This window comes from Lolium rigidum, chromosome 7, assembly GCF_022539505.1.
Source record: "Lolium rigidum isolate FL_2022 chromosome 7, APGP_CSIRO_Lrig_0.1, whole genome shotgun sequence".
Classification (NCBI taxonomy): domain Eukaryota; kingdom Viridiplantae; phylum Streptophyta; class Magnoliopsida; order Poales; family Poaceae; genus Lolium; species Lolium rigidum.
Genome location: NC_061514.1, coordinates 326,301,780 through 326,373,473, shown reverse-complemented (window position 1 = coordinate 326,373,473; position 71,694 = coordinate 326,301,780). Strand labels below are relative to the sequence as shown.

General features: G+C 45.1%; 4 protein-coding genes and 1 pseudogene across 4 annotated transcripts; 3 read left to right on the top strand and 2 right to left on the bottom strand.

The window, feature by feature from the left end:
* Window positions 1–26,659: 26,659 nt before the first annotated feature.
* LOC124673920 (cis-zeatin O-glucosyltransferase 1-like) lies at window positions 26,660–28,189 on the top strand. Its single transcript, XM_047209967.1, has one exon. The coding sequence runs from the start codon at window positions 26,660–26,662 to the stop codon at window positions 28,070–28,072; it is 1,413 nt and encodes a 470-aa protein (XP_047065923.1). The 3' UTR covers window positions 28,073–28,189.
* An 823-nt stretch (window positions 28,190–29,012) lies between these two features.
* LOC124673358 lies at window positions 29,013–31,084 on the top strand (annotated as a pseudogene).
* Window positions 31,085–46,344: 15,260 nt separating this feature from the next.
* LOC124669599 (probable flavin-containing monooxygenase 1) lies at window positions 46,345–48,654 on the top strand. The gene is made up of 5 exons (XM_047206184.1): window positions 46,345–46,785; window positions 47,162–47,399; window positions 47,580–47,755; window positions 47,866–48,218; window positions 48,303–48,654. Exons 1-5 carry the CDS (start codon window positions 46,345–46,347, stop codon window positions 48,652–48,654), a joined length of 1,560 nt encoding a protein of 519 aa, XP_047062140.1.
* Window positions 48,655–58,476: 9,822 nt separating this feature from the next.
* Window positions 58,477–61,413, bottom strand: LOC124677811. Its single transcript, XM_047213764.1, has 6 exons — window positions 61,285–61,413; window positions 61,106–61,186; window positions 60,884–61,012; window positions 60,537–60,599; window positions 59,542–59,666; window positions 58,477–58,869 (listed from the first exon to the last, which is right to left on the bottom strand). The coding sequence occupies exons 1-6, from the start codon at window positions 61,411–61,413 to the stop codon at window positions 58,677–58,679; spliced, it is 720 nt and encodes a 239-aa protein (XP_047069720.1). The 3' UTR covers window positions 58,477–58,676.
* Window positions 61,414–64,693: 3,280 nt separating this feature from the next.
* Window positions 64,694–65,970, bottom strand: LOC124677959 (probable cinnamyl alcohol dehydrogenase 6). Its single transcript, XM_047213892.1, has 2 exons — window positions 65,175–65,970; window positions 64,694–65,050 (listed from the first exon to the last, which is right to left on the bottom strand). Exons 1-2 carry the CDS (start codon window positions 65,898–65,900, stop codon window positions 64,694–64,696), a joined length of 1,083 nt encoding a protein of 360 aa, XP_047069848.1. The 5' UTR covers window positions 65,901–65,970.
* Window positions 65,971–71,694: the final 5,724 nt, after the last annotated feature.

Below are 71,694 nucleotides of genomic sequence, written 5' to 3'. Positions count from 1 at the left end.
GAAGAATTTTTCACCCATGTTAGTATGCATGAAGATCTTAAAGATATACCCCTTGCAAAAGCTGTCCCTACTTATGAAGATGCCTCTGTTTGTTTGGTACGCATGATGGAAGCTAGATTTATTAGTCTCAACCCCATGATACAACACATGTTTCTTACACTTTCCGATATGGAGCGGGGAGAGAAGAGAGATTTTGTTCTAAAAGTCTTAGTGCGAGAATTTGCGGATATAGCTAAAGAAGCTAGAAAAGTTTTTAGTAAGCATGAGAGGCTTGGTACGATCACCGATTTTAAAATAACACTTGAAAAAATGGATATGGATAGAATTAAGTACACTAATAGTGTTAATGATGGTGGGGAGATTAAAGCACCAATACCATGTAAGCTCCTAGCGATGCATGAAGCTCTAGATGATAATTATGCTTGGCTTGTTCCTGAAAATTTGTTTGATGAGAGTAGAAAGCCCAAGACTAATGAAAAGGGAGCCACTGAAACTTATGTATCCAAAATACTATGCATGGTTGAGAAAACTCCAAACCCCGCTGTCGATGCATCATCTCTTGATAACACTTGATATACACTTTCTGCGCCTAGCTGAAAGGCGTTAAAGCAAAGCGCTTATGGGAGACAACCCATGTTTTTACTACAGTACTTTTATTTTATATTTGAGTCTTGGAAGTTGTTACTACTGTAGCAACCTCTCCTTATCTTAGTTTTGTGCATTGTTGTGCCAAGTAAAGTCGTTGATAGTAAGGTTCATACTAGATTTGGATTACTGCGCAGTAAACAGATTTCTTTGATGTCACGAATCTGGGCCTAATTCTCTCGTAGGTAACTCAGAAAATTATGCCAATTTACGTGAGTGATCCTCAGATATGTACGCAACTTTCATTCAATTTGAGCATTTTCATCTGAGCAAGTCTGGTGCCTCAATAAAATTCGTCTTTACGAACTGTTCTGTTTTGACAGATTTTGCCTTTTATTTCGTATTGCCTGTTTTGCTATGCTTGATGGATTTTTCTATTCCATTGACTTTCAGTAGCTTTGTGCAATGTCCAGAAGCGTTAAGAATGATTATGTCACCTCTGAACATGTAAATTTTAATTGTGCACTAACCCTCTAATGAGTTGTTTTGAGTTTGGTGTGGAGTAAGTTTTGAAGGATCAAGAGAGGGAGATGATACAATATGATCAAGGAGAGTGAAAGCTCTAAGCTTGGGGATGCCCCGGTGGTTCACCCCTGCATATTTTAAGAAGACTCAAGCGTCTAAGCTTGGGGATGCCCAAGGCATCCCCTTCTTCATCGACAACATTATCGGGTTCCTCCCCTGAAACTATATTTTTATTCCATCACATCTTATGTGCTTTGCTTGGAGCGTCGGTTTGTTTTTGTTTTTATTTTTGTTTGAATAAAATGGATCCTAGCATTCATTGTGTGGGAGAGAGACACGCTGCGCTGTTGCATATGGACAAATATGTCCTTAGGCTTTACTCATAGTATTCATGGCGAAGGTTGAATCTTCTTCGTTAAATTGTTATATGGTTGGAAACGGGAAATGCTACATGTAGTAATTCTAAAATGTCTTGAATAATTTGATACTTGGCAATTTTTGTGCTCATGTTTAAGATCTTGCATCATATACTTTGCACCTATTAATGAAGAAATACATAGAGCTTGCTAAAATTTGGTTTGCATAATTGGTCTCTCTAAAGTCTAGATAATTTCTAGTATTGAGTTTGAACAACAAGGAAGACGGTGTAGAGTATTATAATGTTTACAATATGTCTTTTATGTGAGTTTTGTTGCACCGGTTCATCCTTGTGTTTGTTTCAAATAACCTTGCTAGCCTAAACCTTGTATCGAGAGGGAATACTTCTCATGCATCCAAAATCCTTGAGCCAACCACTATGCCATTTGTGTCCACCATACCTACCTACTACATGGTATTTCTCCGCCATTCCAAAGTAAACTGCTTGAGTGCTACCTTTGAAATTTCTATCCTTTACCTTTGCAATATATAGCTCATGGGACAAATAGCTTAAAAACTATTGTGGTATTAAATATGTACTTATGCACTTTATCTCTTATTAAGTTGCTTGTTGAGCGGTAACCATGTTTCCTGGGGACGCCATCAACTACTCTTTGTTGAATATCATGTGAGTTGCTATGCATGTCCGTCTTGTCTGAAGTAAGGGAGATTTACCACTCATTTAATGGTTAGAGCATGCATAATGTTAGAGAAGAACATTGGGCTGTGATACGTCTCCAACGTATCGATAATTTCTTGTGTTCCATGCCACATTATTGATGTTATCTACATGTTTTATGCACACTTTATATCATATTCGTGCATTTTCTGGAACTAACCTATTAACAAGATGCCGAAGTGCCGATTCTTTGTTTTCTGCTGTTTTTGGTTTCGAAATCCTAGTAAAGAAATATTCTCGGAATTGGACGAAATAAAAGCCCGGAGGCCTATTTTCTCACGAAGCTTCCGAAGTCCGAAGATGAGACGAAGAGGGGCCACGGGGTGGCCAAACCCTAGGGCGGCGCGGCCCCACCCTTGGCCGCGCGGCCCCGTGGTTTGGGCCCCGTGCCGCCTCTTGACTTGCCCTTCCGCCTACAAATAGCCTCCGTGACGAAACCCCCGGTGCCGAGAGCCACGATACGGAAAACATTACCGAGACGCCGTCGCCGCCGATCCCATCTCGGGGGATCCCGGAGATCGCCTCCGGCACCCCGCCGGAGAGGGGATTCATCTCCCGGAGGACTCTACGCCGCCATGGTCGCCTCCGGTGTGATGTGTGAGTAGTCTACCCCTGGACTATGGGTCCATAGCAGTAGCTAGATGGTTGTCTTCTCCCCATTGTGCTATCATTGTCGGATCTTGTGAGCTGCCTATCATGATCAAGATCATCTATATGTAATTCTATATGTTGCGTTTGTTGGGATCCGATGAATAGAGAATACTTGTTATGTTGATTATCAAAGTTATACATGTGTTGTTTATGATCTTGCATGCTCTCCGTTATTAGTAGATGCTCCGGCCAAGTAGATGCTTTTAACTCCAAGAGGGAGTACTTATGCTCGATAGTGGGTTCATGCCTCGCATTGACACCGGGACGATGACGAGAAAGTTCTAAGGTTGTGTTGTGCTTGTTGCCACTAGGGATAAAACATTGATGCTATGTCTAAGGATGTAGTTGTTGATTACATTACGCACCATACTTAATGCAATTGTCTCGTTGTTTGCAACTTAATATCGGAGGGGTTCGGATGATAACCTCGAAGGTGGACTTTTTAGGCATAGATGCGGTTGGATGGCGGTCTATGTACTTTGTCGTAATGCCCAATTAAATCTCACTATACTCATCATGATATGTATGTGCATTGTCATGCTCTCTTTATTTGTCAATTGCCCAACTGTAATTTGTTCACCCAACATGCTTGTTCGTCTTATGGGAGAGACACCTCTAGTGAGCTGTGGACCCCGGTCCAATTCTCTTTCTTGAAATACAATCTACTGCAATACTTGTTCTACTGTTTTCTGCAAACAATCATCTTCCACACAATACGGTTAATCCTTTGTTACGGCAAGCCGGTGAGATTGACAACCTCACTTTGTTTCGTTGGGGCAAAGTACTTTGGTTGTGTTGTGCAGGTTCCACGTTGGCGCCGGAATCTCCGGTGTTGCGCCGCACTACATCCCGCCGCCATCAACCTTCAACGTGCTTCTTGGCTCCTCCCGGTTCGATAAACCTTGGTTTCTTTACGAGGGAAAACTTGCTGCTTGTGCTCATCATACCTTCCTCTTGGGGTTGCCCAACGAACGTGTGAAATACACGCCATCAAGCATATTTTCCGGCGCCGTTGCCGGGGAGATCAAGACACGCTGCAAGGGGAGTCTCCACTTCTCAATCTCTTTACTTTGTTTTTGTCTTGCTTTATTTTATTTACTACTTTGTTTGCTGCACTAAATCAAAACACAAAAAAATTAGTTGCTAGTTTTACTTTATTTACTTGTCTTGCACTCTATATCAAAAACACAAAAAAATTAGTTTACTTGCATTTACTTTATCTAGTTTACTTTTAGTTACTTTTGTTACCATGTCTAGCTCCGAACTCTGTTACTTCTTCGCCTGAAGAATTAGTCTTTACTTTTAAACAAAGGGATGAGGAGAGTTTTAAGGATGCCTGGTCTAGAATTTTTAATTCTTATCGTAAAACTGAACCTCAAATGACTCTAAGTTTGCTCCTTAGCAATTTTTATTTTGGTCTTATGGTTCGCTATAGATATGCTTTGGATACTTTAGTGGGAGGAGATTTCCTTCATTGCAATGGGGATCAAGCTTTTAATGCCATAAAGAAGTTGGTTGCATCATATGATTCAGCTAATAACTTTGATTCGAGTCCTCGCTAGCATATATAGTAGATTAAATACTCTGGAGATAAGTACATCTAGCTTGAATGATAACTATTGCCACGTTCGTAATCGTCTTGAACAAGTCTTAGTGAACTCTAAACTCTCATTGTGGGATCCTTCTGTTAAAATTGTTATCGGTGATCGAACCCTCCATGCCTATTGTGATATTATGTATGAATTTTGCCTTATGCCTGAAAGTATTTATAAATCTTTGAAACTTTGGGGAGTTGAGGAAGGAGGAGAAAAGATAACTCTCATTGATAACTCTACTATAATCCCTAAAGGAATAGCTGCAGGTGTGCATACAACTATTTGTGGAAGAACAATATCTATTGATTATCTTGTTGTTGAAACAGGAAAACTCACACTCGGAAGATCCCTGTCGAAACTATTGGGAGCAATCATTGATGTTGGAGAAGGCACTTTGAAATTCACCTCTATACCGGGAGAAACTCGTATATTTCCTAAACCAAAGGGAAAGAAAAACAATAAGAAAGGTAAGGGTAAAGCCCAAGGTAATGTTGAAGTACCACCCTTCGATAATACTTGATACACACTTTCTGCGCCTAGCTGAAAGGCGTTAAAGAAAAGCGCTTATGGGAGACAACCCATGTTTTTACCTACATTACTTTATTTTTATTTTGTGTCTTGGAAGTTGTTTACTACTGTAGCAACCTCTCCTTATCTTAGTTTTGAGTTTTGTTGTGCCAAGTTAAGCCGTTGATAGAAAAGTAAGTACTAGATTTGGATTACTGCGCAGTTCCAGATTTCTTTGCTGTCACGAATCTGAGCCCACTGCCCTGCAGGAAGCTCAGAAAATTATGCCAATTTACGTGCATGATCCTCAGATATGTACGCAACTTTCATTCAATTTGAGCATTTTCATTTGAGCAAGTCTGGTGCCATTTTAAAATTCGTCAATACGAACTGTTCTGTTTTGACAGATTCTGCCTTTTATTTCGCATTGCCTCTTTCGCTATGTTGGATGAATTTCTTTGATCCACTAATGTCCAGTAGCATTATGCAATGTCCAGAAGTGTTAAGAATGATTGTGTCACCTCTGAATATGTCAATTTATATTGTGCACTAACCCTCTAATGAGTTGTTTCGAGTTTGGTGTGGAGGAAGTTTTCAAGGATCAAGAGAGGAGTATGATGCAACATGATCAAGGAGAGTGAAAGCTCTAAGCTTGGGGATGCACCCGGTGGTTCACCCCTGCATATATCAAGAAGACTCAAGCGTCTAAGCTTGGGGATGCCCAAGGCATCCCCTTCTTCATCAACAAATTATCGAGGTTCCTCCCCGAAACTACATTTTTATTCGGCCACATCTTATGTGCTTTTTCTTGGAGCGTCGGTTTGTTTTTGTTTTTGTTTTGTTTGAATAAAATGGATCCTAGCATTCACTTCATGGGAGAGATACACACTCCGCTGTAGCATATGGACAAATATGTCCTTGGTTTCTACTCATAGTATTCATGGCGAAGTTTCTCCTTCGTTAAATTGTTATATGGTTGGAATTGGAAAATGATACATGTAGTAATTGCTATAAATGTCTTGGGTAATGTGATACTTGGCAATTGTTGTGCTCATGTTTAAGCTCTTGCATCATATGCTTTGCACCCATTAATGAAGAAATACATAGAGCATGCTAAAATTTGGTTTGCATAATTGGTTTCTCTAAGGTCTAGATAATTTCTAGTATTGAGTTTGAACAACAAGGAAGACGGTGTAGAGGCTTATAATGCTTTCAATATGTCTTTTATGTGAGTTTTGCTGCACCGGTTCATCCTTGTGTTTGTTTCTAACAAGCCTTGCTAGCCTAAACCTTGTATCGAGAGGGAATACTTCTCATGCATCCAAAATACTTGAGCCAACCACTATGCCATTTGTGTCCACCATACCTACCTACTACATGGTATTTTCCAGCCATTCCAAAGTAAATTGCTTGAGTGCTACCTTTAAAATTCCATCATTCACCTTTGCAATATATAGCTCATGGGACAAATAGCTTAAAAACTATTGTGGTATTGAATATGTAATTATGCACTTTATCTCTTATTAAGTTGCTTGTTGTGCGATAACCATGTTTACTGGGAACGCCATCAACTCATTGTTGAATTTCATGTGAGTTGCTATGCATGTTCGTCTTGTCGGAAGTAAGGGCGATCTACACTGAGTTGAATGGTTTGAGCATGCATATTGTGAGAGAAGAACATTGGGCCGCTAACTAAAGCCATGTTCCATGGTGGAAGTTTCAGTTTTGGACAAACATCCTCAAATCTCTAATGAGAAAAGAATTAATTGTTGTTGAATGCTTAAAGCATTAAAAGAGGAGTCCATTATATGTTGTCTATGTTGTCCCGGTATGGATGTCTAAGTTGAGAATAATCAAAAGCGAGAAATCCAAATGCGAGCTTTCTCCTTAGACCTTTGTACGGGCGGCATAGAGGTACCCCTTTGTGATACTTGGTTAAAGCATATGTATTGCGGTGATAATCCGGGTAGTCCAAGCTAATTAGGACAAGGTGCGGGCACTATTAGTACACTATGCATGAGGCTTGCAACTTATAAGATATAATTTATATGATGCATATGCTTTATTACTACCGTTGACAAAATTGTTTCATGTTTTCAAAATCAAAGCTCTAGCACAAATATAGCAATCAATGCTTTTCCTCTATGAGGACCATTCTTTTACTTTCAATGTTGAGTCAGTTCACCTATTTCTCTCCACCTCAAGAAGCAAACACTTGTGTGAACTGTGCATTGATTCCTACATACTTGCTTATTGCACTTATTATATTACTCTATGTTGACAATATCCATGAGATATATATGTTACAAGTTGAAAGCAACCGCTGAAACTTAATCTTCTTTTGTGTTGCTTCAATACCTTTACTTTGAATTATTGCTTTATGAGTTAACTCTTATGCAAGACTTATTGATGCTTGTCTTGAAGTGCTATTCATGAAAAGTCTTTGCTTTATGATTCACTTGTTTACTCATGTCATCACCATTGTTTTGATCGCTGCATTCTCTACATATGCTTTACAAATAGTATGATCAAGTTTATGATGGCATGTCACTCCGGAAATTATCTTTGTTATCGTTTTACCTCGCTCGGGACGAGCAGAACTAAGCTTGGGGATGCTGATACGTCTCCAACGTATCGATAATTTCTTGTGTTCCATGCCACATTATTGATGTTATCTACATGTTTTATGCACACTTTATATCATATTCGTGCATTTTCCGGAACTAACCTATTAACAAGATGCCGAAGTGCCGATTCTTGTTTTCTGCTGTTTTTGGTTTCGGAAATCCTAGTAAAGAAATATTCTCGGAATTGGACGAAATAAAAGCCCAGAGGCCTATTTTCTCACGAAGCTTCCAGAAGTCCGAAGATGAGACGAAGAGGGGCCACGGGGTGGCCAAACCCTAGGGCGGCGCGGCCCCACCCTTGGCCGCGCGGCCCTGTGGTTTGGGCCCCCCGTGCCGCCTCTTGACTTGCCCTTCCGCCTACAAATAGCCTCCGTGACGAAACCCCCAGTACCGAGAGCCACGATACGGAAAACATTACTGAGACGCCGTCGCCGCCGATCCCATCTCGGGGGATCTCGGAGATCGCCTCCGGCACCCCGCCGGAGAGGGGATTCATCTCCCGGAGGACTCTACGCCGCCATGGTCGCCTCCGGTGTGATGTGTGAGTAGTCTACCCCTGGACTATGGGTCCATAGCGAGTAGCTAGATGGTTGTCTTCTCCCCATTGTGCTATCATTGTCGGATCTTGTGAGCTGCCTATCATGATCAAGATCATCTATATGTAATTCTATATGTTGCGTTTGTTGGGATCCGATGAATAGAGAATACTTGTTATGTTGATTATCAAAGTTATACATGTGTTGTTTATGATCTTGCATGCTCTCCGTTATTAGTAGATGCTCTGGCCAAGTAGATGCTTTTAACTCCAAGAGGGAGTACTTATGCTCGATAGTGGGTTCATGCTCGCATTGACACCGGGACGATGATGAGAAAGTTCTAAGGTTGTGTTGTACTTGTTGCCACCGGGGATAAAACATTGATGCTATGTCTAAGGATGTAGTTGTTGATTACATTACGCACCATACTTAATGCAATTGTCTCGTTGTTTGCAACTTAATACCGGAGGGGGTTCGGATGATAACTCGAAGGTGGACTTTTTAGGCATAGATGCGGTTGGATGGCGGTCTATGTACTTTGTCGTAATGCCCAATTAAATCTCACTATACTCATCATGATATGTATGTGCATTGTCATGCTCTCTTTATTTGTCAATTGCCCAACTGTAATTTGTTCACCCAACATGCTCGTTCGTCTTATGGGAGAGACACCTCTAGTGAACTGTGGACCCCGGTCCAATTCTCTTTACTCGAAATACAATCTATCGCAATACTTGTTCTACTCGTTTTACGCAAACAATCATCTTCCACACAATACGGTTAATCCTTTGTTACAGCAAGCCGGTGAGATTGACAACCTCATCTGTTTCGTTGGGGCAAAGTACTTTGGTTGTGTTGTGCAGGTTCCACGTTGGCGCCGGAATCTCCGGTGTTGCGCCGCACTACATCCCGCCGCCATCAACCTTCAACGTGCTTCTTGGCTCCTCCTGGTTCGATAAACCTTGGTTTCTTTCTGAGGGAAAACTTGCTGCTGTGCTCATCATACCTTCCTCTTGGGGTTGCCCAACGAACGTGTGAAATACACGCCATCAGGCCGCTAACCAAAGTCATGATCCATGGTGGAAGTTTCAGTTTTGGACATATATCCTCAATCTCATATGCGAACATTAATTGTTGCTACATGCTTATGCATTAAAGAGGAGTCCATTATCTGTTGTCTATGTTGTCCCGGTATGGATGTCTAAGTTGAGAATAATCAAAAGCGAGAAATCCAATGCGAGCTTTCTCCTTAGACCTTTGTACAGGCGGCATAGAGGTACCCCTTTGTGACACTTGGTTAAAACATGTGTATTGCGATGACAATCTCGGTAATCCAAGCTAATTAGGACAAGGTGCGGGCACTATTAGTATACTATGCATGAGGCTTGCAACTTGTAAGATATAATTTACATAACACATATACTTTATTACTATCGTTGACAAAATTGTTTCTTGTTTTCAAAACCAAAGCTCTAGCACAAATATAGCAATCAATGCTTCCTCTCGCGGAGGGCCTTTCTTTTACTTTTATGTTGAGTCAGTTCACCTATCTCTCTCCACCTCAAGAAGCAAACACTTGTGTGAACTGTGCATTGATTCCTACATACTTGCATATTGCACTTGTTATATTACTTTACATTGACAATATCCATGAGATATACATGTTATAAGTTGAAAGCAACCGCTGAAACTTAATCTTCCTTTGTGTTGCTTCAATACCTTTACTTTGATTTATTGCTTTATGAGTTAACTCTTATGCAAGACTTATTGATGCTTGTCTTGAAAGTACTATTCATAAAAAGTCTTTGCTTTATGATTCATTTGTTTACTCATGTCATTACCATTGTTTTGATCGCTGCATTCATTACATATGCTTACAATAGTATGAGCAAGGTTATGATGGCATGTCACTCCAGAAATTATCTTTGTTATCGTTTACCTGCTCGGGACGAGCAGGAACTAAGCTTGGGGATGATGATACGTCTCCGACGTATCGATAATTTCTTATGTTCCATGCCACATTATTGATGATATCTACATGTTTTATGCATACTTTATGTCATATTTATGCATTTTCCGGCACTAACCTATTAACGAGATGCCGAAGAGCCAGTTCTTGTTTTACGCTGTTTTTGGTTTCAGAAATCCTAGTAAGGAAATATTCTCGGAATTGGACGAAATCAACGCCCAGGGTCCTATTTTTGCACGAAGCTTCCAGAAGACCGGAGGACTTACGAAGTGGGGCCACGAGGTGGCGACACAACAGGGCGGCGCGGCCTGCGCCCTGGCCGCGCGGCTCTGGTGTGTGGGCCCCTCGTGACGCCCCTTGACCTGCCCTTCCGCCTACTTAAAGCCTCCGTCGCGAAACCCCCAGGACCGAGAGCCACGATTCGGAAAACCTTCCAGAGACGCCGCCGCCGCCAATCCCATCTCGGGGGATTCAGGAGATCGCCTCCGGCACCCTGCCGGAGAGGGGAATCATCTCCCGGAGGACTCTTCACCGCCATGGTCGCCTCCGGAGTGATGAGTGAGTAGTTCACCCCTGGACTATGGGTCCATAGCAGTAGCTAGATGGTCGTCTTCTCCTTATGTGCTTCATTGTCGGATCTTGTGAGCTGCCTAACATGATCAAGATCATCTATCTGTAATGCTATATGTTGTGTTTGTTGGGATCCGATGGATAGAGAATACTATGTTATGTTGATTATCAATCTATTACCTATGTGTTGTTTATGATCTTGCATGATCTCCGTTATTAGTAGAGGCTCTGGCCAAGTTTTTACTCTTAACTCCAAGAGGGAGTATTTATGCTCGATAGTGGGTTCATGCCTCCATTAAATCTGGGACAGTGAATGGAAAGTTCTAAGGTTGTGGATGTGCTTGATGCCACTAGGGATAAAACATTGATGCTATGTCCGAGGATGTAGTTATTGATTACATTACGCACCATACTTAATGCAATTGTCCGTTGTTTGCAACTTAATACCGGAAGGGGTTCAGATGATAACCTCGAAGGTGGACTTTTTAGGCATAGATGCATGCTGGATAGCGGTCTATGTACTTTGTCGTAATGCCCAATTAAATCTCACTATACTCATTATATCATGTATGTGCATGGTCATGCCCTCTCTATTTGTCAATTGCCCAACTGTAATTTGTTCACCCAACATGCTATTTATCTTATGGGAGAGACACCTCCAGTGAACTGTGGACCCCGGTCCCTTCTTTTACATCAAATACAATCTACTGCAATACTTGTTCTACTGTTTTCTGCAAACAATCATCATCCACACTATACATCTAATCCTTTGTTACAGCAAGCCGGTGAGATTGACAACCTCACTATTACGTTGGGGCAAAGTTCTGTGATTGTGTTGTGCAGGTTCCACGTTGGCGCCGGAATCCTTGGTGTTGCGCCGCACTACATCCCGCCGCCATCAACCTTCGACGTGCTTCTTGACTCCTACTGGTTCGATTAAACCTTGGTTTCTTACTGAGTGAAACTTGCTGCTGTGCGCATCACACCTTCCTCTTGGGGTTCCCAACGGATGTGTCAACTACACGCATCAAGCAAATTTCTGGCGCCGTTGCCGGGGAACTGAAGAAAAGCTACACCACCAAGATTTCTAACTCCCACGTCAACTACACGCCAGCACGCGTCCGTCTAGGACTCTGTTCGTTTTCCTGAGCCACAAACAGATTTGATAATTAATGCTTCTATGGGAAAACATGCTTATGAAATAAGCACTAGAAGTGGTGCTTCTACTCAGGATCATCTATATCCTGAGGGACATCCAAAAAGAATTGAACAAGATTCTCAACGAGCTAATGACGCTAAGACTAAGTCTAAGAAAAAGAAGAAGAAATATAAAACTGTTGTAGAATCCCCTGAACCTGCTAAAGATCCTAATAGTATATCTATTTCTGATGCTGAAACTGAAAGTGGTAATGATAAAATTGTTGCTTCTAATAAAGAAGAAATTGAAGAGAACCTGAAAAACATACTAAGAATACAAAGTACACTAAGGAAGATTTCATTGCTAATAAAAATGGTAGTGAGAGAACCTTGGGTGCAAAAACCAATGTCTTTTCCTGATAAGAAACACAAATCAAAGGAAAAAAACACTATAACAAGTTCTGTGAATGGATGAAACCTTTGTTTTTGCAAATTATTTTGACTGATGCTATTAAAATGCCTCCTGATTTAAAATATATGAAAGATATTGTCTCTAATAAAAGGAAGATTCCAAATGAGAAAGTATCCACTATGCTTGCTAATTTTTTTTACTGGCAAGGTTCCAAAGAAGCTTGGAGATCCAGGTATACCCACTATTCCATGCTCCATAAAAAATAATTATGTTAGAACTGCCTTATGTGACTTGGGAGCGGGAGTTGGCGTTATGCCTTTTTCTCTCTATAAAAGACTTGATCTACAAAAATTAATACCAACTGATATATCTTTGCAAATGGCTGATAAGTCTACTACTATTTCTATTGGTATATGTGAGGATGTTCCTGTTCAAGTGGCTCATAATTGTATGATATTAACTGACTTTATTGTGCGGGAAATGCCCGAAGATGATAATATGTCTATTATTCTTGGTCGAGGAGAGCAGCGATGATGAGTGGTATCGGCCGTCGTTGCCATGCGGCGACTCTGGCCAGGGTTCAAGCCGTTGGCACGAGGCGCCGCCGCCCGAGGACGCCGGCAACTCCAGCAACGACGATGACGACGGCGACTACACGGCGTTCTACCGCCATTTTGGCACGTAGATCGACGTGTTCTAGCTTTAGTTTATGTTTCCCTCCGGCCAAATTCAAATATATTACGAATTCGGCCTATATATGTACGAACTCATCTATATATGTTAAATATCTCTAAATTTCGCCTATGTTTGAACGTATTTCGTCTTGTTTTGTCTGAATTCGCCTACATTTGTCCAAATTTTAAATTCAACCTGAACTCGCCGCTGGGAAAATGAGTCTCCCTAGGCCAAACTTTACATCCATCGGGCGTTAAATAGCGCCAGATTTCGTCCTGAGGAAGCCCAATGGATAGAGATGCTCTTAGAGCATCTCCATTCGTGGGGGCTTCCCGGGCCAAAATCCGGCACTATTTAGCGCCAGATTGGACGAAAGTTTGGCCCGGGGAGCGCCGAAGTTCCATCCGTATCCCTGGTAGACACCCGGGGTTCGGCGATTTTTAGAGGAAAACGTCCCTGGATGCCAAATTTCGTGCATAATTCAGCAAATTTGACCAGTTTTGCCAACATTTGACTTATTATTACAAATAAACGTTACAGTTCAACAAAACTAGACAAGTTTTCAAACAAATCAAATGGAAACTAGTTGGTCTTGCCTCGAAGAGTCCATATGTGCTCCACCAGATCATCCTGCAGCTGTTGATGTATTGTAGAGTCTCGAATCTCCTGACGCATAGCGATGAACGCAGCCCACGATGCCGACACCTAGTGGTTAGGCTATGCAAGAGGACCCTCTCTGTCATATGGTGCAGCTAGCTCGCTCGGAGGAACCGGATGCTTCCGCTCATCCTCGATAATCATGTTGTGTAAGCACACACAACAGTTCATCACCTCCCACATCTGATCTTTGGACCAAGTCAAAGCGGGGAACCGGACTACAGCAAATCTCTGCTGGAGGACACCAAATGCACGCTCGACGTCCTTTCGGCAACCTTCTTGTTCCTTGGCAAACTGGTGCTCCTTCGAAAGGGCGGGCTTGAGATAGTCTTCACAAATGTTGCCCACTTTGGATAGATACCGTCTGCAAGATAGTATCCCTTGTTGTACTGCCGGCCATTGATCACAAAGTTAACCGAGGGAGCATGACCCTCAACAAGTTTGGAGAAGACCGACGAGCACTGCAAGACGTTGATGTCGTTGTTGGATCCTGGCATACCAAAGAAGGAGTGCCAAATCCTGAGATCATGGGTAGCCACTACCTCAAGTATCACATTGCATCCTTTTTTGTGACCCTTGTACATTCCTTGCCAGACAAACAGACAGTTCTTCCATTTCCAATGCATGCAGTCAATGCTTTCAAGCATCCCTGGAAATCCTCGAGCTTCATTGACAGCGAGGATCTTAGCAGTGTCTTCGACAGTCGATGATCTCAAGTAGATGTCCCCGAACACTGCTAGTACCACCCTGCAGAACCGGTAGAAACAATCAAGGGCAGTGGACTCCGCCATCCGAAGATAGTCATCGGTAGAATCACCAGGAGCTCCATATGCCAGCATCCGCATAGCCTTCGTGCACTTTTGGACGGTGGAAAACCCTGCCATGCCGGTGCAATCCAACTTGCATCTGAAATAGGAGTCGTACTCTCGAAGGACATACACAATTTTCAGGAAAAGTTTCCGGCTCATCTTGAAACAACGTCTAAAAACAGCCTCACCGTGCAATGGATCGTCGGTGAAGTAGTCGGTGTAGAGCATGCAGTAGCCCTCCATTCGCTGCCTCGGCTTGCACTTTCGGCGACCTGGTGCCGACCGACCACGGCGACCAATGGTCGCCTCGGCGTACAAGCCGGACAGGCAAGATAGAATCAGCAGGTGCTCCTCGTCTTGGGCGGCGGCTGCCGTTTCTTCTTAAAGAAGCTCGGCGAACATCTGCTCCTCGTCATCCTCCTCGTCAGAGTCCATGTCCGGCCAGGCAATTGGACGAACACCTATCAGGTGTGTCGACGAGGAGCGAAGCGAGGGAGCTGCCCGGCGGCGGAAAATAGGCAGAGGGCACGACAGGCGGCAGAATATAGGTTGTTGGGTGGAGGAACGACAGAGTTGAGGCAACCGGCCGGCGGATTAGCGAGGGGTGGTGCCGGCAGCGACAGAGCAACGGGAGGGAAGGAGGGATTTGCGTCGACAAAGTGGTGGGATTCGTCTGTTCTCTCGCTGACAGAGCGGGCCCGTCCCCGCTTTTTTCTCGTCCGGAGTCCCCGAGCGCTCCCCAGGGGCCGGAGATGGTCTGGACTCTCCAGACGGATGAAAGGTAATCCAGATGAAAACGAGGAGCCGGGGACGCGACTGGACCGTTTTTATCCATCCGGATGAAAACAAGATATCCTGGGGGTCTCATCGGGAAGATGGCTCTTAAACCCAAGCTACCAAACACGCCCTTAATAAAATCCGGATTTCGATTCGATCGTCACACATGCTCATGCTTGCTTGTACACATGGGCCAGCATCCACTATTACTTAAGAAATTCCTAACTGAACCACGATGGATCCAAGGATCAAATAGTACCTCAATGAAAGTTAATTAAATTGAGCTAGCTAGCTGAAGAAGGTGCCGCGTCCCTTCCGCGTAGCAGTCCCGAAGCTAGCGTCAACATCAAGAGCATCTTGCCACGCAGTGCATAGACACACGCCTCGAATACTGTGTGGAGTTAACTTGCTTGGTTGTTCACGTTGTCACCAAAATATTCGATTTGCTTTCAGCAGCATCGAACTGTAGAGTACAATGCTCCTACAGCCAAAATATTAGCTACTCCCCTGTCACGCACGTAATTTAAGATAAATTTAATCATTGATTTGATTAATAAAATATAAATTTTATATCTATAAAATCTATATCATTAGATTTGTATGCAAAAAAGCTTTTAATGATATAATTTGTGGGATATATATTTTATGTTTGGTTGATAGAAATAATGGTCAAAGCAATTTATTTAAACTACAGACGGTAAGTAGTGTCGACTAGTACCATATATTGTGAAAGATATTACCATAGCTAAAAATTATAGCATGCAACCAGATTATCTTTCTCTCTCCCTTCTCTCTAATGTCTCTCTTTCTTGTGGGCCATGTAAAGTTAAGCGAGAGAATGTAGATTTTTTTTTCCAATCTATACACACCGTAGAAAACTTGATCATTTACCAAAGCCATTTTTCATTACGTGCCATATTCGGTCTTCGGCCACACTGTGATGCTCTAAACATACAACCCGCTTTATTCTCTCTCTCCTTCTCATTTCTCCATATAGGGTTTTGCTGACGTGGAACACAATATAGCCATCTGATTAGAAGAATGGATTTGTTGCATATGGACACCGGTGCTCCTTTACTTTCAGATTTGTGAAAAAATTCAAAAACTCACACATTTATGTCTCCAAAAATTGTGGGGTTGAAAATATAGATAGATATGTATAGGAGGAGTGTATGCAAAAAAGTGTTCCGGTAAAAAGTACTTTAAATTTTGTGAAATACAAAAACAAAATCTCTAACAAAAAGATATATTTTTTTGCTACTAATGTACTACTATTTACTGTCAAAAATTTGTCTTTTTTATATTTATCAAAATACAACATATATTCAAATGGGACATCTTTGCATACACTCCTCATGTGTATATCTATATATACATTTAATGCAATAATTTTTGGAGACATAGAACCGTGAGGTCTTTGAATTTTTTTAAAAAATTGAAAGTGAAGGGAGCATTGGTGCTCATGTGCCAAAGAGATACACGTATATTAAGCTTGGTATAATTTTGTGTGGGAAAGTAAAGTAGAGGTTTTGAAACAAATTGGTATATTTTTAATTTTTTTTTGCAATTCTGGCCAGTTATAACAAGGCTATTAGAGATGTTCCTCCTAAATGACATTCCTATTCTACTATATATATATTCATGGATCCTCAAATCTTGCTAGTATTGTGATATTAGAACAAATATCTCTACTTCCACTGGCCACATAACCCCATAACCCCGCTCACCGCTGTGTGGTGGCGCCGCGTCAGGGCGGCCACCGACGGATCTTCTCTCCCCCACCGTTCTCATTCTCCCAGCGCCTCCAGAATCGTTGCTGGGGATGGCGTGGTAGCAACGATGGAACTTTCTCGGCCATCCTTTGGTGGGCGCGGCGGTGTCCATCCATGCCTCCTTTGTGATGGGGATCCGGGATGACAGCAGCCATGTGCTTAGATCTACAGGCGGAGGCTGCGTTGAGGTCGGGCCAGATTCGACCCAGATGGGTTGGGCAGGCTTCAGGTCTTCACGTTGTTGCTCATGTCGATCCTCTTTCCATGGTACATGCACTCATGGGTTACTCCTGCATCGTGAGGTACCCTAGGGCAGCATCTCCGGGCATGGCGGTGGCGTACATCTCCCCCGCTGGAGGTGGTTGATGTCTACGTTCCCCCTCCTTTCCTGTAGACGGTGTTGGGCCTCCAAGTGCAGAGGTTTGTAGAACAGCAGCAAGTTTCCCTTAAGTGGATACCCAAGGTTTATCGAACTCAGGGAGGAAGAGGTCAAAGATATCCCTCTCATGCAACCCTGCAACCACAAAGCAAGAAGTCTCTTGTGTCCCCAACACACCTAATAGGTGCACTAGTTCGGCGAAGAGATAGTGAAATACAGGTGGTATGAATAAGTATGAGCAGTAGCAACGGTGCCAGAAAAGTGCTTGGCGTGTAGTTGATGGTGGTGGTATTGCAGCAGTAGTAACGCAGTAAAACAAGTAAACAAGCAGTAGTAACGCAAGTAGTAGTAACGCAAGCAGTAGTAAACAAGCAGTAGTAACTCAGCAGTATTTAGGAACAAGGCCTAGGGAATAGACTTTCACTAGTGGACACTCTCAACATCGATCACATAACGGAACAGATAAATGCATACTCTACACTTTTGTTGGATGATGAACATATTGCGTAGGATTACACGAACCCTCAATGCCGGAGTTAACAAGCTCCACAATAATGCTCATGTTTAAGTAACCTTTAGTGTAAGATAGATCAACGCTACTAAACCAAGTACTAGCATAGCATGCACACTGTCACCTTCATGCATATGTAGGAGGAATAGATCACATCAATATTATCATAGCAATAGTTAACTCCATAATCTACAAGAGATCATGATCATAGCATAAACCAAGTACTAACACGGTGCACGCACCGTCACCTTTACACACGTGCAGGAGGAATAAACTACTTTAATAACAAATCACTAGAGTCGCACATAGATAAATTGTGATACAACATGCTGCAATCATAAAGAGATATAAATAAGCACCTCACTATGCCATTCAATGAGTAAGTATTCTGTGAAATCTAGCCTAAGAGACCCACACGGTGCACACACTGTCACCTTTACACACGTGGGACGAGGAGTCTCCGGAGATCACATAAGTAAAACCCACTTGACTAGCATAATGACATCTAGATTACAAGCATCATCATATGAATCTCAATCATGTAAGGCAGCTCATGAGATTATTGTATTGAACTACATAGGAGAGAGATGAACCACATAGCTACCGGTACAGCCCCGAGCCTCGATGGAGAACTACTCCCTCCTCATGGGAGCAGCAGCGGTGATGAAGATGGCGGTGGAGATGGCAGCGGTGTCGATGGAGAAGCCTTCCGGGGCACTTCCCCGCTCCGGCAGCGTGCCGGAACAGAGATCCTGTCCCCCGGATCTTGGCTTCGCGATGGCGGCGGCTCGCGGCAGGTTTCGTGGGTTTCGTCAATTTGGTCTCGGGTTTTCGATCCAGGGGCTTTATATAGGCGAAGAGGCGGCGCGGGAGGGTCACCGGGGTGCCCTCACCACCGGTGGCGCGGCCGGGGCCTGGCCCGCGCCCGGGTGTGGTGTGGGGCCCCCCGGCCCATCTCTCGGCAGCTCTCGAGTGTTCCGGAGGCTTCCGGGTAAAATAGGAACTTTGGCGTTGATTTCGTCCGATTCCGAGAATATTTCGTTACTAGGATTTCGAAACCAAAAACAGCGGAAAACGAGGAACCGGCACTTCGGCATCTTGTTAATAGGTTAGTTCCGGAAAATGCACGAATATGACATAAAGTGTGCATAAAACATGTAGATAACATCAATAATGTGGCATGGAACACAAGAAATTATCGATACGTTGGAGACGTATCAGCATCCCCAAGCTTAGTTCCGCTCGTCCCGAGCGGGTAAAACGATAACAAAGATAATTTACGGAGTGACATGCCATCATAAACTTGATCATACTATTGTAAGCATATGTAATGAATGCAGCAATCCAAGACAATGGTAATGACATGAGTAAACAAGCTGAATCATAAAGCAAAGACTTTTCATGAATAGTACTTCAAGACAAGCATCAATAAGTCTTGCATAAGAGTTAACTCATAAAGCAATAATTCAAAGTAAAGGCATTGAAGCAACACAAAAGAAGATTAAGTTTCAGCGGTTGCTTTCAACTTGTAACATGTATATCTCATGGATAATTGTCAATGCAAAGCAATATAACAAATGCAATATGCAAATATGTAAGAATCAATGCACAGTTCACACAAGTGTTTGCTTCTTGAGGTGGAGAGAAATAGGTGAGCTGACTCAACAATAAAAGTAAAAGAATGGTCCTCATAGAGGAAAAGCATCGATTGCTATATTTGTGCTAGAGCTTTGATTTTGAAAACATAAAGAGAGCATAAAAGTAAAGTTTTGAGAGGTGTTTGTTGTTGTCAACGAATGGTAGCGGGCACTCTAACCCCCTTGCCAGACAAACCTTCAAAGAGCGGCTCCCATTTTATTTTATTTTTGGATGGCACTCCTTCCAACCTTTCTTTCACAAACCATGGCTAACCGAATCCTCGGGTGCCTGCCAACAATCTCATACCATGAAGGAGTACCTTTTTATTTTAGTTTTATTATGATGACACCCCTCCCAACCTTTGCTTACACAAGCCATGGCTAACCGAATCCTTCGGGTGCCGTCCAACAATCACATACCATGGAGGAGTGTCTATTTTTGTTTGTTAATTTGGGACTGGGAATCCCATTGCCAGCTCTTTTTGCAAAATTATTGGATAAGCGGATGAAGCCACTAGTCCATTGGTGAAAGTTGCCCAACAAGATTGAAAGATAAACACCACATACTTCCTCATGAGCTATAAAACATTGACACAAATAAGAGGTAATAAATTTTGAATTGTTTAAAGGTAGCACTCAAGCAATTTACTTTGGAATGGCGGAGAAATACCATGTAGTAGGTATGTATGGTGGACACAAATGGCATAGTGTTGGCTCAAGTATTTGGATGCATGAGAAGTATTCCCTCTCGATACAAGGTTTAGGCTAGCAAGGTTGTTTGAGGCAAACACAAGGATGAACTAGTACAGCAAAACTCACATAAAAGACATATTACAAGTATTATAAGACTATACATCGTCTTCCTTGTTGTTCAAACTCAATACTAGAAATTATCTAGACCTTAGAGAAACCAATTATGCAACCCAAATTTTAGCATGCTCTATGTATTCTTCACTAATAGGTGCAAAGTATATGATGCAAGAGCTTAAACATGAGCACAACAATTGCCAAGTATCACATTACCCAAGACATTATAGCAATTACTACATGTATCATTTTCCAATTCCAACCATATAACAATTTAACGAAGAGGAAACTTCGCCATGAATATTATGAGCTAAGAACACATGTGTTCATACGAACCAGCGGAGCGTGTCTCTCTCCCACACAAGCATGATGTAATCCAATTTATTCAAACAAAAACAAAAACAAAAGCAAACAAACAGACGCTCCAAGAAAAAGCACATAAGATGTGATGGAATAAAAATATAGTTTCAGGGGAGGAACCTGATAATGTTGTCGATGAAGAAGGGGATGCCTTGGGCATCCCCAAGCTTAGACGCTTGAGTCTTCTTGATATATGCAGGGGTGAACCACCGGGTGCATCCCCAAGCTTAGAGCTTTCACTCTCCTTGATCATAGTATATCATCCTCCTCTCTTGACCCTTGAAAACTTCCTCCACACCAAACTCGAAACAACTCATTAGAGGGTTAGTGGACAATAAAAATTAACATGTTCAGAGGTGACACAATCATTCTTAACACTTCTGGACATTGCATAAAGCTACTGGACATCAATGGATCAAAGAAATTCATCCAACATAGCAAAAGAGGCAATGCGAAATAAAAGGCAGAATCTGTCAAAACAGAACAGTCCGTAAAGATGGATTTTATTAGGCCACCAGACTTGCTCAAATGAAAATGCTCAAATTGAATGAAAGTTGCGTACATATCTGAGGATCATGCACGTAAATTGGCATAATTTTCTGAGCTTCCTGCAGGGCAGTGGGCTCAGATTCGTGACAGCAAAGAAATCTGGAACTGCGCAGTAATCCAAATCTAGTACTTACTTTTCTATCAACGGTTTAACTTGGCACAACAAAACACAAAACTAAGATAAGGAGAGGTTGCTACAGTAGTAAACAACTTCCAAGACACAAATATAAAACAAAGTACTGTAGCAAAATAACACATGGGTTATCTCCCAAGAAGTTCTTTCTTTTTAGCCATTAAGATGGGCTCAAGCAGTTTTAATGATGCACTCGCAAGAAATAGTAGTTGAAGCAAAAGAGAGCATCAAGAGGCAAATTCAAAACACATTTAAGTCTAACATGCTTCCTATGCATAGGAATCTTGTAAATAAACAAGTTCATGAGGAGCAAAGTAACAAGCATAGGAAGATAAAACAAGTATAGCTTCAAAAATTTCAGCACATAGAGAGGTGTTTTAGTAACATGAAAATTTCTACAACCATATTTTCCTCTCTCATAATAACTTTCAGTAGCAACATGAGCAAACTCAACAATATAACTATCAAATGAAACATTCTTATCATGAGTCTCATGCATAAAATTATTACTACTCCCAACATAAGCATAATCAATTTTATTAGTTGTAGTGGGAGCAAATTCAACAAAGTAGCTATCATTATTATTCTCATCAAGTGTAGGAGGCATAGTATAATCACAAAAAAATTTACTCTCCATAGTAGGTGGCACCAAGAGACCACTATCATTATAATCATCATAAATAGGAGGCAAAGTATCATCAAAGAAAATTTTCTCCTCAATGCTTGGGGGACTAAAAATATCATGCAAACCAGCTTCCCCAAGCTTAGAACTTTCTATATCATTGTCAACAATGGTGTTCAAAGCGTTCATACTAATATTACTACCAAGCATGCAAAGAAGATTTCATAGGTTTTTTAATTTTCGCATCAAACAATCCATGTTTTAAATCAGGAAATAGAATAAGAAGCTCACTCTTGTACATTATGCCAAACTAGTGTAAACAAGAAACAACAAGATGCAATTGCAGGATCTAAAGGAAATAGCTTCGAGCACACACACAACGGCGCTAGAAAAATACTTTACCTGAGACCGTAGTATGAGAGCCTTTTACCTTTCCTCCCCGGCAACGGCGCCAGAAAAGTGCTTGATGTCTACGTTCCCCCTCCTTTCCCTGTAGACGGTGTTGGGCCTCCAAGTGCGGAGGTTTGTAGAACAGCAGCAAGTTTCCCTTAAGTGGATACCCAAGGTTTATCGAACTCGGGGAGGAAGAGGTCAAAGATATCCCTCTCATGCAACCCCGCAACCACAAAGCAAGAAGTCTCTTGTGTCCCCAACACACCTAATAGGTGCACTAGTTCGGCGAAGAGATAGTGAAATACAGGTGGTATGAATAAGTATGAGCAGTAGCAACGGTGCCGAGAAAAGTGCTTGGCGTGTAGTTGATGGTGGTGGTATTGCAGCGAGTAGTAACGCAGTAAAACAAGTAAACAAGCGATAGTAACGCAAGTAGTAGTAACGCAGCGAGTAGTAAACAAGCAGTAGTAACTCAGCAGTATTTAGGAACAAGGCCTAGGGAATAGACTTTCACTAGTGGACACTCTCAACATCGATCACATAACAGAACGGATAAATGCATACTCTACACTTTTGTTGGATGATGAACATATTGCGTAGGATTACACGAACCCTCAATGCCGGAGTTAACAAGCTCCACAATAATGCTCATGTTTAAGTAACCTTTAGTGTAAGATAGATCAACGCTACTAAACCAAGTACTAGCATAGCATGCACACTCGTCACCTTCATGCATATGTAGGAGGAATAGATCACATCAATATTATCATAGCAATAGTTAACTCCATAATCTACAAGAGATCATGATCATAGCATAAACCAAGTACTAACACGGTGCACGCACTGTCACCTTTACACACGTGCAGGAGGAATAAACTACTTTAATAACAAATCACTAGAGTCGCACATAGATAAATTGTGATACAACATGCTGCAATCATAAAGAGATATAAATAAGCACCTCACTATGCCATTCAATGAGTAAGTATTCTGGGAAATCTAGCCTAAGAGACCCACACGGTGCACACACTGTCACCTTTACACACGTGGGACGAGGAGTCTCCGGAGATCACATAAGTAAAACCCACTTGACTAGCATAATGACATCTAGATTACAAGCATCATCATATGAATCTCAATCATGTAAGGCAGCTCATGAGATTATTGTATTGAACTACATAGGAGAGAGATGAACCACATAGCTACCGGTACAGCCCCGAGCCTCGATGGAGAACTACTCCTCCTCATGGGAGCAGCAGCGGTGATGAAGATGGCGGTGGAGATGGCAGCGGTGTCGATGGAGAAGCCTTCCGGGGGCACTTCCCCGCTCCGGCAGCGTGCCGGAACAGAGATCCTGTCCCCCAGATCTTGGCTTCGCGATGGCGGCGGCTCTGGCAGGTTTCTGTGGGTTTCGTCAATTTGGTCTCGGGTTTTCGATCCAGGGGCTTTATATAGGCGAAGAGGCGGCGCAGGAGGGTCACCAGGGTGCCCTCACCACCAGGTGGCGCGGCCAGGGCCTGGCCCGCGCCCAGGTGTGGTGTGGGGCCCCCCTGGCCCATCTCTGGCAGCTCTCGAGTGTTCTGGAGGCTTCCGGGTAAAATAGGAACTTTGGCGTTGATTTCGTCCGATTCCGAGAATATTTCGTTACTAGGATTTCTGAAACCAAAAACAGCGAGAAAACAGGAACCGGCACTTCGGCATCTTGTTAATAGGTTAGTTCCAGAAAATGCACGAATATGACATAAAGTGTGCATAAAACATGTAGATAACATCAATAATGTGGCATGGAACACAAGAAATTATCGATACGTTGGAGACGTATCAGTGGTCGGCCTGTTTGGGGCTGGTTGTAGCGATCTCACGATCTCACATCTAGTCCTAGCACCGGGGATCCTCTGGCCGTGTCATGCGGCGGAGATCAGAGTCCAGGGCGGCGACCCTGGGAAGTTGGCGGCGTGATGCAACCGGCTGCGGCGATGCGAGCTGAAGTGGCGGAAGGGCAACTTGTGGAGGAGGAGGCGATAGGAAGTGGCCCTAAGGGTGCAGATCGTGCGAGGCCGGTCCTCACCGATGTCATCTAGAGTGCGGCTGCCATGGCTTGCGACAACTATAGGCATGTCCCGGCCAATGACTTTGTTGGTTGCGGTGGCCGCTACCGTGTCGGCCAGATGGCTTGTTGTACCCGTGTGGCGGCGGCGCAGGTAGCTTCGTGTCTGATCCACGTAGGGACGACAATAGAGGTAGTTCAAACTCTTACCTTTTTAGGGTGAACATGTAGGGTCTACTAGTCTTAATTTATTGTGCCTAGCAATAACCTTGTTGAAGGAATTATTTTGAGAGCGAGACTATCTTCAGGTGAAAACCTAAGATCCTCGATCGTGCGATGACGATGCTTGTGCATTGTTTCTTTCTTAGAGGCGTTGTTTTTGGATAACCTGAATTTAAGGCAGTGGCGGAGGACCCATTTTGGCAAGGTATGGCTCATGCCATAGCTAGTTTTGGCCGTTGATACTACTACTCATGTTATCTTAACCAATTTCTTGACTAAAGCGTGGCCAACACATGTTATTTTTATCAGTTTTTTTACTAGAACATGTGTGAAAGATCAGTTTTATTTCCCGGTGATTCATTATAGGTAGTTGATATATGGATTGCTTGATTTGCATCACGTTTTTCCCTGTAAGCTATTAACTCCGCCATAGCAAACTTTTTGTTCGTCCTCCGCTGGCCATAGTGCAAAGTATCATATAGTGGTATCATCCATATGATACAAGTCTATGATACTACCCCTATAAGACTAGTCACAATGGGAGTATCATAAATAGTATTATGCATGTCATGTTGGCAAAAGTCTGATGTGGCACTCCAATTAATGAGGTGAGAGATGGAAGTGGTATCATAAGACTACCCACAATGGGAGTATCATAGGTAGTATCATGCATTCCATGCATGCAAAATGCTGATATGGCAGTGCAATTAAGGATGAGAGAGATGGTACTAATATCATAGGTAGATACTGTATCATAGCACATACTACTAGAAAAATTAATGTCAAGTAAATCTTGTTACGTATATTTGCATTGAGATTCTACAAAACAATTAATATATGGAGACTATGATACTAGTATATGATACCATGCATTGTGGAGATAGTAACATGTAGTAGTATCATGCGCATGATACTACTATATGATACTACTATACCGTATCATAGCACGTAAAACTAGAAAACTTAATAGCAAACACATCATGTACACACATTTGCATTGAGATTCTACAAAACATTAAATATGATAATACTATGATACTTCCTCCGGTCCGGTATTCTGGGCTTATTAGGAGTAGCACCGCGACCAAGATATAAAACTATTGGCTATTGCTCTCTGTACGTTTTCCTCCAATCAGCCGGTCGTTTTAATTTTCCAGCTAAGTAGGCTATTAAGGAGGGCATGCCATCCGTAGTTTTCACATGCGCATGCAGATACACCTTTTCACTTGTGCATGCAAGAAACCCGTTTCACACAGCTTAAAAGAAGGAGATAGAGGACATGCGCAGCAGCTAGAATTAATTCTAAGAAGCAATTAGTTAGACAATTAATTGAAAGTGGGTCTTATTCTTAGGTATTTTGGAACAAATAGTTTTTCACTACGAGCCCAGAATACCGGACCGGAGGGAGTACCATTTTATGATACTATGCATTGTGAGGTTAGTATCATAAACTAGTATCATGTGCATGATACTAGTGTATGATACTTCCCATTATGACTAGTCTAATGGTTAGTATCATCTAGTATCATAATCTTATGATATTTAATTATTTGTAGAATTTCAATGCAATTGTGTGTATAGGATGTATTTAACATTAAATTTTCTAGTTTCACATGCTATGATACAGTATCATATTATGATACCACTAGCATATCTCTCCTCATTAATTATAGTGCCACATCAAATTTTTGCCAAGGTGACATGTATGACACTCCTTATGATACTAGCACTATGGCTAGCCTTAAGGTGTTGTCTTTATGGTGTTTACGCTGCTGCTGAAGCACCGTATCAGGATATTTCCCTTTTTAGCTTTTTTGTGGTTGTGTGCGTCGGTGTTGCCATCAGGGTAATGCATCGTTACGGAGGCTGGATGTAATTTATATCTTCGGGATATTAACATATTTTGTTCATTGAAAAAGTTGTGATATTAAATGTGCTTGGATACATCTTGGCCTGAATTAGTTGCACAAAGCTCCATTGACTCTTTTGTACAGTGCTACTGATCTCTTGGTGGAGAGATCTGTGGTCGTGTACAAATAGCGCTCGCGCGCCAAGTCGATCTGTACTACACGGACTGTAAAAACACAGTGGAGAAACAAATGGCTACTGAGCCGACGAAATCGGTGGCCTTCGTGGCGGTGCCGTTCCCGGCGCAGGGCCACTTGAACCAGCTGCTGCACTTATCCCTGCTGGTGGCGTCGCGGGGTCTCTCGGTGCACTACGCGGCGCCCGCCGCGCACGTCCGGCAGGCGCGGTCACGCCTGCACGGCTGGGATTCCGACGACCTCGGCTCCATCCATTTCCACGACCTCGACGTCTCCACCAACGAGTCCCCGGCGCCCGACCCGACCGCCCAGTGTCCCTTCCCCAACCACCTTATTCCCATGTGGGAGTCCTTCAGCACCGCCGCGAGCGCCCCTCTCGCCGCCCTTCTCCGGAGCCTCTCGGCCACCCACCGCCGCGTGGTGGTTGTGTACGACAGGATCAACTCCTTCGCCGCAGTGGAGGCGGCGCGGCTGGACAACGGCGAGGCGTACGGACTGCAGTGCGTGGCCATCTCCTACCACATGGGATGGCTGGACCCCGGCCACCAGCTCCTGCGCGACCATGCCCTCGAGTACATCCCCATCGACGTCTCCATGTCCAAGGAGTGCATGGAGTACTTGTTCCGTACAACGGCGGAGTTGCAGGACGAAGGGGGCCGAGGCGTGGCCTCGGCCGCCGGCATCGTCATGAACACGTGCCGCGAGCTGGAGGGCGAGTTCATCGACGCCATCGCCGAGCACCCGTCATCCAAGGACCAGAAGTTCTTCGCCGTCGGGCCACTGAACCCGCTGCTGGACGGGAGCACGCACGCTCCGGGGGAGACGCGGCACGAGTGCATGGAATGGCTGGACGCTCAGCCTCCGGCATCGGTGCTCTACGTCTCCTTCGGGACGACTTCTTCTTTCCGGACAGACCAGATCGTGGAGATGGCGGCGGCCCTCAAGGGCAGCAAGCAGAGGTTCATCTGGGTGCTGCGAGACGCCGACCGTGCCGACATATTCACGGAGCCTGGCGAGTGCCCGCACCACAAGCTGATGTCGGAGTTTACAAAACAAACCCATGGAACGGGGCTGGTGATCACCGGGTGGGCGCCGCAGCTGGAGATCCTGGCGCACGGCACCACGGCGGCGTTCATGAGCCACTGTGGCTGGAACTCTACCTTGGAGAGCCTGGGCCATGGCAAGCCTATCCTCGCGTGGCCAATGCACTCCGACCAACCGTGGGACGCGGAGCTTATCTGCAAGTACCTCAAGGTCGGCCTCCTGGTGAGGCAATGGAAGAAGCACGATCAGGTCGTACCGGCAGAGGCCATCCAAGAGGTGATCGAGGAAGCGATGCTTTCAGAAAATGGAATGGTGATGCGCCAGAGGGCGAAGGTGCTCGGTGAGGCCGTTCGTGCATCTGTGGCCAAAGGTGGCTCCTCGAGCAAAGACCTGAACGACTTTATTGCTTACATCACAAGGTGATTGTAGAGGCTTTACTGAAGCATACCGGACTGCTACCTTATGAGAAAAAAATCCAACATATGTTGAATTTGAATTATTTCTCCGGAATAAATTAGACCCCAAACCATGTGATGTTCATACTCCCTCCGTCTATAAATAGATGTCCGAGGTTTGACTAAATTTGGATGTATCTAGACACTAAATAGCGTCTAGATACATCCAGATTTAGACAAATCTCGAACATCTATTTATAGACAGAGGTAGTACTATATATGGTATGGACTTGGATCTAGTGACTTTGTCCCAACAATATCTAAATGATAAAGTTAAACGAAAATTTCAAAGAGTTAAATCCATCGTTAGTCATGGAACTTGTCAAGCAAAATCAGTTTGGTCACTCTACAATGAAAATACGAACTTACAGTCACGGAATACGCGTGGGAGCTTCACAAACGGTCACCGCTCGTGATGTAGCACTGTATTGGCTGGAAAAAAATTCCGCGTCTTCCAGGCGGCGGCGGCGGAAATTTTTTCCTGCTCCAATCTCCGGCGTCTGTGCTCGCCCCCTCTCCTTCCGCTTGCCGCTCCGGCGGTAGGAGGGAGGGGTCCCCGTTTTTTGCATGGTACTTTGTGCTAGGAGTTCTCTGGCATGGCGCGCCGTTGGGGTGGTGGGAGCGGCGCCCGGGCAAATAAATCTGCCTCGACTCTTCTCCCACACCGGCGCTGTCCTTCATGGCAGCGTCTCGGAGTTGGTGGCACTGTGTGCTTGCCGATCTTTCAGATCGGTGGCTTTATGATTCATGGATGGTGTCGGCGAGCGGCGGCGACGACTCCATCAGATTGTTTTTTCCTCCTGCTCTGTCCCCATTGATGCGGCGTTGTCTCCGGCGCCAAGGTGGAGCAGAGAGGATTCATCCAGGAGTACGTGCAGACGGTTGTCTGCACTGGTGACAGCTGGAAGATGGTGCACCTTGTGGTGGGTTCGTGGTTGAAGGCTGATGGTTCTGATTCCCTACTCCGACATCATCGTGCGTGGGTGCCAGTGCTTAAGTTCGATGGCGTGTCCAGGGACATGCTGCCCTGGTCTGATTCTTTCAACGGCAATGGTTTGTCCTATGGCAAACTACATTGGAGGTCCGAAAAGTTGATGATCAGCGATGGAGCCGCGTCGAGCTCATATGAAGAGGTGATCTGTCCATTTTTTCCTTGGTGGCTGCTACGGTGGTGCCGAAGAAGATGGATAGGCGTTGGTTTGTCACATAGGTTTATCCTATCTTTTCAGATCTGTAAGATCGGCACATATGTACTCTGTATCTCGTCTTTTATTTATCAATAAGAATTGTATTACCATGCAAAAAAAAGCACTGTATTGGCTGATGTGGCGCCAAGTGAGACCCACTGTCAGGTCCAGTTGTTTTGCAAAAAGGCCCCTCAAGTTACCCTCGTCATCCCCGTCCTCCCGTGCTCTACAACCTCGTCATCTCCAACCCGCTGGAGTTGCACTCACTCACCGTCCAGTGCGTCCCGCCGGAGTCCCAGGTCGCCGCCCCCTCCCACCAGCTTGTCCTTGGCGCCCACATCGACGACGCCCCCATCCACCTTATCCTCGTGACGCCGTCCTCCTGCTTCCTCCACGCCTGGCCGCGGCGGCCGCGCCGAGGATGGCGCCGTCCCGGCCCCTCCGTGTCCATCTTCCGGCCAGCTCCGTACCAGGGCGAGGTCAACCGCGCCCGGACCATGCCGCAGCGACCGTATACCGTGGCCACAAAGACTTGCGTCGATGAGGTGCACATGTACCACCTTGCCAACAACGGCCAGTATGCAGGCGCCGATGTCGTGCTCAGGGGCCATGATGCCGAGGTGTATGGGTTGGCATGGTGGGGTGGCTGCTGAGCGGGTCGTATGACAAGAAGATCTGTGGATTCTCGCTTCCGGTACTGGAGTGTCTGTTCTGGATGCACAACAGGTGTTTGAGGTAATGTCCTACCAGATGCTTCTGCACGGTTTCTTAATTTTCATGTATCAGTGCATCATCGTTTTATGCGTGTTAATTTTGCAATCTTCAAATATTGTACAAGATAATTAGTAGCCCCGTTTGATGCAGATTTAACACTTGTGTTTTCATAAAACCTGATGATGCTCCCATTTATCTCGTTTTTTTAATCTATGATTGCATTGTGTGGGTTAGATTAGCAATCTTTGAAAATTACTCAACTACGATGCTAGCATCTATGTTTGAAGCAAAAGTAATTAATACTTCTGTTTCTGTCTTCAGACAACCTGCTTATAATGAAACATAGCCAAATATCCCTGAAATGATGAGCTCTCGGGCCATGTCACCACTTCATGCACTGTCTTATTCACTATTTACAAGCCTGTTATGTTGATAATCTGATTAGCTCAACTGTTCCATATCTGATTCTTGTGGTTACGCTAACCAGGCTAGATACTTAATTATTGTACTTCCTCCGGTTCATATTAATGGACTCTACTTTGTCTAGATTCGTATGAATCTAGTTAAATTTTTGGACTAGATGCATGTGTATCTAGACAAAATTGAGTCATTTAATATGAACCGGAGGGAGTACCAGAAACTTGGTTATGTATGGTGCTTTACTTTGAAGCTTGTACTTGAGACAAATTTGCTCTTTGCATTGGTTTCTTATTCAGAAAAAGAACTATTTCAACTGGAATGTGATTTTTTTGGAATATTTGTAGACACTTACTGAGTTGACTACCTGGCTTTAAAAAATTGTAGGCTGGCTCATTTGCCTGACATGCTAACATGACCTCTAACAGAAACGTTACTTCTCTTTTTTGACAATCCTTCAACATGTTGTGTAAAATACATAGTTCTCTAACATGACCTCTAATAGAAACGTGGCTTCTGTTTGTATTCAGATTTCAGAGTGTACATATCCTAAGTTTATGATTTTGCAGGCTCACAAGAATTTGGTTGAAGATGTTGCTTGGCACCTGAAAGATGACAACCTATTTAGATCTGTTTGTGAGCTAAATGTTTATCTGTGTTGAATTTGGATGGCACCCGAAAGAATTTGGTTGCTTGGGACCTGAAAGATGTTGCTTGGCACCTGAAAGAATTTGATTGAACAATCTGTAGTTGCACATCAAAAGGAAGTAAGAATGCTTGATTGGAGTGTCGCTGAGCTAAATGTTTATCTGTGTTGAGTTAGCTCTTTTTTCGATAAAAGGAATATATTAATATCAAAAGATACCAATTACACCCAGCCTCTGCAACAACGCACCACCCTAATGGGACTACGCACACAGCCAAAAAAAAAAGAAAAGAAAACTAAGAAACAAAAGTCCCGCTACAGTATCTCGGGCCTAACAACAGCAATACATCCACCACCAAGACAACACCTGAAATACAGACTCTCCAAAAATGACGCCTTCAAGAAGGGAACAATGCTCTAACATCTTCGTCGCTCGATCAAAGATCTTAGGTTTTCACCCTGAAGATAGTCCCCGCTCTCAAAACAATGCCTCCAAGGTCATTGCCAGGCACAACCAGTTAAGGCCAGACCTTGGGTTTTCATCCTGAAAGGTTGGACTCTGAACTTCACCTGTGTTGTCGCCCCCACTTTCATACCGCTGCTGTGAAGCCCGGAACACCAAGCAAGTCCCTCAACAGCGCGGAGACTTGAACCTGAAAGAACATCTCTCACATTATGTTTTGTGTGTTTGATGTCAATATATGTGATACACTAATGTTTGATTAAGTGGTACAAAGATTACATAGTTTCATATTTGTGTGTGTTGGATTTGGTCGGTCTGTCAAAAGTTAACAGGAAAAATGTGGCCAGGCCGGATAATCCGGGCCGGATATTGTTGAAATATCCGGCCCCCTGATTTTGGCTAAGTCTTCGAGGGAAAGCAGCGCAGTATGGGGGCCGGACATTTGCCCGGATATTGTCCCGGTATTGTACCAGGGCCGGAATATCCGGGCCGGATATTTTGGAAATATCCGGCCCCCTCGTTTTTGGCTAAGGACTGGAAGAAAAGTGAACCAGTACAAGGGCCGGACATTTGGCCGGATAAAGTCACTGTTTTGTCCCGAAGGCCGGATTATCCGGGGGGGCGGATTATCCGGCCCTTACTTAGGCCGGAATATCCGGCCCCCCGGAAGCTGCAACGGCTCAATTTTGAGGCGAGGTATAAATACCCCCCTTCTTCTACCTTGGTTGCTTGCTCAATCATTACACAAGAAATCTGCCAAGCCACCTCCATTAGAGCCACCTCAAGAAAGTCAAGATTTGCAAGATCTCCTTCCTCCCCCAACCAAAGCTCTTGATCTTTGGAGATTCGAAGGAGAAGACACCGATCTACATCCTCACCGAAGCGTTCTTCATTTCCCCCTCTCTTGTTTGAGGGATCTCATGCTAGTGTTCCTATTTGGTTCCCTAGTTGATTTGTTGTTGATGTGTTGTTGTTGATTGTTGTATTGTTACAGATTTGGGAGCCTCCAATTTGGTTGTGGATGTGTGCCCCAAGAACTTTGTAAAGGCCCGGTTTTCGCCTCGAGGAAATCCCTTAGTGGAAGTGGGCTAGGCCTTCGTGGCGTTGCTCACAGGAGATCTGAGTGAAGCCTTCGTGGCTGTTGGTTTGGCTTGCGTAGCAACCACACTCCTCCAAACGTAGACGTACCTTCTTGCAAAGGAAGGGAACTACGGGAATCATCTCCGTGTCATCGCGTGCTCCACTCTCGGTTACCTCTATCCCACTCTATCTACTATTGCGTAGCTATACCTTGCTTAGTTGATATCCTTGTCATATAGGTAAATTCACTTAGTTGCATATCTAGAGAATTTACCTTTCGTGTCAAGCCTAAATTGAAAAAGAACTAAAAATTGGTTAGCACCTATTCACCCCCCTCTAGGTGCGGCATACGATCCTTTCAATTGGTATCGAGCCTCGGCTCTTATTTCGGGCTTAACCGCCTAAGAGTATGCCGGACGAGGAGCCCTCGGTAGGGGCCGCCAAGTTGGTCTCCGTGGAAGACTTCAATTCATTGAAGTCCTCCATGGAAGCCCAAATGGAAAGCATGAAAAAGATGATTGCCGAGCTTTTGACTCCGGCCCCTCCCAAGGCTCCTAGTGTAGAGGTAAAAGACACGGGTGCGTTAGATGAGGGAGAGGCTTCGGACTTACCCTCATCTACCAAACCCGTGGAAGGTGATAACTTAAACACTATCAAATCTACCGAGTGCATCTCCTAGGGGAACTAGTGGAGGTGAAAGCTACAATCGAGTAGCTCCACCTTTCCTATCTCCCGATATACCGGTTCCCCATCCCCATTTAAACATTCGGGGCGACCCACCTAAGTTTTCCGTTGATAATTTCGATACTTGGCAATTTGAGTTCCGCTCTCATGTTTGTAGTGCCTCAAATGAACTATGGAGAATCATCTTGGAGGGCTTCAAGCCATACAACCCCGACAAGTTGACTAGAAGAGAAGCAATTGATAGTCAACTCAACAACACCGCCCTCCACATGATTCAAACTAGTGTGGGGACACCGGAATTGCATCGTGTCCGGAACTACACCACCGCCAAGGAAGCTTGGGACGGCTTGGCCGCTAGTTGCATTGGAAGTGAGAGCACAAGGAGGAACAAGTATAATGCTCTTAAGAATAAAGCCGAAGGATTCATGAGGCTACCGGATGAAGATCATGAACTCATGTATGGAAGACTTGTCACGGTTGCCGATGCCTTCCGGCTTATTGGTGCCACCCACATCAATGACTCTTGGATCAAGGAGAAGTACATTGAATGCATGATGCCATTTGCACCCATTGATGTCAAGACTCTTGTGGGAAGGGAATGCTATTCCTCTCTCACCTCTCAACAAGTCGTGCACGAGATGCAAGCTCTCAAGGTGCTTGAGGAAACCTCTCATGATTCTCGCAATCGTGCTCTTGGGATGGCAAAAGGTGCCAACCTTGCCTTGGTGGTCAACTCCGGTGAAGAAGTGATTCCTCAAGAATCTTATAGGGCATCATGGAGTATGTCCTATCCGGAAGATTTGCAATGCCACTACCATGATCACATGGCCTTCCATGCAAAATCCTTTTGGGTTGATCCCTCCAAGGCCAAGGAAGACAACATCAAGAGGAACAACAAAAGTGGTTTCACTAGCTTTGGTCCAAAGACAAGATCTTGCTACAATTGTGATGACAAGCGCCACTTCATTGCCGAATGCCCCTATGAAAATAGAGAGCTTCATAATGGGAGGCTCATTCCCAAGGACAAGAGCAAGGACACAAAGGGCAAGTATTTAAAAGCCCCCAACAAGAAGTTCTACAACAACAAGACCAAGAAGGGCAAGAGGCCCTCAAGAGTTGTGCTAGTAACAAGGGAAGAATATTCATCCGATGAAGTTGAAAGTTCTAGTGGTGATGAAGATGAAGAAAGCTCAAAGGAATTGGCCGCCATCGTCACCACCAACATACCCTCTTCATCTCTCTTTGAATCTCCCAATGAGAACCCTCCTATCAAGAATGCACAGTGCTTCATGGAAAGGTCCTCCTTGGACACATCTATCGTGCTATCAACTCAAGAAGAGTATACCTCCGGAGATGATGATGTTGATGATGAAGAAGATGCATCCTCCAATGGATTGGTCGCTCTTGCCTCCCTTTCCACTAACTCTTCATCACCAAGTGAATCCCCCAATGAGGTCATCCTAGTGGAGGAAGAAAGTTGCCTCATGGCTAAATCCTCCGAGGTATCATCTCCTAACCCCTCTATTCCTAACATATCTAGTGAACTAGGGGTTGATGATGCTAGTCTAAAAGTGAAACAAGAAATGCTATATTTTGATGATTTCATTCTCAACCTACAAGGTAACACTAAAAAGCATGTTTCAAACCTCATGATTCGTTTAGCTCAACAAAGTGATATGCTTGAGAAAAAGGGTCAAATAGAGAGAGAAGACTCTCTCGAAATCCATGCTCTTAAAAATGCTCTTGAGGAATGTCAAGAAACCATAGCTTCTCTTGAAGAGAGGTTAGAAAATATTGAAGAGCCTCAAGATAAAATTAACAAGCTCACTAAAGCTAGAGATCTTGCTAGGGCTAAGAATAAAGTGTTTACAAAGGAAAAGGCCCAATTTGGGGTTGATCATGAGAAACTTGTGAAGGATCTAGATGAACTAGACAAAGCTCACAAAGCTTTGAAGAGTGAATACACTCTCCTATCCAAGTCGTTTGAGCAACTTCAAATTAGGCTTGCTTCATATGATGTGCCTAGTTCCTCTACTCCTCTATGTGATCATGCAAATATTATTGAGGAAAATGCTAGGTTGAAGGATGAACTTGCTAAGGCCTCCTCTCCCCAAAGTAAACTTTCTTTGGATGATCTTTTGAGTAAGCAAAGATCAAACAATGGGAAGGAGGGCCTTGGTTTTAATGCCAAGGCAAAGAAGGCAAACAAGCAAAAGGCCAAGCCCGCACAAGAGAAGAAGAAAGACGTCACTAATGGTGAAGCCTCCAAGGGCAAAACCATGAATGATGATGATGCGGGAATTGCTAACCCTCACTATGTTTTATTTAAAGATTATTATGGTGATGTTTATGCTAAATATGTTGGCCCATATGATGGTTATGTTGCTTGGTCTATTTGGGTCCCAAAGACCCTTGTTGCTAACAAAAGAGGACCCATTGCGAAATGGGTACCTAAATCCAAGAATTGATCTCATGTAGGACTATGCCGCCGGAGGTTCAAAATGGGTACTTGATAGTGGATGTACAAGTCATATGACCGGCGGCAAGAACCTCGTCAAGGAGTTGAGGCCTAACATTAATGATATCACCGTCTCCTTTGGCGATAATTCTACATCCGAGGTATTGGGTTTTGGCAAGGTTGTGGTTGCACACAACATTACTCTTATGGATGTCATGCTTGTCAAAACCCTTGGTTACAATTTGCTTTCCGTTTCCGCCCTTGGCAAGATGGGTTTCGCCATCTTTATTGATAATGATATTGTGGTCCTCTTGTGGAGCAAGACTCTAAAAGTCGCATTCGTTGGGTATCGCGAACACAACTTGTATGTGGTGGACTTTTCGGGGACCACCACGACAAGTGCGATGTGCCTATTCGGAAAGGCGGACGTGGGTTGGTTGTGGCATCGCCGCCTAGCCCATGTCAACATGAGAACTTTGCAAAGTCTTCACAAGGGGAACCATATTGTGGGACTAATGGAAAATGTGTCTTTTGCCAAAGATCGTGTTTGTAGGGCTTGTGTTGAAGGCAAAATGCATGACTCTCCGCATCTAAGCAAGACCATTATCTCTTCCAAGAGGATCTTGGAGCTCCTTCATGTGGATCTCTTTGGTCCCGTTACTCATGCAAGTCTTGGTGCGAAAAAACATTGCTTGGTGATTGTCGATGACTACTCAAGATACACTTGGGTCTACTTTCTCAAGACGAAAGATGAGACTCAACAAATATTCATTGACTTTGCTACCGAGGTGCAACGCCAACACAACCTCCTCATTATGGCAATAAGAAGTGACAACGGCTCCGAGTTCAAGAACTATACACTCAATGATTTTCTTAGTGATGAGGGGATTCGTCATCAATATTCCGCTGCTTACACCCCTCAACAAAATGGTGTTGCGGAGAGGAAGAACCGGACTCTTATGGATATGGCAAGGTCTATGATGGCGGAGTATAAATCCCGCTATAACTTTTGGGCCGAAGCCATCTCCACCGCTTGTCACTCCTCCAACCGGCTCTATCTCCGCAAGGGCTTGAACAAGACTCCATATGAAATACTCACCGGGAACAAGCCTAATATCTCATACTTCAAGGTGTTCGGGTGTGATGAAATACCTCAAGATGCCATAGTAAGAATGGGTGTGGGATTTTTCCGCCCCATTGAGGGACACGGTGTGGCGTCTCGGGAAGAACTATGCTCTACCACGGTGGAGCCCTCATCTTCTCAACATCAACAAACCTTACCTAGTGAAGCAAATGATGCACCAACCCAAGAACAAGAACAAGACTCTCCCTCTTATGTGCAAGATCAAGGACAAGATCAAGGTCAAGATCAACCAATCACTCATAATGGCTCCAATGAGGATCCAATCAACTCTTGCCCTTCTCCGAACATTGTTCAAGATCAAGCACATGAGATTGAGCAACCCCAAGCAATTGAGGAAGCTCAAGTTCAAGGTCAAGACAGGGGACCCAAATGATCAAGTTGATCAAGTGACACCTCCAAGGCCTAGAAAGACCAAGGAGGAGATCGAGGCCCGTCGTCTAGCAAGAAGAGAAAGGAACCTCGAGCTTCGTGGACACACTCATGACAAGGTTCTTGGTGATGTAAGGGCAAAGGTTTCCACAAGAAGGCAATTGGCGAACTTTAGCCATCATCATGCTTATATCTCCTTAGTGGAACCCAAGAAAGTATTTGAAGCCCTTGAAGATTCGGATTGGTTGGAAGCTATGCATGAAGAACTCAACAACTTCAAGCGCAACAAAGTGTGGACTTTAGTAAAGAAGCCTAAGGAGTGCCGCAATGTTATAGGCACTAAATGGATTTTCAAGAACAAGCAAGATGAGTTTGGAAATGTTGTGAGGAACAAGGCAAGATTGGTGGCTCAAGGGTTCTCTCAAGTTGAGGGTATTGACTTTGGAGAAACCTATGCTCCCGTGGCTCGCCTTGAGTCCATCCGTATCCTTCTTGCTTATGCTTCGCATCACAACTTTAAGTTACAACAAATGGATGTGAAAAGTGCTTTTCTTAATGGTCCTTTGCATGAAGAGGTTTATGTTAAGCAACCCCGGGGTTCGAGGATCTCAACTTTCCTAACCATGTCTACAAGCTTGATAAAGCACTTTATGGTCTCAAACAAGCTCCTAGAGCTTGGTACGAGCACCTTAAGGAATTGTTGGTAGACCGTGGGTTTGATGTTGGGCTAATCGACCCCACTCTTTTTACTAAGAGGGTCAATGGGGAGCTTTTCGTTTGCCAATTATATGTTGATGATATTATATTTGGATCTACTAACAAAGCTTTCAATGATGAATTCTCAAAGCTTATGACCGATAGGTTTGAGATGTCTATGATGGGAGAGATGAAGTTCTTCCTTGGTTTTGAGATCAAGCAATTGAGGGAAGGAACCTTCATCAACCAAGCAAAATATCTCCAAGACATGCTCAAGAGGTTCAAGATGACCGAGATGAAGGGTGTGGCCACTCCTATGGTTACCAAATGTCATCTTGCACTTGATCCCAATGGTAAAGAGGTGGATCAAAAGGTATATCGCTCCATGATTGGATCCTTGCTTTACCTTTGTGCATCTAGACCGGACATAGTGTTGAGTGTTGGTGTGTGTGCAAGGTATCAAGCTTCTCCTAAAGAGAGCCACATGATGGCTCTCAAAAGAATCTTTCGATATTTGGTTGATACCCCAAGATATGGTATTTGGTACCCCAAAGGCTCAAGTTTTATTCTCAATGGTTATACCGATGCGGATTGGGCGGGTGACAAGGATGATAGGAAATCAACTTCCGGGGCTTGCCAATTCCTTGGTAGGTCCTTGGTGTGTTGGTATTCTAAGAAGCAAAATTGTATATCTCTCTCCACCGCCGAAGCCGAATATGTTGCCGCCGCAAGTGGATGCATTCAATTGTTATGGATGAGGCACACTTTAAAGGAATACGGTGTCATTTGTGACAAAGTGCCTCTATTATGTGACAATGAAAGTGCCATCAAGATTGCCTATAATCCGGTGCAACATTCAAGAACGAAGCATATTGAGATCCGGAATCATTTCATTAGGGATCATGTTGCCCGGGGTGATATTGAGCTTATCTATGTTCCTACCAAAGATCAACTTGCCGATATATTCACGAAGCCTCTTGATGAAGCAAGGTTCTCTTATTTGAGGAATGAGCTAAATATCATTGATTCAAGGAGTATAGCTTGACCATCTTGCAAACACACTTTCGTCTCAAAACTTTATTTGGTTTAGATGTGGGCATGGAAATAGGGGAGTGCGGTTTAAATCATTGAGCTATCCCTCCCCCATAATGCCAACATTAAGAAATCATTCTCTTTATATCATATGTTGATATGTGAGCTTCAATGATGAGTAGTGGCTTGGACCCAAGATATATCTTCGCGGTGCCATGCCACAACACTCATATATGGTGGCCTAGGCTACCACACTCTTCTTTGTGAAGAGTTGGAGTTATTTGGATCTTATCGCCTCTTATTTGACAAATCCATGTTCTTATGGGAAATCACTCGAGTTTGGCCTTATTTGTTCATATCTTGCAAACTTGAGTGACCATGTACCATCAACAGTTTGTATCGTCTAAAACCTAAGCCTACTCTCCCCTATAAGCCATTTCCATCTTGCTCATTTGTCATGTTTGGTAAAAACTTGGAGTTTGAGGTGGTTCGGTCGGATGATCTAGGTGGCTCCATCTTATTGGTAAATTTGCACCTTATATGTGACGTGATACATTATTGCATCACATATGGGTCCCGCAAATAACCAACGAAAGATGGGCCGGATTCCCGGTGTTTACGGAATTTTCCGAGCACCCGGATAATCCGGCCCCGGGAGACATCGGATAATCCGGCCCGGCCGGATTATCCGCCCTAAGCTAGGGCCGGATTATCCGACTCGGGCAGATCTTGAAAGGGCTGAGGTCGAGGCCACGGGGGGAAACGGTTCACACCTCCTCCCCCACGCGCCTCTCTCTCTCTTTCTCCTCTCAAGATCGCCGGATCTTCTCCTCCTCGCCGGAGACGCTCCGTCCGCCCCCTCTCGGAGTTCTTGGGTGGATCGGGTGCATCTCCTCCCTAGCTACCTTCTCCTCCAAGCGGTTTCCACAATGGATGTGGGTATGATTCACAATCTCTAACCCTAGATGTTGTGTTTTATATGTGCTATTTTCTTGGTGGAATTGGTGTCTAGTTGTTCCAAATCGTTTGTAGTGTACTCCTCTTGCATGCTATGAGGCCGATCTAGTCTTAGACAAGCTTTTGATTGGAAAACTGCATATCTCGCAGGGCCGGATTATCCGCCCCCCGAGCTGGCCGGATTATCCGGCCAGGCCGGATTATCCGCCCCCAGGGGACACCGGATTATCCGGCCTGGAGCTTCATCGCCGCTGCAGTTCTTGCTTCAATCTATCATGTCTAGATTTGTACCGACTTATAGCATGCTTCTCGAGTATATTACTGTATCTTACATGACTTATGAGCATTACCTTTCCTTTGCTACCCGCCTTTGCTTCTCACAGGTGGTGCTTCTCGGGGTGGTCGGAGACGCTCAAGGCATGATCGATCTAGTGACGAGTTTGCAACCAATGCACCTCGCAAGTCCGTCACTGCAAGGCGGAAGAACAAGGAAGTGAGGGAGAACTACAAGGCCATGGACCCAGTCTCTTATTCCGCTATTCGCATGAAGAACTGGTATGAAGATGTCCCAAGGGATGAAGAGATTGAGGGCAGGAGATTCTGGTGCATTGAGCAGGAATTCATCTACAAGGACATCTATGAGCCCATGAAGAATCTGAGACCCATGCAAGCTATTGATGTGGACATTCTGGCTGAAAACAATCACTTTGAAGATGCCATCTGGGTAGCTGGAAGGTTGGGTTTGCATGATATCATGAAGATTCAATGTGACTATAGCCCAGAATTGGTGAAGCAATTCTTTGCCACTTTGGCAATCAAGAAAGATGAGGAACACACTATGGAATGGATGACTGGCTCCACTCACTTGCGGTGCCACTCTACGCCAATTTGCTGGTTTTCTTGGAGTTCCCGTTGATGGGGGTCGTCGTCTTCATGGACCACAACAGGCAGATAAGAATGCTCTTGTGCATCTCTATACCTCAGCGGGGAAAATTGGTTATACTAAGGGGCTGCTTCCCATATACAATCAGCTGCTTCGGTTCTTTCGGGCAACCATTTGCCCAAGTGGTGGTAACAATGATGCTCTCCGGGGAGTCCTTGTGAACCTTATGCACCTCAGCTATAAGTGTGCTCGTGATGGGAATGAGGAACGGAACTTCACTCTTGATATCATTGATTTTATCTTCCATGAGATCCATGATGCTATGGTCTCCCGGACCTCCATACCCTATGCTCCCTACATCCAGCTTCTCATCAACAACTCTGTGGCTGTGGTTGGTGAAGACTTGAGTGGGTATCCTTTGGTGACGCACCATGTCAAGAAGGCCTACAAGGTTAAGCCAGTCTCTTCAGCTGTTCCTGCTCCTGACTCCTTCATGGGTGATGCTTGTTCTAGTGGTTATGCTCCTGCTCGTCATCGTGATGTCCCGGCTATGAGGAAGCAAGTGACCCGGCTTAGTTGGTTCCAGCGTCATATCCTTTGCATGAACATTGAGATCCATAAGGAGAACTATGCAGCTAGCCGAGAGCGTTCTGAGATTAAGCATACTCAGGCGGTTATTCTTCACAAGCTTAGTGGTGATCAAGGACCCCCGCCTCAGCCTCCAGGTCACCAGGGATACAGTGGTTGGCACTCAGCAAAGGTCCAACACCTCTCGCCGCTCTCCGGATGCACCTGACACTGATGAGGAAGAAGAGGAAGTGGCATACGAGTCCGATGATGATGATGCCTCCGAGTGATTCTCATGGGACGTGTAGCATCGCGCTTGTCCCCTTTTTGGCGTCTCGATGCCAAAGGGGGAGAAGTGTTCTATTAGGATTTCGGGGATTTGCATGGTTTGGGCACAAGCATATGCGTTTATCATTCTTATATTGCTTGTGTTCCCTCTTTAGTTGAACTATTTGGTTTGTTTGTGTGCCGTTCAAAACTATGTGCTATGTGGTGTGAGACATTGTTATGGTTTTCGGATTTCTATTTGTTGAGATCAAGGATATTACATTGTGTGTGATGCTATATCTCCGCATTATATATCTACACATGGGTATGATTTCTTGCTTCCTATCTCAACCTCTTATGTGTCAATGTCTTTTGTTAGAGCTCATGTTGGATATCTCTTGTGTTGAGGCACCATACTCCTATGTGTTGTGTATTTGTATTCAAATGCAAATTACTTATATGCACACATGTAGGGGGAGTGCCTCTATGTCTTGCCATCATGCTTGTCTCTATTGTGATTCCTTGGCAAATCCGTATATTGTCATCAAACACCAAAAAGGGGGAGATTGAAAGAACATCTCTCACATTATGTTTTGTGTGTTTGATGTCAATATATGTGATACACTAATGTTTGATTAAGTGGTACAGGGATTACATAGTTTCATATTTGTGTGTGTTGGATTTGGTCGGTCTGTCAAAAGTTAACAGGAAAAATGTGGCCAGGCCGGATAATCCGGGCCGGATATTGTTGAAATATCCGGCCCCCGATTTTGGCTAAGTCTTCGAGGGAAAGCAGCGCAGTATGGGGGCCGGACATTTGCCCGGATATTGTCCCGGTATTGTACCAGGGCCGGAATATCCGGGCCGGATATTTTGGAAATATCCGGCCCCCTCGTTTTTGGCTAAGGACTGGAAGAAAAGTGAACCAGTACAAGGGCCGGACATTTGGCCGGATAAAGTCACTGTTTTGTCCCGAAGGCCGGATTATCCGGGGGGGGGGGAGCGGATTATCCGGCCCTTACTTAGGCCGGATTATCCGGCCCCTCGGAAGCAGCAACGGCTCAATTTTGAGGCGAGGTATAAATACCCCCCTTCTTCTACCTTGGTTGCTTGCTCAATCATTACACAAGAAATCTGCCAAGCCACCTCCATTAGAGCCACCTCAAGAAAGTCAAGATTTGCAAGATCTCCTTCCTCCCCCAACCAAAGCTCTTGATCTTTGGAGATTCGAAGGAGAAGACACCGATCTACATCCTCACCGAAGCGTTCTTCATTTCCCCCTCTCTTGTTTGAGGGATCTCATGCTAGTGTTCCTATTTGGTTCCCTAGTTGATTTGTTGTTGATGTGTTGTTGTTGATTGTTGTATTGTTACAGATTTGGGAGCCTCCAATTTGGTTGTGGATGTGTGCCCCAAGAACTTTGTAAAGGCCCGGTTTCCGCCTCGAGGAAATCCCTTAGTGGAAGTGGGTTAGGCCTTCGTGGCGTTGCTCACGGGAGATCCGAGTGAAGCCTTCGTGGCTGTTGGTTTGGCTTGCGTAGCAACCACACTCCTCCAAACGTAGACGTACCTTCTTGCAAAGGAAGGGAACTACGGGAATCATCTCCGTGTCATCGCGTGCTCCACTCTCGGTTACCTCTATCCCACTCTATCTACTATTGCGTAGCTATACCTTGCTTAGTTGATATCCTTGTCATATAGGTAAATTCACTTAGTTGCATATCTAGAGAATTTACCTTTCGTGTCAAGCCTAAATTGAAAAAGAACTAAAAATTGGTTAGCACCTATTCACCCCCCCTCTAGGTGCGGCATACGATTCTTTTAGAACCTCCCTTAGCTAGTCCTCCCATCCGGCCTTCATGAAATTCTCTTCTTCCGACTTTCATCATGGATCCATAGTCACTTGATGTCAACACAGAAAAAGAGCTTCTCGCCGCTCCCTCCAGAACCAACCGGTCGGAATAAAAGGATGGGTGCACGCGACCGAATACCGCCCGATCCAGCAAACTACAGGCAAAAGATGCGCTGATGCATTCGCCGGTGGAGCCTTCCGGAACTCAACACTCCGGCTAGATGAAATGATCAACATTCGGTAGGTCTTCATCTTCGCAGAAGAAGAACCCTAGGACCACCACCTTCAAACCCGAAGCAGACGAACAGGCCCCCACGCCGCCATCCGCTGACCAACGATGACGAAGGAGAATTCGGTGGATGGCGGAAGCCGCAACCACACCATCCTCGCCCCGCAAATCGCCGCCCCTTCCTCGCGCCGCCGGCTGAAGCCGACGATGGATCTCAGCGGGCACAAGATCCAACAGCCGCCGCCACCACCATCCATCGCTGGAGGCCGTGGAGGAGGAGCCGCCGCCGCACATCCAGGGACGCCGCCCTAGACGCGGAGCACGCCGATGCCGGAGGTCGACGCCCCAGCCGCCACCGTCGGTCGCCGCCTCCAACAAGCCCCCAGGAACTTTGGCGCTGGGACCCGCCGCCACCGTGGCCAACGCCGACGGCAGCGGCGGAGGGAGGGGCGGCGGAAGGAGGGAGATCGCCCCCCCGGTGGCGCCCTGGGGAGCGCCACGGGAGGGGTTAGGGGAGGGGTTACGGGAGGGGTTCTGGTTTTCTCATGGAAACGCCATCCACTACGGATACCTATAGTTAGCTCTATCTTCCTCCTCTCCTCCGGGGCGGCGCTGGGATGCAGCGGACCGGAGCGGGGGGGGGGGGGGGGGGGGGGGAGCCACCAGCCACGGCGGAACGCTGAGCTCCGCCAGTGACCAAGGCTGGCCGAGGCTAGGGTTAGCCGTTTGGCACAAGAAGGTGCAGGGCAGCGCCGAGATGTAGGGGAAACGGGCGAGGAGGTACGCGTGCACGTGCCTGGTGCAACACAGGCAGGCTAGGTATACAGGTACCATGATAATTTCGCTCGACAACTCGTGCCTGATTTGCCCAGGAAGACCCAAGAAATCTTGACTTCTGACGCAAGCCAACACAAATAACATTAGAAAGGGTGGCGCCATGCTCTAAAATACTCTATCCGTTGGAGATGACTTTATACTAAGGTATCCGATACAGAAGCTAGACCGTAGAGCTTAAGTTGCCAAGGGAACTACTAGGTGCATTTTTTCAATAAAGGGAATATATTAATATCAGAAGATACCAATTACACCTAGCCTCTGCAATAAGGCACCGCTCTAATGGCAATACAAATGCACACAGCCAAAAAAAGAGAAAAGAAAATAAGAAAAAAGAGCCCGCCACAACATTCCAGCCTAAGAACCAACAATACAACCACCACCATGACAACAGCTGAACTTCAGACTCTTCAAACGCGAAGCCTCCAAGAAGGGAACGGTGCACCAGCGCCGTCGTCGCCTGATCAAAGATCTTAGGTTTTCACCCTGAAGATTGTTCGCGCTTTCAAAACAATGTCTTCAATAAGGTCATTGCTAGGCACATCCAATTACAGTCAGACCTTGGATTTTCATCCTGAAAGGTAGGACTCTGAACTTCACCTGTGCTGCAGGCCCCACTTTCATACTGCTGCTGTAAACCCAGAATACCAAGCAAGTTCCTCACCATCGCATAGACTTAGACCTCCATTGCTAGTACTCCAAATCCAGCCATCATCATATTCTCCGTCTCTGACTTCACCCAAGACCAAAATGGCGTTGTATGGGAAGAAAGAACAGAGCTTCGCGCCGCTCCCTCCGAAATCAAACGTTCGGAATAAACGCATAGGTACAAACGACCGAATACCACCCTATCCAGCAAACTCTAGGCAATATGTGCACTGTTACATTCGTCGATGGTGCCTTCCGGAACACAACATCGAGAATGACATGCCTCAGGCAAGTCTTCATCTTTGCACAAAAGAGCAACCAGCTGATGCGAGTGGACGGGTGGGGTGGTAGAGTCACCAGATGATCAAACAGGACTTTATTTCAAGTTTGACATTTGTCAGTGGAACACATCGATGGATGGAATTGGTTCAAAACATAATCTGATGGCCAACGATAATCAGGTGACGTGATGCCTTGCATGAGCAGTTTGCAACATTAAATGAAAATAGTTGGGATCAACTTTATAGAAAAAAAATTATATAAAATAACATTAATCTTACCGTTTTTTGTGAATTAACATAAATCTTACCAAGCCGATTATGAGAAGTAGTAGGTCACCAAATTAGAATGTCCCTTTTTTCTGGGTTTTTAAATGCTATCTCGGGATAAATCAAATATGAATTTAGAATTTCATAGTGTGCTCTAGAGGCATCTCGTATTATTCGTGGCGTAGAAAGTTTGCATAGGTCTGGAAGCGTGCACGTGCCTGCTATCGTGCCTGGTGCAACACATGCAACGTATACACGTACCATGGTTTCGCTCCACCATTGCCTTGCCGGACAACTTCGTGCCTGATTTGCCCATGAATTTGTATGAAATCTTGACTTCCGACGCAAGCCAACAAAAATAACACGTCAGAGAGAGTGGCGCCGTGCTCTAAAATACTCTATCCCACGACCCCTGATCATGTGCAATATCCAGCACACCACATGGTGCAAACCGCGCGCGCTCCATGCACAACCCGAAGTCCCGATCAAGCTCTCTTCAGTCTTGACCAGCTATAAAAACCACACCAAATCCAAGCTCACACCATCACACAGGTTTCACCTACTCAATGGAGAAGAAGAGGGTGGCCATCATCGGCGCCGGCGTGAGCGGCCTGGCGGCGTGCAAGCACCTGCTGGAGCGCGGCTGCCGGCCCGTCGTCTTCGAGGCGGACACGCTCCTTGGCGGTGTGTGGGCGCGGACGCCGGACTGCACCTCGCTGCAGTCTGAGCGGGCCATGTACCAGTACTCCGACTTCCCGTGGCCGGACTCCGTCACCGAGATGTTCCCGAACTGCCGCCAGGTCGCCGACTACCTCCATGCCTACGCGCGCCACTTCGGCGTGCTCGATTGCGTCAGGTTCCGGCATCGTGTGGTAGGGATGGAGTATGTGGGTGTCGGCGAGGAGGAGGTGGCGGCTTGGGAGGAGTGGGCCGGGTGCGGCGAGGCGTTTGGGGATGGGGTCGGCGAGTGGCGGCTCACTGTGGCCGACGCAGAGGACAACGTTGAGGTAACGACACCAGTGAGTAGTGACAACAAGTTCATTTTCCTGCGTGGTTCATTTAGTCAGCCACTAACTGAATTCAGTGATCTTCTGACCTGCAAAGGTATGCACACATGCCATTTCAAATAGTAATCCCTCCATTCTAAATTAGTTTTCGCAGCTTATATTAGATTTGGTGCTCATCTCAAAGTGTATGTTCGCCTATTTTGTAAAAAAAAATACTAGGACAACTAATTTGAAACAAAGTTGTCTAGAAAAGGTACCGTACAAAAGTGTCGTGGAAAAATCTTTGTACTATACTATGTTTTCTGTAACTCAACTACTCAACATACTTTTCTTGCAAAAAAAAAAAACAACTGACCATAGTGTTTCCTATATCCAGACACACGTGGCAGACTTTGTGGTTTTCTGCATCGGGAGGTTTAGTGGTGTGCCCAACATACCAACCTTTTCTCGAGGAAAAGGTCCAGAAGCATTTGATGGGCAGGTGATCCACACCATGGATTACTCCAAAATGGGCACCAAGAAAGCTAACGAGATGTTGAAGGGCAAGCGTGTGACTGTCATTGGCTACCTGAAATCAGCGCTGGATGTTGCCGCTGAATGTGCAGAACTAAATGGTACAAACTCGTTCTACCAAAATAATAATTTTCTATTTTCGTGCCAAAATTTAATATGTTATCACATATTTTGGTTTGTGTGAGAAAAGGTAGCGTACTGGTCCTGAAATTGTGTATTATGCAATCGTCTGAATTTCAGCAATTGTCTGAGAACTTGGACAAATCTTATTGGTCCTGCAGGTACTGAACATCCATGTACAATGGTAGTCCGAACAAAGCATTGGATCTTTCCAAACTACTATGCCTGGGGATTCCCAATATCGTATTTGTATCTAAATCGCTTCTCTGAACTCCTTATTCACAAGCCTGGAGAAGGCTTCCTCCTAAGCCTCGTAGCCACCATCTTGACACCATTGGTACTGCAAATCACCATGTGTAATTTTTTCTCTAAGTAATTTATACACTAATTACGTTTCAAACTAAACTATTATAGTACATGTTTTCTTGTTTGTCTATGGGTACGTAGAGGTGGCTATTCTCGAAGTTTGCTGAGAGCTACTACTCCATTCCCATGAAGAAGCATGACATGGTGCCTGAGCATAGCCTTTTTGAGGCCCTAGTGACATGCTTGATTGCCATTACACCCAAGGACCATTACAAGAGACTAGATGAAGGCAGCATTATTCTGAAGAAGTCAAAGACATTTACCTTCTGCAAGGAAGGTGTGCTTGTTGAAGGCGAGTCTTCACCGATAAAGAGCGACGTAGTTATCTTCGGAACAGGGTTCAAGGGGGATCAGAAGATCAAGGACATGTTTGTATCTGAATATTTTCAGAGTATTGCAGTCGGACCAACATCCTCAACGTTACCACTCTATAGGTTACTGCCCTATATATATCCTTTCTTTATATTTCTAGCTAGTTTCCAATGTATTAAACGTTGCTAATTATTTGTTATTTTCAGGGAGTGTATACATCCTAAGATTCCACAACTCGCGGTCCTTGGTTACTCCGAGAGCTTGGCGAACCTCTACACTTCAGAAATTCGGGCCAAGTGGCTGGCACATTTCCTGGATGGTGGATTCAGATTACCAAGTGTTAAATCAATGCAGAGTGATATTCTTGAGTGGGAGAAATTCATGAAACGCTACTCTCGCGGCTACTTCCGCAGGTCCTGTATAGGGGTTCTTCATATCTGGTATAATGATCTACTATGCAAGGACATGGGATGCAACCCTAGAAGGAAGAAGGGCTTTTTCGCTGACTTGTTTGACGTCTATGGTCCCAGTGATTATATTAATCTTCGCCCTAAGTAAATACAGGGGCCATGGGCTTTGAGCCTCATGAACGGCACTTATCAACACAACTCTGTGTCTGCCATACTACTGTTGGCATATTTTACACGTTCAATAAATCTTCTTTTAGTACATCGTAAGCAGCTAGAAAGTCAATGATTACACATGAGTTCTTGAGAATTGTACAAGACTTAGAACTCTACACCATGTTTAAATTTAGCTGTAACCTGGCCAGGCCAGTCGCGCAGATCATCAACTTGATCATTAGCACCTAAAGGTAAGTGTTGAAAACAAAGTTCTGAACAACATTCATTTCAATACAACTTACGAGAGGTAGAAAACAACATATATCAGCCTCGATTAGTCTAGCAAGATGCTTTGTACAGTCCAGAAGTCAAATTCACAGCTATTGCTATTGTGTCGTATTTGCATGAAGAAATGTAAAGATATAAAATCACATGATGTATTCACCTAATATTCAAAAGCTGAGGGAAATCTGCAGTTGCATAACCATAAAGAACTAGCCGTTGAATAACATATGATGTATCAAATAACATAAAACCAGCAGCATGTAAGTGGTATCCTCTAACTGGGTACACTATTTTCAGTACAAATAATATTTCAATCTATCCAACGCTGCAACGCATGCTACCACAACATGTTCAGTAACTGATACAACAGTGAAGTTACTAAAATTCAGACTTGCCAGAACACTGGTGTGACCATAGCTAGTGAAGGAACCATGTGCTCAAGTACTTCATCACTACTACCTCTGAAACAAACAAGAGAAAGGTTATCGATAGAATAACCTTCACTTAAATCTGGTAGTATTTTCGTTGTCCTTATCTTGCCTCTACTTGTTGTGCTTGAAACATTTTTCAGTTTGAGCATCAGACTGACGCTACAAAACCGACTTAAGTGAGAACCAAATTATTCAGACTGATGCTTGGCTCGGAAGCACTCTTGCGCGAACATCGTCCTGCTTGAGCATAGCAACCTGGGGAGAAGTCGAAGTAGCATCCTCCCCACCGGCCTGCCCATGGAAAGCCATGCTCCCGGTACGCTGCGCTACCGAGCCCACACGGCGATTCCCGCACAGTGCCGGCTGTGAGCAGCACCAGCGTGCTCGGCAGCATACTAGATTATGTGATCCATGTGTAGACTAGTTCATGTACAGTGGGCAATGTCCCCTGAGTCCTCATGTCCCCTCCTCTCTCCACCAAGGCGATTTCAAAATTCCCCACCACCACCACCTCCCCCCACCTCCTGATCTCACCAGCAGGAGCCCCAGGCCCTAGCGGAGATGGCGGAGCTGAAGTGGTCCTCTGGGATGATGTCCTTCGCGGAGGAGAGTAAACTTGCCGAGGAGCGGGCCAAGAGGGACGAAGAGGCGAAGGTAGCCGAGGAGCGGAGGCAGACAAAGCTGAGGCGGAAGTTGATCATGCTTCAGATCTGCCTCGCCTCGCCCTGGGCCGTCGATCAGATGGCCAAAGGGTGGCGCCTGCAGCTGTCTGGACGAGGAATCGAGGAGCAGATCGTGGCGGCACAGGGGATGCTGGATCTCAAGGATCCAGACGATCCGATGAGGGAGATGGCGAGGCAGAGGCTGGAAGAGTTGTAGAACATGCCGTGAGAAAGCGCGGGTGGCGCACCTGGTCGCCGCTGAGCAATTTTGGCTCGGCTGCAGGGGGAATCGCAAAGATTCTCCATGGATGGGCTCGAGCGGTCGACTCACAGCCTGAAAAGTCTGTAGAGAATCTGGAGGTATTCCCTTGTTTGGTATCTTGTATATCGTCTCGTGCTCAGGCCAGCGATATATTTGGGGGCGACACTACGAATAAGGACATCACCAAAAATGGAGGAGGCAGAGGGGTCGCGCAGAGTCTTCCACAGAAGAACAGAGAGCGAGAAGAGGATGAGAGAGGCTGCGGAAGGTTTGGAGCTGCTGAGGAAGACGCCGGTGGGGATTATGGCGCTGCCGGCACCGCCAAACAGAAGAGTCTCCGAGCTGCTGGGTCCAAACCCTCTCAGACCACCAACTCCAGCGGGATGGTCTCAGCCTCCAACGGAGGACTCAATGTACATCAACAGTTCATTCGATCCGGAGAGGAAGCTGTCGCCGATGAGGAAGGACGACCTGACTGCTATCTCAATAATGGCAAGGTTCAAGCGTATCACCAGGCACCTGTTGGGAGGGAAGAAGAAAGTTTAGTTCGAAGGTCCGTTCAAGGAAGGGTGCCAAGAAGTTCTGTGAAAGGTATGTGTTATAAGAAAGCTAGCAATCGTTTCTATGTTTTGAGTAATCTCTCTAAAGGAGAGGATGATTTAGATGCTGCTCTCTCTGACAATGTCTATCATGAAATTCCTCCCATTTTCTTTGGTGATTACCTTGCCATTGTAATGGATAAAAGGGGTAACAATGATAAGAGAAACATTAGTAGATAGAGAAGGTTAATGAATCAAACAAATTTGGGATCTAATTTAGGTAGAGAAACAAGTTTGGCTGGATCAGAACATAGAAGTATAACTTCTTTGCAACATGATTCAGCAGAACATGTTGATAATCTCTCCTGGAAAATCTAGATCCTAGATGGTTTAAAATCTGCCGAGGAAAGGTTGTTAGGCAGAATTTGAATCCCTTCCTAGAGGCAAAGAAAGCTTTAGGAATGACAGAACCCACTCCTGTGCTATCAAGGCCACCAGCAGGTGTCTCTATCGTTGAAGCTTGCAATAGGCCTTTTAGGAAGCCAGGGGATGACATAGACTGTTTTATTGGAATTAAAGTTTCCATCAAGACAATGTCATCTCGTGGGCCGGTCAGTAGTTCAGTACAATCCAAGCCCAGCCCACCAGAAACACACCCAGGGCAAGCCATGTGCCTGTATAAAGCAAAGACAGTGGCATCTCTGTCTGAGGGTATATTCTCACAAGGGTACTTGGATAGCTTGCTGGGGAGTTGGTGGGTGCGAGAAACTAGGGTTCCTCCAACTAAAACGGCGGCGGAAAGCTTGAGAGAGATGGGAGAGAGATATGATGCCATGGGAGGAAGAGGAAGTTATTGCAGAGATGAAGGTGGACCAAACAGACAACAGTATGGTGGATATAGAGGTAATAATTTCCAGCGTCCACCCTTCTCTCGCTCTAGGCAGTTTGGACGGAATCAGTACCAAAATCCTCAGAGATTTGGGAGAGGGCAGGGACAATTCAACAATCTAGGCAGAGGCTCGTATGGACAAGGAAATGGGCAATTTGATAGTAGCCAGAATCAAGGAGGGCATGCTGGAGACAGGGATCATTTTCAGGGGCAGAACAGAGCATATGTGCAGAGGGCAATGCCTACTAGCTCAGGTGGACTCTCAACTGGCCAAAACAAAGTCACTCATGAAAGAACAACTGTCTCAGCCACAACAGTTCTTGTTGCTTCATCTGGAACAACACAACAGTTGCAGATAGGGGCAAGTTCAGAGGCAGAATTGGTAGGGAAGAAGACCTCTGGAGATGACAATCTTCTCTGTAACAAATGTGGGAAAAAAGGACATATTTGAAAATACTTCAATGAAGAGATTGAGTGTGTCAACTGTGGCAAAGGACACCAATCCATGAGGTGTGCCTGGCTCAAACAAAAAAAGCCAAGTGCAAATCTGGTTGGATTTGGAGGGTCTAGCCTATGTTGCTTTGTTGTTGAACATGCAAAAGAAGGTACTGGAGCTGAGGAAAAAGGAAAAGCCATAGCAATAGTTAAAGTCAAAGAAGTGGACTTCCATGTGGATGAAGAACTATTAGTGATGTGTCTTGGAAGAACATACCCTTAGAAGTGGACTTGGCAAGTCAAGGAAGTTTCAGCTGGCAGATTTTTGGTCAATTTCCCATCAGCTGCAAGGATAAATGAAGTCTCAATCTATGACTGGGTTACTTTGAGGGGTGCTCACATCAAGGTGAATGTCAAGCAATGGTCTGATGAAAATCTTGCAGCTGGTAAACTAGATACAGTATGGGTTAGGGCTAAGAGAGTTCCAAAAACACTGAAAAACTATCAAGGGATCTCTGAAGTGGGATCAACACTTGGACAAGTTATTGAAGTGGACATGGAAACTTTTAGGAAGTATGGAAGCATAAGATTCTTGGTTGGGGTGGTCAACCACAAGAACATTCCTGCCATAGCAAAACTTACTACAAAAAAGTTAATGATCTACTACATCTACTTTCAAGTTGAGCAGGTGGTGGAGGAAGGTTGGCTGAGACCTGAGGAAGAGTACATACAAGAATCTGATGAAATGGAAGACACTTTATCTCAAGAGCTGGGAGATAGAAGAGAAAAAGACCAAGAATTGAAGGAAATGAGGGGACAGTCAGTGAGGGACACATACAAGCAAGTGAGCAAACGAAAAAAAGCTAGAGGAAAGGGAAGAGGAAATTAGCTAGGAGGCAAAATGATTTGGATGCAATTGCTTTGAACAAAAAGAAAGGATCAGTCACAAATCAAGACCCAACAAACTTACCAGCCAGGGGAGATTTGGTGGGGACAATAGACAGAAATGTGGAGGAAGAAAGAGAGGATCTGCAGGAAGAAACTGGTGACAATGTTCACGAGAATGACCAAAAAATGGAGGATCAAACTGAGGATCTAGGGACAATTGGGAGAGTGGAGCTAGATGGTGATGAGGGAGATAGAAAATCTGATTCATCTTTAAGCATGACAACACAGATCAAGAATGTTGAGGAGGGGAAATCACCAAACTATAGGAAGAAGAAGAACAAGGAAGTGGTGATCCTAGAAGAAATAGAAGAAGCCAATGGAAACAGGTTCAACAATAGACTTGCCCCAAAAAGTGATGTCCCCATCATGGACATGGCAAAAAAAAATTGCCATGCGAAAGAATCTTCAGCCATCTCAAGGTAGCACCATTACCCTTCATACTACTAGATATTGCTAGCAAAGTTGGGATTGATCTTGGCACTACTTTAGACATGATAGAAACAAATTTAGCTTTGATAAGAGAACAAAAGCAGACCAGAGTTAACATATTTTTGAGCAAAGAAGAGGACCCTGTAGGGGAAAATTATCCAGCAGACATGGACAACCAGCCAGATGTTGTTGACCAAGTCTTGCTAGATATCCTAAAAATGGGCAAAGAAGATTGTGTGGCTTTAACTGACAATGTAGTCACTTCTAGTATTAGTGGAGGAAAACAGAAAATAGGGGGGGTATGTGGCTCCTGTGGAGTTTCACTACAAAACCCCCATTGAATCTAAGATGATGTGTAGGAGGGGAAAAAGAAAGTGTTAAATGATTAGTGGCCTTACTTGGAATAGTAGAGGAACTGGGGAAGAAAGCCAGAAGAGTTATATTAGAAAAAACATAAGAGACCACAAACTTGACTTTGTGGGCATACAAGAAACAGTGAGACAAGAATACTCCACTAAATTTCTTAAAAAAATAAGTGGGGATCTGAGTTTCACTGGGATGGTATTCCTGCAAGAGGGAGATCTGGTGGGATCTTATTAGGAGTTAGTAAAGAGACTTATGATGTAATTGAAAAACAAAAAGGAGTTTATATATTTTGTTAGATTTCTCATAGCAAGCAAGATAGACAATTTTACATGGAATCTAGTGGTGGTTTATGGGGATGCACAACAAGGTGGCAAAGCCAACTTCCTAGTTGAATTGGTAAATGTCATTAGAAGCTCTGTGTACCCAATTTTGATTACTGGGGATTTTAATATGACAAGGAAGAATAGTGAGAAAAACAAACCAGGAGGATATAACATATGGAGCCCCATGTTTAATGATGTAATTGAACAGGGTGGTCTGATGGAGATAAGCCTTTTAGGTAGGAAATTCACCTGGTGTAATAATCATGAAGATCCCACCTATGAGCTTTTAGATAGAGTTCTTGTTTCCCCATCATGGGAGGAAAAATTCCCATTAGTGTGTGCAACAACTCTCCCAAGTGAGCTATCTGATCACACTCCCATTTTGATCAAATCAGGGGATAGACCTAAGAGACAGTCAATTTCAGATTTGAAAACTGCTGGTTCTTGAGACCTGATCTTCGAAATAATCAAAAAAGTGTGGGATAAAACTTACTCAGGAGACAAAAACATTGATATATGGCAAAAAAAAGATTTGAATGTCTTAGGAGGACTTTGAAGGGATGGAATTTGAATATTGAGGGGGAATATAAGAGAAAGAGATGAGCTTTAGCAGTACAACTAGATGAAATTGATAAAAAAAAGGGAGTTATATGGGCTGGTGCAGTCAGAAATAGAAGTAAAGAAGATGTTACAGAATCAACAAAAAAACATTATCAAAGAAGAGGAAATTAAATGGATACAGAGAGCAAAAGAAAAAGAAATCCTTGAGGGAGATAATAATACTAGATATTACCATTCAAAAGCAAATGGGAGGTGAAGGAAAACTTTGATTACAAATTTAAATCAGGATGAGGGTTTGATAGAGCGTCAGGAAAATCTGAAGAGATATATTACTAACTTCTACAAAAAAAAACTCTTTGGTAATCCAAGTTTAAATAATATTAGTTTTAGTGAATCAAGTGTGGAAAAACTTAGTGCTGAAGACAGTGAGCTATTACTAAAACAATTTACAATGGAGGAGCTTAAAACTGTTGTTTTTGAAATGGCAGCCAATAAAGCAGCTGGCCCAGATGGTTTCAATGCAGAATTCTACCAGAAAAATTTGGAACTGGTGAAGCAAGATCTATTTAGTCTGCTTACAGATTTTCAAAAAGGAGAATTAGATGTTGCAACATTGAATTATGGGGTTATCACATTAGTTCCAAAAGGAAAATATGCAGATAGGATTCAAAAATATAGGCCCATATGCCTACTGAATGTATCCTTCAAAGTTATAACAAGAGTCCTAGTTAATAGATTCATCCAAGTAATTTGGAAGGTTGTGCTCTTGAACCAAACTGCTTTCATTAAGGGGAAATATATCATGGAGGGGGTTAATATTTTACATGAGATTTTGAATGACACACACAAAAAGAAAAAGTCTGGTGTGCTTTTCAAGATTGACTTTGAAAAAGCCTTTGACAAAGTCAAATGGCCTTTTCTTCACCAATCAATGGAAGCAAAAGGATTTCCATCCAAATGGATTGACTTAATAATGAAGACAGTAACCAGTGGCAAGGTAGGGATTAATGTTAATGGTGAGATTGGGGCTTACTTCTCCACATTCCAAGGAGTAAGACAGGGGGACCCACTCTCACCCATATTTTTTGACCTTGTTGTTGATATTCTTGCTATTCTTGTTAAAAGAGCTCAAGGGGAGGGTTTACTGACAGGGTTAGGTACAGATCTTGTAGAAGGAGGTCTGGCCATTTTGCAATATGCAGATGACACCATCCTCCTACTAGAAGATAATCTTGACCAGGCTAGAAATTTGAAAGTAATTCTCTGCCTTTTTGAGCAAATGTCAGGACTGAAGATTAATTTTCACAAAAGTGATATTTATTGTCTGGGAAGGGCTTCAGATAGGGAAAAATACTTTGAAAGAATCTTTACTTACAAATCTGGTTCATTACCAATGAAATATTTGGGAGTGCCAATAAACAAAAAAAGATTGAAGAACTCTGATTGGGATCCAACTGAAAGGAAAATGAGGAATAAACTAGGACCTTGGCAAGGGAAAATGTTGGTGATGGGAGGAAGGGTTAGCCTGATCAACTCATCCCTGACCAGTGTACCTCTTTATATGCTCTCCTTTTATAGGATGCAAGTTGGTGTGAAAGAGAAAATAGATAGAATAAGAAATAATTTTCTGTGGGATGAAACTGAAGGACACAAGAAGTACCACTTGGTGAACTGGCAGATAGTATGTATGCCAAAAGACCAAGGTGGTTTAGGGGTCCTAGACTTGGAGAAACTGAATATTGCCTTACTAGCTAAGTGGTTATGGAAACTCTTCAATGAAGATGGGATTTGGCAGGAAATTCTGAGGAAAAAATATCTCCAGAAGCAAACTCTTTGTCAGGCAGTCACCAAAAATGGAGACTCGCATTTCTGGCAAGGTTTGATGGAGGTCAAGAAAATATTTTGGCAAAATTGTAAAATCCGAATTGGAAATGGATCAAAAACAAGTTTTTGGAAGGATCAGTGGATAGGCTATTCTTGTCTGGCAAAAACCTTCCCAAGACTGTTTTTGGTCTCTATGAATAGGAATGTGACAGTTAAAGAAGTATTTGAGGTTGGAGTGGAGACGCTTAGATTCAGAAGAGCCATGGTTGGGGGACTTAGAGAACAATGGTTAAACTTAAAAAAATTGCTAGAGAGGGTTATACTGAATAATGAGCCTGACAGGTTGGTTTGGAAATTAACCAACACAGGGGAATTTTCAGTTAAATCTCTGTATTTAGCTATGCAATGTAAGGATGTGGTTCCTTATAAATTGTGGGAAACTAAAATACCCCTTAGAGTTAAGACTTTCTTGTGGTTGATGTTAAAAAAAAGCATACTTACAAGAGATGTTCTACTACAAAGGGGAGGAAAATGTGAGAAGAAATGTCTCTTTTGTGGATGTAATGAAACTATTGATCATCTCTTCTTCAAATGCCCCCTGGCTAGGTACATTTGGAATGTGGTTAGCTGCACTTTTGGTTTGAAATTCCAATTTGACTTTGCTGATCACTTATTTCCAATTGGCTGAAGGGTTTTTGGGGGGAAGAAAAAAGAGGTCCTTGCTGTGGGGGTTGCTGCTGTTATATGGAGTATCTGAAAAACTAGAAATCTGGCATGCTTTGAGAAAATATGGCCTGAAGAACCTTATGTTGTTATTCTAAAAATCTGTTATTATATTAATTCTTGGAGTTGTTTGCAGGTGAAGGAGGACGCTAGGAACATGTTGGAATTATGTGCAAGGGTGTTGGAAAAAGTAGCTAAAGAAGTGTTTGGTTCGAGAAGAAGTTGGATCTCCTGGACGCCAAGATTGATGATGTAGAGGAATAAAAATAAGGAAAAGAAGAGGAAAATGAAGGAGGAAGAAATCTTGCAGTTTCAAGTAGGAGTAGTTTTTGGTTGCGACTGGATCTTTTCCTGCTTGTATCTGTTTCTCCCACCTCTCTATCGTCCTCTCCTTTTTCTGTCAAGTTGAACTGGGTTTCAGTCTAGCTGGTCTGTAAGAAACCTTAAGTACATGTTCTGTGTTGCGTTGGGTGGTGAGGGCTGTTATGTTGTAGCAAAAACTGTTTTCCTTAATGAAATCGGAGATGACTCCCTTTTCTCTAAAAAAAAATATACAGTGGGCACAGCGTGCGTAACCTAACCTCCTAAATCCATGGATTACACGAGCTATACAGGGATAGTGGAGGAGATTACAGAAACCGAGTTGGGTTTTCTTCAGACAAATTCAGTTTTCCTCAAGAGTTTGTTCTTTATGTGTAGTTTTTCATCAGTTCCGAGAAATGTAAATTCTTTTCTTCGGTTAGCAAAATAACCCGAGCTGGGATTCAGTGGTTGTTTCTGTATATCCAGATAATATCGTGGGATGGCATGATGCTTCGTGGTCATGGCTACGAAATAGGGCCATGGATCATAGGCATCTTGGCGAGGGGCATATCCAACCACGTGAACCGGCAACATCACCGCCTTCCCTGAGCTCGATCACCATGTCTCCAAGATAGAAAGTTTTCACGGGACCAGGAGGAGCCAAAACGAATGCAGGTTTCTCTTACACAGTACTTTTTCAGTGGGATAGAAAGCTTTGTTGCTATAGCCTTCGTAAACTCGCTTAAATTGCAAATAGCTCTACCTTGGAGGTCTTTTTTTGCAGAGAACTTTGGAGATTAATTTACAAAGCCATGTGAAGTATCAGTAGTAAAGAGCTGTGTAAGGTTACTGATTTACTTGAATGATGCCAACTCATAGAATACAAATATATGTTTAGTTACATTCAGCTCTTACGGAGATAAATCCATCTGTGTTTTGTATCACAGCAGAACTGCTAAGAATCGCACCCAGCAGAGTTTATGGACCCTTATCTACAACATAGGAGAGTAGAACCAAGCTATCAAAGCTGCGTCAAGTCACACAACTCGGCGCAATTCTCCTGTGTTGAGTGCGAACCTACGGTGTTGTGACAACACGGATGGAGCTATCAGGCTCTTCTTTTGCAGGTCAGTTACCTCGTCAAGGAAAGGTGGGTTTTCCTTGGCTGCACCGAGCACTGCTTGAAAGATCTGTAGTGGGTCCCCATGACTGACAATAAGAACAGCAGAGCTGCATGAAGTTCAACATACAAGTCAATTCCTTCCAGCATGATAATGGGAGCACAGGTCAATAGATGTTAGGCTGCCAATTGGTATGTAAAAGTTTTAGTTATGGTTGTTATATTGCTTTTCCACCAATGGTATGAAACAAAATCTAGTCTTACATGATAACATGAGTTATTAGAACTTCAGCATTCTAGACTAATAGCTGAAAGCTTCACAAGGCAGCTCTGTAACTTCAGCCCTTTTAGTGGTTCTTCAGGTTTCTGCATCTATCAGCACTCAGTACTCTGTAAGGTATTGTACGAATTCTTATATCTGCATAATAAAATCATATATACATGATAGCATTCTTTCCAGATCATAAGTGCTCTAGCAGACCACAAGGCCTGTCGTTGTTCATGTCTGTGTTTCTAGTTAATTCATGCCGGAAGGATATCACCATTACAAATACAGTGAAAACTAAAAAGATGTGGCAAGGCATGCTGTTCTGCTTTGCAAAGAGACCCAGCCTCTTAATCTGCTGCGTAGATTACTTTGTCTTTTTAACTGACATTTATGGAGATATTTTATAGCAAGACGTATATAGATTTTGGTGATGGTATAACACCAAATGCAACTAACGAATATGAATAAACACACATATATCATTTAAATTATAATGGGATGCAAGTATAAGTACCCTTGTAACTCCATGTCTATAGAAGACAGCACCCCTGCGAGTCTACTAGCAACATCTGCAACACTCTCGCCACCTTCTGGAGCCATAAAGGGATCTGCTTCATCTACTGCCCATACCTCTGCATACTACCACATCATATCAGATATAGTAACTAGCTTATGAGATAAGATCATAAGGAGCAACAATACACCATGTGCTACCAAATGCAGGGTATTCTTGAAATTTTCAATAACATAATTTATCCAAACAAAACTTTGATGGCGTGTTTCTGCTAAAGAAGTTAATAGTGGCCAGTGGGTTAACCAACCCAGTGTAACTCATATCATCGCTGCTAAGTGGTCTTTGGCACACATTTAGCAGGGAATGGTATCTTTTGCACGTTGTTCGAACTCCCTCAAGATGCAAAAAAGTTAAGTAAAAAAATCATGCACTGACTAACATCTGACAAGACACAAGCACCAAGTTGAAATTTGAACACAAGCTGTACACTAGCATTTCAACCATGAGCATGCATGCTAATAAAGGATGCATACAGGTCATAGGAGACTTCCTATCTGAATTTCAGGAGGCCCTTTGGTTTTACTTGTCAGCTAGGAAAAGAAAGATTTCTGAAAATGAGAGAAATATCAAGAACTTTTCATTTTAACTGTTAGGAGAATTATATTTGGTAAAGAAAAAATATGTATGCTATCATAGTTACTTGTCATATCTTTTCTTGAAAAAAGTGAATGCCCTAAGAAACATATCAAATACAATGACCGATTGTAATTAATGCATGCCACACTGTTGTAGTTTAACAAGACCAATAGCATACTATAATTCATCACATATTATACTAGTAATAAAAAACTTATTAGTTTAAAAGAGTTTTTCACTTGATGCTCTATGATCTGCACGTTTGATGCCCCTATGAAATATGAGAAGCATGTTTATTCACATATTCATTATAAATTTCGAAAGAATCTCCACAGTTCAATGCATGAGTACAAGCTCACCTTCTCATGAGAAAGCAACTCATATGTTGGTCCAAAATAACGCTCACGAAGCTCTGCGGTTGCCTGCAAATGAAACAAACATGAGTGTACTAGATGGTCACAACTCACAAATACGAGATATACAGGATCTAAGGCATTTCCATCCACTGGGAAATAACTAATCTTCGAACACACATCAGAAATCCAATTTTCAAGAAAAAGTGTGCCATGATATTGAAGCAACTATCCAATTGAAATTACTTGCACGCACTTTGCTGGCCAAGAAGATGTCTTGAGAAACTAATTGCGCAATCCATTACCATCATCTAGCCTGAAACCAAACAAATATTCATCCAGGAACCACTCACTTTGCAGCTGGGGCCATCAAATGGGACGCCAAGCACGGCAGCAACCGCCCTCGCCGTCTCGGTGGTCCGCGAGAAGGGCGAATAGCGGATCTTCACAGAATCGACGGGCACACCTAACTCCTCAAGCTCCTGCACGAGAAGAACCAATGACTTCCCGGCCCCAAGCACTACAGCATGACCCCAATCCAGGAAGCCATAGATAGATTCGAGCTCGATCCGTACCTTGCAGAGCGACTCCCCTGCGCAGCGCGCCTGCTCGACGCCCTGCGGGGCCAGCCCGAACTCCGGCTTCGTTCCGTTCTCCTGCCAGGCAAGATCGCGTTAACTGAAGCTCCGGATTGGATTTTGGGGAATATAGGAGCAGATGGAGATTGAAGAGGGCGAATTGGACGAATTTTTACCAGTGAGGAGACGATGATGCCGCGCTCGTTGGGGACGCTGCGGCCGTGGCGGAGGATCCAGTACCGGTTCCTGAAGATGGGCGGCGGCGGCGGCGGCGGCGACGGAGAGTCGCCAGTCGAACCCTCCATTTGCCCAAACCGCACTCGCTCCTCACTAAACAAGTGAAGTGTGTTAACCTGCCGCAGAACAGGGGTAGTACAGGGTACAGCCTTATTTATATAATAATGAGTAAAAATAATACTCCCTCCGTCCGTTAATAGATGTCCAGTGGTTTATCTAAATTTGGATTCTATGCCTAAAAAATGTTTAGATACATTCGAATTTAGATAAATTTTTGACATCTAAAATGGACAGAGGTAGTAGTAAAAATAATATTGATGTATGGTGTATGTGCAGCAGCACGCCACGAAAAAGAAATATCGTCCCATCTAAGTTTAGGCAATGTTTGGTTGCATAGAATTGGGCCTCGGAATTAGAATTGAGCCCCAAAAGGCCAATTCTGCTGTTTGGTTGTGCTCGGAATTGGGGCCTGGAATTCGGGCCTAACTTACCCGTGGCCCAATTCAGAGGTCTGGAGCTCCGTATTGCTCTGAATTGGTTCACCTCGCTTCGCTCAGCTCCCCTCGCGTCCCGACCTCCCCATCGCCGATTCCTCCACCGCCGCCGGCCGCCACCGGCCACCTCCCGCCTCTCCACCCCCGCCGCCGGCCACCTCCCCATCTCAGCCCGCCCCCATCGAGCCGAGCTCGAGCTCGCTCCAGTCCCCGCCTCCCCATCGCTGATTCCTCCACCGTCGCCGGCCACCTCCCGCCTCTCCACCCCCGCCGCCGGCCGCCTCCCCATCTCAGCCCGCCCCCATCGAGCCTAGCTCGAGCTCGCTCCAGTCCCCGCCTCCCCATCGCCGATTCCTCCACCGCCGCCGGTCGCCGCCGACCACCTCCCGCCTCTCCACTCGCTCCAGTCCCTGCCTCCCTGCCTCGGTTCGCTCAGCCCGCCCCCATCGAGCCGAGCTCGAGCTCGCTCCAGTCAATCTCCCAACCACCGATGCGGCCTGCCCCCGAGTTCGTCGACGCCGCATGCGTCCGTCCGTCGACCCCGAGCTCGGCAGCTGCTCGATCTCCTCGACCGGCAGGGCCTCCTCCAGCCAGGACTCCTCCTTCCCCAAGCTCGGCAGCTGCTAGTTCGTGATGCAAAAATGGAGTTAGTGCTAGTTTGGTGAAGATAGGATGCGTGTATGCAATTTCGGAAATTGATTTCGAAAAATAACTCAAAATTAGCTAGTCTACATACAAACACATTCTATGTCATTTTCATTCATATTACACAGCTTATATTGTTTAAAAGTTAAAAAACTTTTAATTCCACACAAGGTACATCCAAACAGGATTTAGAATTCCATTGCTGCTTCGATTCTACAGATGAATACCATGCGCATCCAAACAACAATTATGGTATTCCATTGAAATCGTTGATTTGGTATTCCATTGCCAATTCAATACAGAGGCCAATTCGGTGCAACCAAACACAGCATTAGTCTAATATTATGTTTACTCCCTCCGATTCATATTACTTGATACTAATATAGATGTATCTAGACACATTTTAGTTGTAGATACACTCATTTTAGCACCAAATAATTTGGATCGGAGGGAGTATTATGGATGTAGCAATGTATCACCCCAAGTATCTTTTTTTTCTCTGACTTGCTGGTCATAGGAGGACGATTGTCCGGCGCCCTATCGGCGCAATCGCAATCTCACCCCAATTTTAGCCACGGTTTACTCCAAGACGGCCAAGACGGATGCATCCGTGAGACGCGGTCCATATGTGGTATGCCGGTGGGTCTTGTTTTTAGGGCGCACGGACACCGACGGGCACTAAGTGGTTGTATGCGGGTGGCGTTGGAGATGGACGTGGTGGGTGGCCACCTTCAATTCTTATCCATCTCCTTCTGTTGTCTCCTGCCTTCTCCTCTTCTCATTTTTCTCAAAAAAAAAACTTCTTTAATGTCGACTTTTCAATGATGTCTTGCTCCTCTCCCCCCGTGTCGTTGGTGCTTGCACCTCCACCCGTCGGCGGTGTTTGCACCACCTCCCCCACTGAGCGGGAGCTGTGCTGCTATGAGGGATCGTCGTGGGGGGGGGACAACATGTAGTTGGCCATCCGAATCTTCCAAGGACACCGTGTGCTCTAGCATCTCACTAGGGTCCTTTGTTTAGGCACCCACACCATCAACGGTTGCCACGTGCTCCGTGGCTTCAAGCTATGCCTCCTATGTCTTCTCTAGTTCGGTCATGTGTGCTGGTGATGCCATGGACAACTGTGGGTGCAAGGTGCGGCCATGGCTATAGTTATGGCGGTGCTGGATTTTTTTTTGAGGACATGTCTCGTGGTCTGTTGCCATGGGCGATTATGGGTGCAAGGTGTGGCCATGGCTGTTGTTATGGCGGCATTGGGTGTTTTTGCAAGAACCTATCTGGTGGCACGCTACCATCGGCTACAATAGGTGTTGCCAACGGCGCCGAACAATGCTACAACTGGCTATGGGGGTTGATGAGACCCAGTGGTGACAATGTTGCTCACCGGTGACAGCAGATGCTTCCAACGGTGTCTGGTGGTGCTGCAAAAGGCTACGACGGGTCCTACCTTGGGCCGAGAAAGATGCTACCATGGGTTGGAGCCGAGATGACTTTGCTACACATTCATATTTGGTTTGCTACATTAGTGTTTTGAAATGATATAATACTTTCTGGCGCAGTGCGAAAAAAGTTGTTGGGAATACAATACTATAATTTTTTTTTTTGCTTCATAGCTTATTATCTGGCATCTTATCTTTTAGTATCCTCATTATCATCCCATAAAATCCCGAAACTTTCAATAATTAGCAGAACAGTACTCAGTCTACCATGCATATTGGGCTTCTAAACATATGCTTGAAACTGGCGAGATATAATTTAGTCAATGCAACTTTGCGGTTCCCCTTCCCCGTATGTTTTTTGACGAAATATTGTCTAACCACAAACGGAAACAACGATCAGAGTCGCAACTCGGTTTATTTGCCAAGTGAAGAAAATGCCAACTGTTGAAAATGAGGAAGCAACAGCTAACACCTAGTAACTCTGAACTAATCTGAAGAAGTTGCAGCTCTCCTTAACTGAAACTAACATTGATGCCACCATGGACGGCTTGAAGAAGGATAATTCTTCCTCCGAATGGACTTAAACAGGATTCTCCATGCTGGGATCTTTGAGACAACCGCATAGCACACCAATTGGCCTTTGAGAGTACAACTTTTGAAGAATAGTATATCGTATACTTTCCACAACATGCATACAACTGAATCCACCACTCCAACTCCTCACATATCTTGTAAAGTGTAAACAGATCTAGTATCCAGCAGCAAACTAGCTAGAGCTTTGAGCCGTTCCCTGCAATATCGACCACGAATCGGTAGCGGACGTCGTTGCGCTCGAGCCGTGCTAGCGCCTCGTTGATCCTGTCGGTGGAGACAAGCTCGATGTCGCAGGTGATGTTGTGCTCCCCGCAGAGGTCCATCATCTCCTGCGTCTCCTTCATGCCTCCCGTCATGCTCCCACTCACCGTCCTCTTCCCGAAGATAAGCGGAAACGACGGCAGCTCCACGGGCTTGTCGGGGGCAGCCACTAGCACCAGCTTGCCGTTCACCTTGAGCAGCTCCAGGATAGGGCCCAGCGAGTGCTGCGCCGAGACCGTGTCGATGACATAGTCGAGGCTCCTCGCCATTGCCTGAATTGAGAGCGGAAAAAATTAGTTCAGTTCTTGGTTCAGTTTGATGCGACTCCGTTGACTTTTGTACTTAATTGCCTGGGAATTGTACTGAACATGCATGGATATATCATATTTCCCATACCTGCATGTGCTTGTCGTTGGTGCTGAGGACGAAGTCGTCGGCCTTGAGGCTCTCCCTGGCCTCGCGCTCTTTTGCCGGCGAGGTGCTGATGACGGTGACGCGGAGCCCGAAGGCCTTGCCGAACTTGACGGCGACGTGTCCGAGCCCGCCCAGCCCGACCACCCCGAGGCTCCGGCCTTCCTCGCCCAGCAGCATTCCGTGCTGCTTCATGGGGCTGTACACGGTGATCCCGGCGCAGAGCAGCGGCGCGGCGGCATCGAGCGGCAGGCTGTCGGGGATTTTGACGAGGAACCTCTTGTGCGCGACGATCATGTTGGAGTAGCCGCCGTAGGTGACGCTACCGTCCCAGAAGATGCCGTTGTAGGTGAGGGTGACCTTGTCGCAGTAGTTCTCCTCGGACCGGCGGCAGTGGTCGCAGTCGAGGCAGGACGCGGCGATGCAGCCGACGCCGACGCGGTCGCCAGGCCTAAACCCGGACACGTTGGTGCCGACCTTGGCGACGACGCCGGTGATCTCGTGGCCGGGCACGACGGGGTACATGGTGATGCCCCACGCGTTCTTGATGAAGTGGAGGTCGGTGTGGCACATGCCGCAGTACTGCACCTTGATGGTCACGTCGTCGACGCCGGTCTCGCGCCGCTTGAAGGAGAAGGGCACGACCTCGCCGGACGCGTCCATGGCCGCCCACCCGCTCACGGCCTGTGTGTGGTTCGGGGTCACCTCCATCACAAAAGGTGTGACTCTTTCTCACTATTGCTTAGACTGTCGCGGGTCGAAGGAGACTCTTTTCTGCTTTTGCTCTGGGTGTGGGTTGTGAGTATAGCAGCAGCTAGCAACGGCTACTTATAGAGAGATTGGCGACGTTGGTCATTGCTCTGGTCGTTTTGTGGAATCCTTGTTATAATAGAAGCCTATGGTTGCACTTGACCCTAATGGCTACAATTTGCAGGTGTGCGCGTCAGTAAAAAGGGAACTGTTTGGCCAAGTTGCTGGTGTTCGACCGCTGACAAGCTTGATAAACTAATTTCCGTAGACATATATGTAGATTTCCGAGGGTAGTAGATTTATCATAAGATTATTTACCCAAGCCAATTAGGTGTACAAGGTTTTTTCATGTACTATACATGAATACATTCTTTTATTTTGCGAAAGATGAATACATTTGGTACACCAAGAACTAACTTTTTACAATTTAACAAAGTAAAAAATTATCATAGTTTTAAATAGCCCGTATAGCTTTCTTATTTCTGTTTTAGCATCTTGCCGCTAAATGAAACGATGTATAATTGTCCACTATAGTCTCATTTAGCTCCGCTATAGCTGTTTTAGAGAGCTGCCGCGATGTGCCTTTGCCCGCTATTTAATACATTGAGTTTTATGCAAACTTACTTACATGTTACTGAATTTACTAGTGAAATCAACAAATATCTCAGGGGCATAAAAGTTATCAAATAGAAAATGCGCTTTATGAAAGCACCAAATTCAATACATAACAAAAAAATTCCTTATTTAAAAATTTCATAATATAAGTAATGCAACACTGTAGAGTTTTTTCAAATAGGTTTCTAATTTTTCGTATTTTTCTCGCAATTTTCATTTTCAAACTTTTAAAAATATATCGTTGGTTTCCTGAGAAATACAGTTTTCTTATTAGTATTTTCAAAACTTGACTTTTTTTTGAAATAAAATCTTCAAATTTGCCACTGAATATAAATCAACGCACGCGATCTGCGTTCTTGTCAAGTGGACCTACTTAAGCCTTTGCCATGCCAGGATTTGATTCTTAGCGATGTGGTAGCATTCGCTAACGACGAAGGAATCGTGAAAGCCAGCGGTGACAGGAACACGCGACCGCGTGCATGGTGCATGATTGCATAAACATGTATATGTTTTTTTTTACCAGAGGAATATATTAATATCTGAAGAAAATATTATATCTAGTCTACCTAACAAGGCACGTGCCTCGCTGGTTGCAGCAGGCCTGTTCATCGACTCACAAAGTTTTTTTGGTGATGATGTTTCTTCGGATCTGGCAATGATGAAGGTTCGGCGTCTTCTCAAACATGTGCCTAGGCGGCGTTGGAGTTTGGCGACGGCCACTAGTTTCGGCAAGTGCAGGAAACCCTAGGGATAGTTCTGTAATCTTCTATCTTTTAGGATTCTGTCTACAGGGTTTCCAGAAAATCTGTTTTCTCTTGGTCAGCTTTTCAGTTTTCACGTTTGTTGATTATTGTAACTTGATTTTCTATTAATAAAATAAGTGTTGCTCTAAAAAAACAACTCACAACTCTAATAGAAATATGGATGTAGACAACTAAAAAAACTGAAGAATTACAAGAAAAAAGTTTCACTATAATGATACATTTCTTGTAACAACGGACGAAACATCAATAAAATAGCATCACAAATTCATCTTCTCCAAAAGCGGTGCCTTAAAAAAGAAACCAATGTATAGGCGTGAGCATCACCCTAATCATAGATCATAGGTTTCCACCAAGGAGAAAGTCCGCTCTCACAAAATAATGCCTTTAACCAAGTCATTGCAAGGCCTTGAATTTTCACCCTGCAGGATAAGTATTGCCTTTAACCAAGTCATCACAAAATAATGTCTTCTATGACTTATCCTGTGTTGTCGCCTCGGCTTGCCGATGCCGCTGCTCTAAGTCATAAATCACCAAGCCAAAACCTCATCGCCACCGACTCGAACCACCATTACGACTCCTCAGATCTCGGCTTTCATGTCATTCTACGCGCACCCAAATACCATACGATCCGTCAATCTCCAAGCATGTCGTCCATTGGAGTTCGTCGGCGAGCCTTCAGAAACTCGACACTCCGATTAGATCATAGAAGACAATCTTCAAGACGACCACCGTCTTGATGCGAGAAGAATCCTAGGACTGTCGCCTTTATCCCCAGAACTTGCAGGCCCCCACACTGCAAGTCATCTCCTTGGAGGGGCGGCCAAAGAGGAGAGGGCAACCCAACACGCACTGGTCAACACCGGCGTGGCCAAGGTCATAGCCAGATCTTCTCCGCAGCTTGGCTAGTTGGACCCATGTGGCCTAGATCGAGGCCCTGCAACCTAGATTGAGGTCGTGCCACCCAGATCGCACGCCAACAAATCTTGTTGTCCTTACCGACGGCGTGCCACCACCTTCTCAACGCCACTCCGCCGGAGATCCTCAACCATCGGTCGCGCTGCCCCATGACCTCAACCAGCGCCCCACCCTGCCCCATGTAGCGTCCCACCCCGCCCGCCCCATTGGAGCACCTTTCCTACCCACCGTTGTTCGATGGAATGGGCGTCGCTATTGCCGCCGGCATCCGCGGCAGCGACGGCCGAAATCCTGGGGATTGGAGGGCTTGTAGGGTTTGTGGAAGGGGAGGGCCGGCCTCTAGAGCCGTCCGGGAGAGGATAATCATCGCTCGAAAAACTTGCACCTACGACATGATTTTCTGTGTGTATGTTGTGTTAATTACTTAATTTCCTCCTATCCATCGGGCGGACAAACTTGCACCTACTGCAGAATTTTCATTAGCCATAGGGTCATTTACCAATAGCACAGACGCGTGACTGTTTATATACAGTCCGATGTTTGTTCTAGTGAAACGACATGACTTGACGATCGAGCGGATTCAGTCTTCGTCAAACAAAACCAGTATATACGCCGTGAATTCCAGGAAGATGCACATGTAAGTGTTCCACAACTAGAGCTGTAATTGACCGGCGCGCGATAGCCGAGAAAACCATGTGAGATTCAGGTGAAACTGAACGGAAGCAGGCAGGTTGCCGTGTGAAGAAGCGTGTGCACGACCAGACATCTAGTGGGAGTACTACAAGTCGGTCAGGTCCTTTAGTTTGTTATTGGAACTGGGAACATGTCATCCGTCACCAGTGGGAAAGGGAAGCGACTTGACCCGGACTAAAAATTATGTACGGACCAGTCGAGAGGCGTTGCTCCGAGCAGTCACAAGTGGTCAGTCTTTTATTCCTGGACAAACTGTCTGTCTCTGTCTTCGGTCTGAAGGGGTTCAGAATTTCTGGGAGAGATTGTTGTTCAGTTGCAGCAAACCCATAGCGGTTCATGCAAAACAGACGCCAAAAGTGAACGTATGCCTCCGTTTGCACCGAGTGAGTCGCGGACGCAAAATCGATTGTAAGGGGACGTATTTCGGATGTTCAAACGGACGAGTCGGCCGTTGCATCGGTCTAAATGGTCGAAATCGATCGGGCGTCTGTTTGCGTCGAGGGTGGCTCCAGCGGCACGACGCATAATTTTTTTTTCATTTATGAAGCCATAATTTACATTAATAAAAAACATAAAAGGTCATAAAGGCGTGGTAAAAGTAGGTGCTGCCTACTGCTCGTCGTCGCTGACGAGGTCAATGAACTCCGGCTTCGGTCATGGAAGCTCGTACGCCGGCGGTGGAGGAGGTACCGCCGCATGGGCAGGAGGCTGTGGTCAGGGATCCCACGCCGGAGCAGTAGGCGGAACGCGGTCATTGGAACGCGTCGGCGTGGCCGGAGGAGTCGCCGGCCTCCCCTGCGCGAGCGCTGACTCGCGGAGCTGGATTGCGAGCCCGTCCCACAAAGCGAGGTCGTTGAGCTCGTCCTGCTCGCTGTTGGCCAGTGCCATGGTAATGGCCTCCTCCTCGGAAATGTCCGATGGCTGGGTCTCCGGATCCCACGCCGGCCCACCGTCGTCGTGGTCGTAGTGTGCCATGTTCACGTCCTCGTCCGCGTCCGCGTCCTCGTCCTCGTCCGCGTCCTCTTGGTCGTTCTCTTCTTCTTCTGCGGCGATCTCGCGCTCGAAGAAGTCTACGTCGCCGAGGTAGCCAGCGCGGCGGCGCGCGTCGAACTCCCACGTCCCGAATGAAATCCAGTTGTAGGAGTTCAGCGCGTACGCCTGATCCTCCCGCAGATCCGGCGGCAAGATCGCTCGGCGGCGGCGCACCTCGTCCCGTCGCTCTCGGCCCTCGCGCGGCACGGGGAGGGGGGGACCGGCATGCGCCTCGAGTTGAGGTATCAGCCCCCTCCCGGCAAGTTCGCGTCCGGCCATGGTACCGGTCGGTTTTCCTCCCATAGCTGCCGCGCGAAGTCGACGCGGACGTACCGGCCGACCCGTGCCTTCTTGCCGGATCGCGAGCCGCTAGACTCGTGGTCGTTCTTGGTCTTGCAGAACGGCCAGCATTTTTTCCCCATGGCATCGGTGGGGTGGATAGTGTGGGATGTGGCAATGGTTTGGTCGGGGAAATGGCCGCCGGCAGCGTCCCTTTAAGAGGCTCGGACGCCATCTCGTCTTCAATGGCCTGCCACTGCAACGCCGCCTAGCTGCGCACGCTCGTGGAAGCCGAGGCGCGCCATTAACGTGGCCCTGCAAAGGCTGCAGCGCGCCGCCCGCAAGTACTGCCGCGGAAGACGAAGCAGTTGTGTCCCGGCTAGGCGGGCCCGTGCGAGGACCGAGCGGACACTTTGCGCGTCCGCTCAGCGTCCGCAGAGACGCAAACCTGGCGCATATTTGGGCCAGGTTTGCGTCTCCGCGGACGGCCCGGTCACTATGCATCGCGCCGCTGGAGGTGGTGCCAGACGCATCTTCGGTCACGGCGGACACAAACGGTCGCTCAGCGTCCGTTTGCGTCGCGCCGCTGGAGATGCCCTAAAGGATTGACTGACCGTTTGCATCCGGGGTGCCGGTAGCGGCCCGTCGTATTTGTTTTCACAATTTTTTTCATTGAAAAAATAATTTACATAGTGTAAATGCAAAAATAAAAACATGAAAATATAAAAAGGCCATGACTTGCTAAAACCCTAACTCTAGCATACGCCTCGTCGTCGTTGGGCACTGGGTTTGGTCGACCAGGTCCAGGATCACCCACGGCCATTCAGGAACTGGCGGAGCAAATGTCGGTGCGACCGGTGGAGGAGGTGGAGACGCCACTGCTGCCCAGGGGTACGAGGGCGGAGGCTGGAGCACTGATGACCCACAAGTATAGGGGATCGCAACAGTCTTCGCGGGAAGTAAAACCCAATTTATTGATTCGACACAAGGGGAGACAAAGAATACTTGAAAGCCTTAACAGCGGAGTTGTCAATTCAGCTGCACTTGGAAACGAGACTTGCTCGCAAGAGTTTATCGGTAGTAACGAGTTTTATAGCGATAGCGGTAGTGAAATAACGACAGCAGAGTAACAGAGACAGCGGTAGTGATTATAGTAAACAGCAGGATTAAAATACGTAGGCACGGGGACGGATGAACGGGCGTTGCATGGATGAGAGAAACTCATGTAACGAGTCAAAGCAGGGGCATTTGCGAGATAATAATAAAACGAGTATCCAAGTACTAATCAATCAATAGGCATGTGTTCCATATATAGTCGTACGTGCTCGCAATGAGAAACTTGCACAACATCTTTTGTCCTACCAGCCGGTGGCAGCCGGGCCTCAAGGGAAACTACTGGATATTAAGGTACTCCTTTTAATAGAGTACCGGAGCAAAGCTTTAACACTCCGTGAACA

Bases quoted from the DNA above. Each gene is read 5' to 3' on its own strand.
- LOC124673920 (XM_047209967.1), top strand. From the start codon at position 26,660: ATGGCTACTGAGCCGACGAAATCGGTGGCCTTCGTGGCGGTGCCGTTC.
- LOC124669599 (XM_047206184.1), top strand. From the start codon at position 46,345: ATGGAGAAGAAGAGGGTGGCCATCATCGGCGCCGGCGTGAGCGGCCTG. The intron at 47,756-47,865 runs GTACTGCAAATC...ATGGGTACGTAG, and splicing joins CCACCATCTTGACACCATTG to AGGTGGCTATTCTCGAAGTT. The intron at 48,219-48,302 runs GTTACTGCCCTA...TGTTATTTTCAG, and splicing joins TCAACGTTACCACTCTATAG to GGAGTGTATACATCCTAAGA.
- LOC124677959 (XM_047213892.1), bottom strand. From the start codon at position 65,900: ATGGAGGTGACCCCGAACCACACACAGGCCGTGAGCGGGTGGGCGGCC. The intron at 65,051-65,174 runs GTATGGGAAATA...CTCTCAATTCAG, and splicing joins CCAACGACAAGCACATGCAG to GCAATGGCGAGGAGCCTCGA.
- LOC124677811 (XM_047213764.1), bottom strand. From the start codon at position 61,413: ATGGAGGGTTCGACTGGCGACTCTCCGTCGCCGCCGCCGCCGCCGCCG. The intron at 59,667-60,536 runs GTGAGCTTGTAC...ATGATGTGGTAG, and splicing joins AGTTGCTTTCTCATGAGAAG to TATGCAGAGGTATGGGCAGT. The intron at 58,870-59,541 runs GTACTTATACTT...AACTTCATGCAG, and splicing joins ATAGACATGGAGTTACAAGG to CTCTGCTGTTCTTATTGTCA.